This window comes from Pyrgilauda ruficollis, unplaced genomic scaffold (assembly GCF_017590135.1).
Source record: "Pyrgilauda ruficollis isolate IOZ18807 unplaced genomic scaffold, ASM1759013v1 scaffold56, whole genome shotgun sequence".
Classification (NCBI taxonomy): domain Eukaryota; kingdom Metazoa; phylum Chordata; class Aves; order Passeriformes; family Passeridae; genus Pyrgilauda; species Pyrgilauda ruficollis.
Genome location: NW_024527266.1, coordinates 3,526,002 through 3,594,971, shown reverse-complemented (window position 1 = coordinate 3,594,971; position 68,970 = coordinate 3,526,002). Strand labels below are relative to the sequence as shown.

The window sequence follows — 68,970 nt, the reverse complement described above, 5'->3', positions numbered from 1 at the left end:
CGTCCGCTCGCGCGCTTGGCAGGCGGCCGACCAGATGTAGCCAGGCTGTCAGGAGGTGCCAAGCATAACAATTAACAGCAGCTTCACCGTGGGGTTGGCAGTGGCAGCTGCAAGCTGCAGGCGCGTCCGGCCGCCCACCTTGCTTCCAGGCACGGCACAGTCCTCTTGCAGCCCTCCAAGAGACGCTGCCGGGGCTCAAGGAGATCACAGCCAGGGCCCCTCGGTGCCAAGCAGCTGCAGGACCTCGGTGACTTACCAAAAATGAAGTCCCATGGTGAAGAGCACCAGCTAATACGTGCCTCAGCTAAATCATTGAGTATTGTACCTTATTTCTGCCTAAGTGCTGTACCTCTTTGGGTTTCTTTCATGCTGAATTGAGCTGCAGTTCTACAAACACAGAGTCACTTCATGCAGGTGAACAGCCCTTTGGAGTTTGGGAGGGAGGCTGCCACGTTCCTTGCTTGCTGCAGCAGGCACAAGCTGCTTTATTAGGTCTTAATTACATCCTTGCTATCTAAAATTCTTAAATTTGCTACTAAAGGCAGACAGAAACAAAAATGTCGCACTTTTGCAGTTATTTGCAGCCATGAATAATACACTCACATACTCATTTACTAATGGTTGCACTTCTCTAATTTCTTTCCCCCTCCAGACACTTGCAAAAGCGCTTTTCATATTCCCATCACACCGTTAGGAAGCAGTAAGCCATTCTATGTTTTGTTGCTCTTATCTCTTCTCTGAAAGCTTTTATTGACTGCATGTTGGTTTTGTCTCCTCACCTTTCCATTTCCCATCTAGCTTCGTGGGGGTTTTTTTTTTTTTTTTTTTTTTTGTTATTTTGCTGTTGTTGTTTCAAGCCTTTAGATCTACAGAAAGTCCCTTGTGGAGCTATTTTGGTTATTCCTCAGTGCAGCAGCTGAGAAATCCTGGAAGAACTAATGACAAGAACAATAAGAAAAAGCAGAGTTGGCTCCAGAATGCATTGGGATTAAGGGGTGGGGAGTTCAGTAAATTATTGAACTACCTGGATGAAGAATTCATATCAAAACCTATTTTGCCTTAGTGCCTGACTCTCATTTGCATTTAAGAGCTGTAAGTGTTTTAGGGATGAGCTCTGAAGCTGCTTCTCTGTATGTTTCTTGCTTCAAAGAGAGGGATGAGCCACTTCTTTCCTTACATAAGACGTGTCTGCAGGACTGGGGCCATCCTCCATGCTGAACCGACAAGCAGCATCTGGCAAGTCCATTCAGAGATGAGTTTCTGTTTCTGCCCCCACACCCACACCACACCTTTAGCCAAGGTGACCCAGCCAGTTTGCTCCACTTTGCCTAAAACTAGGCACAGAGGTATTCCTTTCCTGGCACAGGTGGCCGGTGGCCCTTGCACAGGAGGTCAGGAGATTGGATGGAGACAAGGCCCTGGGGCTCTCCCATCCCCCTGTGCACTCCCTGTGTGCCTGGGATAACCCTCTCCCTAGCTGTACCTGCCTGGCTGCCCCAGAGGTCATGGATGCACCATGGGGGGCTTGGCCATTGTGCTGAGCAGGTTTGCAGCCAAGACAGGCGTCGAGGGGGCTCCGGCACCGACATGGAGCACACAGGCAAACAAGAGCAGCTACCTGTTGTGCTCCAATGCCAGCTGGAGCTGCTGCAGTGAGGGACTTTCCAAATCTCTCAGACATGAAACCACTAATAGCTCAGTTCTGACCCCACTACTTTGAAAGGAGTCCTGAATTTTCCAAAGCAACCAACCCTCATCAGAGGTTGGAGGCTGCCGCCTTTGCCCATTTTCCCTTTGGTTGGGAATGCACTGAGTTGTGTGTCTGGAAAATGCCCAACTACTTCATGGAACCTCAGTTTTGGATGGCTGGGCTTGTGGCTGCGTTTGGAACAAGCCACAGTGGCTTCCCAAGATATTTTGGTGGGTGATGGCCACCTTAGTGCTGTAGTAACCACAAGGGTTTTGTGCAGAAGCATTTCTGTAACTTCTGAAGTGGGAGGTGCAGGGTTGTCTGCCCTTCCAGACAACCTCTCGCTCTCTGAGTCTTGATTTTCCTTGTTACCAGTTCTTTGGACATCAAAGCAGCTGATTCACTGAGGACCTTGCTCTGCAGAAAGGGCCTGATGTTGTTCTGCACCATCAACTGTTTTTTGTAAGGAAGAGAAAAACTCTTTGGCCAGCTCAGGCAAAACTAGCAGAAGAAATGCAGAGTTTCTAGGTCATGCTGTTTTTGAGAGATGAGACAAAAAGAAAAAGCAGCTTAGAAGACTCTTGAAACACCTAGAAGCGAGAGGGCCAATGGCCAAGCATTGCACATCCCAGAAGACTGAATCCTCTTTCACATGCCTTGGAAACACACCTTGTCCCTTTTCACAGGGCTCCTGCTGTTTGCACCCCAGCGAGCCCATGGTTCAACTGATGCCTGGTTGGGAGAAGCATAGAGGGGAAGATTCACCTCAAGCAAGAAGCTGTAGTGCTGCCTCTGTCCTATCTGCCCTGGCTCTCTGGAGCATTTCCAGCCTTTTTCTTTCCATGCTCCACTGGAGTCTAATCCTGCATGCAGAAAATTCCTCATGCATTTTGCTCTTATTCCTTCAGGGCATCTGTTTTCTCTTTCATTCTGTCTGGCTGTTCAACAGCCTGAACTCAGTTACTGTAATCCCTCCATCTTCAGTGATGTTCTCAGCTCCACATAATAAATATTAACAGCTTACATGTATCTTGGGGTTCTTATGCAAGGGCTCCAAATAGCTTTATGGTTCATAGGCACATGGGGCTCACTTCATTCGCCAGCAAAATGCAGCCACTGATGAGGCAGCAGTTGTTTAGCAACCTACAGTGACAACACACAATAGTCAAGACGGAAAGTGAAGATAAATATCGTATCCATTTGAAACTCCAGGAGGGGATTGGAGTTGGCAGAATATAAGTACTCCTGCTGAATTTTTGCCAGAATGCTCTGAATAGAATTCCTATGCTTACAGAAAGAGCTATAGGATTTAAAATACCTAACCTGTCCCTGGTGGCTTATGTACAACTCACATTAAGGGCATGAATGTTTTAGGGTGCCAGTGATGCTCTTCACTGGAGAAAGGCAAGTCATTTGAGTAATGAACTGTACAGGATTACTCTAAAGCCCTTCCTCAGACATTCTGAGGAAGGAAAAATCAGATTATTTTGTGTATAAACAACTGTCAGATTAAATGATATTTATGTCTTTTAGGCAGATTCACCCTTCAGCTATGGCTGTCTCCACCCTGAGAAGACACCAGGCCAATTGTGCCATTTTTTTAGTGGTGCCACAAACTCTTAGATCTCCTAACACTAAAAGCCTTAATGTGGTGGTGGGGGGAAAAAAGAGGAGAGGGGAGAGGAACACATTCCTCCCTCTTCCAAGGATGGTGGCTGAGGGAGCAGGGACTCTGGTTGAGGGTGCTGCGTTACCCTTGAGTGATTCAGGGAGCATTGGTGGCATCAAGTGGCACTCATTAACCATATGCCTCTTCCCTATTGGAAAGTTCAGATGTGACAAAAGCAACAAAGTGAATGGGAAAAAAATAACCTGTCTTAGCTTCCGCTGATGCCTTGGCTGCTGAAGAAAACCCAAACCCTGCGTGACTTACCCACAGGCCATGTAATAGAGCTGAGCATTAACTGCTGGCCATGACCCTTCCTAGCTATTCTCTGCTATTTAAAGATTTTGTTATAAATGGGTGTGCTGTTCAGCTAATGGAGAGCTTAAAATAAAGAAGTCCCTGGTGATCCTTTAGCCACAGAGATGCTGAGAACCTCAGTTTTAGGTGGCATCCAAAGGTTTGTCTCACTGGCCTGAGCACCTCCAATGACCCTCAGCCAGTGACCAGAGCTCAGGGACATGCAAAGCATTCCTGCTACTCCCGTTCTAGGGATAGGACTTCTCATTTCGACCCTTGTCTTGCAGGGAGATAGCTCTCAAAAATAATATTAGCTGCCTATAAGACAAACTTATCCTGCTACTTCAGATCTTAATTTGCTAGCTTCTCTCCAGCAGTCCTGTGAAGCATAGCTGCACTGTTCTCTGTCTAGGTCTTTACATTTCTAGTGGTTTTAATTTCACTGCAATGCAAAAAGGCTCCTGCTCTTGTTTCTAGAGATCGCTCTGGGTCGGTCCTCTTCCAGCCACTCCTTCATTTTAAAGGGGCAGGGGAGAGGAGGTTTTTCCACTGCTGTTACAACCTGCATCTTCCCCTCGCTCCCTGGGGACAATATTAAATACCGATATTGGCTCATGAGCCTCTTGCCCCTGTACACAATGTTCAGTCTGTTCCTTTGACCTGGACTCCTGAGCCATGGCTCACAGAGCACGCACAGAAAACCTGCCTTCCTCATCTTTTTCCCAGAGGCTGTACAGGCACAGCTTAGTGTGATCCACCCGCTCCTACCCACTTTATTTTTTTGTACTTCCTAAACTGGTAATGATGCCTAAGGATCAGTTTGTTTTGCGTGATCTGCTTTATATAAGTGTGTTGGCAATTCTTAAACTTTTATCTGGAGCATCCACTTGCTGGAATATTTCCCATTGGAACAGCTCTCGGTATAAGTTCACAAATACCAGAGATAATGGGAGGGGGGAATAAGCAAGAAAAACTTGTTTATACAGCTATTGAGATCTGTGCCAAGTTAGGGAACATAGAATAGGACAAAACATTTTCAACTCCATTTTAATCCATACCAGGATCACACTACCCTGTTAAATAGCCGTGCAGCCATCTGGAGGAGAGGACCCCCAGTCAAATGACATTTTGGAGCAGCCCTGGACAGCAAGGCCAGGCTGGGCTCAGATACCTGAACTCTCTGCTCCTTGTAGGGCAGAGGCAAGAGCAGGGGACAGGGCTGATGAGGGACTGCCAGCCCCTGTGATGTTCAGCCTTGGGGACAAGGCACCAAACCTCCTGCAACTCTGCTGCCTTTGCCTCCACGCCACTGAACATCACCTCCCTGGCAGGGCTGGAAGGGTCTCGACAGGAGGTGCCGGCACTTTCAGCACACCCTTTCTTCCTGGGAACTACAGGGGGGCAGGGAAACACAGCAGCACACGGCATCCCGCGGGGCAAAGCCGTGCCAGCGGGACCCGGAGGGGGCACAGGCAGAGAGCCACGCACCCAGCCACAAGGGATTCCTGATGTGCCTTCCCAGGAAACGGGCATTTCTCACCGCTCTGATCCTGCCCACATATTTCTCAGTGAGCTCAGGTCTTGCCTCTGGGCTCTCAGTGCTACTTCATTTATCCAAAGGGATAAATTCTCCTCTCCTGTTTTCCAGGCTGGCATGCCACAAGTGCCTCAAACCTGCACACCACACGTCAGGGCTTGGCTGCACACTGGCCTGAATTACAGCATCCAGTGCTGCATCATCCTAATCCCCTCTCATTCCCCTTCTTCCTAAAGTGACAAGCCTGGATGCAAATATAAACGCAGGAAAGAACCCCGCCAGCTCTGCCTCTTGCCCCTTCTCCTCTCATGCCCTCTAGCCCTCTCCTGCCTTTGCCTGGTGCCTCACCGCAACACCGCAGAGGTACCAGGCGCTGCGGGTCACCCCCCAGGCCTCCCGTATTTGCTGGGGAAAGGCTCGCAGGGAGCGGGGGAGGCTTGAGGAGACGGCTGGAGGCGGGAGGGAAGAGCCTCGCTTGCCGCCTGCCGTCAGAAGTCTGAACTGAAGAGGAGGATTGCCGTGATCCCGACGCCTCGGCCAGCAAGCCCAGGCCGGGGCCCACGGCGGTGTGCAGCCAGCAGGAGCTCCCCTCTGGTGGCTGCACACCTCCCCGCCCTGGCACGGGCGTGCCCAGCTGCATCGCCAAGGCACCGCGGGAGCTGTGACTTCCAGCTGTGCACCACCAGCTGCCTGTACAGGGAAACTTCATTACAAACTCCACCTGCCCTCCACACCTTTCTAGATGGCCTGCATTAAGGGAAAAAACATGAATTTTACCTACAAAAACCAATAACCTGTATTTATGGTTTGACTCTAAGCCAGAATTCAGTGCCAAAGCTCAGCAAATAAGTAAACAAAGAACTTATGCTTTTAAGTCACCTGCAAGGCTTCAGGCCACTTTTTCAGCAGAAGCTTTCCTCCTGCAAGGTGCAAGCCTCTGTTCAGGAGGAACAGAAGGTTTCACCAGGAGGAGCTGTCACACCCACACATGACATTATAAGGAAGAGAGCAAGCCGCACGGGTGCCAGTGACTGTAGCTATAAGTTATTTATTCTGCAAAATAGAGGTATCTTCTATGGAGTTGAACACTGGAATCACAGCATTATGAATTGAGTTGTGGAAACATTATGACAGCACACACACACACACTCAGGCACACACGTGTACACCTACACACGCGCACACACGCAGCCTTCGGACGGGCCCGATCCCGCAGGATCCACAAGGAGCCCTCTCCGCACATTTATTTGCAAAAACCTGTACTGAGGGCTGCACTCAAGACCCCCACCCCTATTCACAGGGCTTCCCAGGGCTGGGCAGGATTGGGAGCATGGCACAGGCAACACGTGTGTAGTGCACAAGATCCCCTGCTCAGTGTGCAGCACATCCTGGACAGGAGTTAGCTCTGGGCAGAAGGCAGCCCTCAGTGGAACATTCTCACCCTTGCCTCAGTCTCTGCTCACATAGACGAGCACAAGGTGTCTGCAGGAAGCAGACACAAGTTAGGACACAGTCAGTGCTCCCTGCTCGCCATGGTCCATGTTCCAAAGCCGGTAAAACTCTGCAAAATCCACGTAGGGCTCCACACGGCCATCCTCATCTGGCTGGAGCGAGTGGGCGGGTCGGGAGCGGAAGAGACCTCCATCTGAACTCGAGCTGCTGCTCTGCGTGTGAGTATTGGTCGACTGCAGCGTCACAGTTGGGCTTTGGCTGAGGAGGGAAAAAGAGAGAACATAAACATCTTTAATTCTATTCCACCTGATGCACTGGACAAGAAAAGCAATAGAACAAGCACCAGTTTCTCCACAGATCAAGCTGTCCTAACAGACAGGTAAAAAGTTGCAGTCACTTGCTGTATGAGAGCACTCAAAAGTGTTGAGAACTGATTGGAATTGACAAACACCAAAGGTATCTGATTCACATTAACTGGAAGGCCTTAAGTACAACCAGGCATCTGAGGAACAGAGAGGAAGCAGAAAAAAACAGGCATGCACTCTGCTGGCCTCCCCATACCCAGAACAGCATGAGCTTTACGGGAAGAGTCTGGCAGCGAGGAAAGCTATTCTTGCATGACCTGTGCTGCAGCCAAAGCAGCTCCAGTGCGTCAGCCTCATTGTTTCTGGAGCTACAGAGCACAATACCCACAGCACTTCTTCACTGTGCAGCGAGTACACACCACGCTGTGCCAAGGGCTCAACCTAAACCACAGCCACTAACTAGTATGACCCTGCAGAGTGGATCCAAAGAGGATCCCAATTCCAACCTTTAGCCACCTTTTTTTTTCCTGGGCTGCGCCTGTAAGCAAATCAGCTTCAGCAGCGCAGCCTCTCCAAGAACCTTACAGGTGACCTGCATAATCCCTCTTCCTTGCTGCAATGAAGGGCACCCACACTCCCTCTGTGCACAGCACCTAACACACTTGGCACACAAGGTCCAAAGAGAAGGGCTGCTCACTGCCAGAATGCCCTCCACGAACAGCAGCAAATGCTGCTCCCAAGGCATGTCGCCAGAGCTGGCTTCAGAGCTGTTGCTTCACTCATTCCCACTCCTCACGCAATCGCTTTCCAGCTAACACATTATGCTGGCTGTCAAAGCTGTAGTGGGGGGGAGCACACTCCAGATAAGGGACTGACTGACAGGTAACTGACAGCTGTCTCTGCTTTTCAACCACTTTATACAGTGTGAGGTGCCGGGAAAACTCTGGGAAGTGAGAGAGCAGGACTTTACTTAGTGAGGGTGGGAGTGGCTTCATCCAGAGTTGAGCTGCTGTGGGCACCATTGACCATCTGGCCTTGAGAAGGCATGACAAGAGACAGCGTGACACTTGTCTTGCTTGTGCTTTGGGAGCTGGAATATGGCACAGAGACTGGGTAGACACGGCCTCCTGAAAAGGGAGAAAACAGAAGTTATAAAATGCAGCTCAGACATGAGCAACTGGGCGTGCAGCACAGCAGCAAAAAACTCCAAGAATTTGTATCAAAGTGCCCTTGATGCTGTACTGTATACTGTCAAATTGTCACAGATTCCACATCTCAAAAGCCAATAATCTTGTTTAATAAGGAAATTCCTTCTACACCAGCTATCTCCTCTCCCAGTGTGAGGTGAGTGCTAGATCAATCAAGAGCTCTTCTCTTCCTCACCCCATTTTGTTACATTCTCTCCCCAACACACCTTGCGTTGGTGTCAGCGTGGGCTGGCTCATCTCACCCAGGGGGTACCCAAAATTCCTCACAAGCAGTGTCATGTCTTCGTGACGGGGACAGAACTTGGACCGCTCCCCACCACTGGCAAAAGTGTCACAGTGAATGCGCTTAACTCGGTCCACCACTGCTTGTGCCACAGCATCCAGTGACGTCTGCTTGGCAAACTCTGTGGCTATCATGGCTGCAATTTCCTGAGCAGAGAAGGGGAAAAAAAAAATCACCAGAGGAAAGATTTGTAGATTTTGGAGGAAACCTTTTCCTGCCATCTGATCTAAGGGTTTTTATGGCAACTCATCTGACTGTGATGCTTACCTGCTGATAATGTGCCTTTGTGCCTTGAGTCATCCCACTCCCTCTAATGGGCTACTCCTAAGGGACAGGCAGCTGCCCAGAAGAACGGGCTTGGCAAAGCAACTCCCATATCATTAGACTGGAATGGGGTGGCACAGGCATTCAGCTTGGCCAGCAGTGACAGCACAGATGAGGAGGACAGCCTGTATGAGAGCAGCTGACACCGCTGGAGTGAGTCAATACCCATGGGAATGTTTCCCTTATGAGCAGGCTCACCTGGTTGGCCTGCCCAGGCCCATGAGCTGCCTCCAGTGCTTTGTAGAGCCCTTCGGACATGAGCACCAAGAAGCCCGTCACCCCATCGAGCGAGTGCCCTCCGTGGATTTCAGGCTCTGCTATGATGGGCTTAGATTTAGCAGCACTGGAAAGAGACAGTAATTTAGCATTTAATGGTGACTTAGTAGGTGAGAATGGAGTGATCATGAAGAAAAGGAGGGCTTGAAACCCCAGAGGTGAGTTCTTCTGACCTGAGCAGTTCAATATCAGTGTAGCCATACTTGACTTTGTAATCTCCAATGCGCCGAGTGCTTTCCTGCCCACGAATAGTTCCCACTTGTTTTATTTTCCCTGCATCCAAGCCTGTCAGATGGAAAACCAAAAATGCTTCATTAACTTTGTGAGACTTGCAGAACTTCCTCTGAGAAAAGAAATATCCACAGTTACATAGAACTGTAAGACAAAACGAGACACCAAAGACTCATCAGGAGCTAAACAGGGAGAAAAGGAATATCTGTGTTTGAAGGGACACCTTTTCACTAGATCCAAGCTGGGAAGGAGAGAGAAGGAGGGAGACACACACAGCCCAACAGGCATACTCTGAATGCAACAGCTGGCCCTGAGACAAAGTCCACACCCTGGTCCAAAGCCACCAGAAGCAGCTGGCCTGGCTGCACAGGCATTTGCCGAAAAGGCAGGGGAACATCTGCGCCTGCCAGCTCCAGACTGTGTGATGGGAGGAGAAGGCAGGAATGAGGAAAACGTATGTGAAGGATTTTTCTTCCACCTGTAACTGACCCCTGCTCCTAAGCTCCACATGGCAATTTCACTAATACATGAGACTGCAGAGAGAGGCTGTGGAGCCTCCCTCACTGGCGACATTCAAGAACCTGTACAACGTGCTCAGGGATGACCCTCCTTGAGCAGGAGCTTGGACCAGATGATTGATCCACTGTGGTCCCTTCCAACCTTACCCATCCTGTGATTCTGACAAAAGGAGAACTTTCTACAAGAGGCAAAGATTTTGCTCAAGTGCTCAAACTGATGTGGTCTACTTCTAAAATAAGAACAATGATCAAGCAAGTATTTATTTAAATAAACTTAAGGTGATATAGGGCCTAGGAAGTAATCCCATCTTGAAGAAGGTTCTAACAGGGACCATCTGAGTGCTGCTACTGTTTGAGGCAGGACTTGGAGCAGATGAATCCACTTACCTGGTCTGTTCTGGCAACCCCCCTTCCCTCATTATACCTAGAGTTATCAGCCAGAAAACACTGAGATTTTATCTCGGGATGGATGACTGTCCTCAGTACAAGGTGAAGGCAGGGGTCCAGCTGAAACTCTCCCTTTGAGTCAAACCAAGGCTTGCTGCACAGATGGCTCCACACCTACCCCAGCAGTAAGACACAAGTCCTCCATCTGCTGCAGACCGCAGCTGACTCATCAACATGGCCTGGCTCATTTGCCAGCTCCTGGCAGGGAGGTACACGCCACTGACAGACACAAACACAGGGAGGCTCCCAGGACGCCAGGAGAAGTCATGTCTAAATCACAGCAACTCTCCCAGGCTACTGAACAAGCTGTGATGTGCCAGCTGAAGAACCACAACATCGCAAGACCTCTCCCACCCCTCCCCCAAGACAGGGGTGGCACAGGCACCATCCTGACAAATGCTGTCCCCACTACCTCTTATCACTGTGCTTCAACCTAGCCCCAAAACCCCCCTTGGGCCCCTAAAACAGCCTGTGCACAGTCTTGTTCCACAGGATCTTCCTTCTGCTGGGACTCTAGGCAGGGGCACCAGTGCAGTGCCAAGTTAAGGTTGGTACATCTAACAAGTCCCTATGGTACATCTAACAGTTCTGCTATGGACTGCAGCTAAATTCTGCATTTTTGATAGTAAAGACAATCAAAAAGTCTCTTTCCCTGGATTCTTGTATTCAGTGTTCTGTTTCACAGCACATATCCCTAGTGCAGGGAGAAGTGGGAATAAGAGAAATAGAATAAAACAAGACCTAGTAGCAGAAATTACCACATCAACAGCCTCACCCAATAAGAATATATCTGCCAGGTGAATCTAATGAAGAATGCCACCTTAGATCTACCTAAATAAAAGTACAGGACCCAAGTATCTCAATAAGAAGAATTTGGTACTGACAATCACACAAGTGGTCTGGGTTTAGCTCTAGACCAAGAAAGCAAACGTGTCAAACACTGTAAAGGAAAAGAGAAATTGCCTAAAGCAAAATGTCAGCATTAAGAGTTCCGTAGTTACTGATGTGAGAGAAGTAAATGCCAGTGCTTGGCCTGGCTCTGTCTGAAGTGAAGCTGCTTTTTTCCAGCAGCAGCTTGTACAAAGGCAAATTGAAATGTACCATCCTGAGGGTGAGGCATAACACAGAACTTAAAGCAGCATAAACTGTGGTTTGCCTCCACAGGAGCCATCATACATTGTCTGCTTCACTTCTACCCTCTGGCTCTGTGCTTCCATTCCTGCCTTCCTATCGACTGCAGCAACAGCTGGAGGGCAAATCAATGCCACTTTGGCAGCTGGACACAAAACTAACACTCAAAACTTGAAACAAAAGCGTAGTTTTCTGCTGGGTCAGCGAGACGAGCTTACTCACCCTGTAGTCCCAGAATGGCCAGAAAGGCACAAAAAGAAGGCACTGAACTTGTCATCTGAAAACACAGTAAGCTTCTTTTTGTGGTTATTTATTGTTCCTGTGGCTTGAGTCATTCTTGGTGCCCCAGATAAACAGTCATGCGATGTTCTCAGCTAAGAACATGAAACCCAAATACTCACCCAGCTGCGAGAAGCGAAAAAGTTCATCTTCATTCTCTGTCGTATGGTCCACGTTGAGCTGAGTCACCTGCAGCCCATCCACCGTGGACTTGCACAGCAGTGCCCGATTGGTACCTGCAGTGGGAGCAGCGAGATGAGGCACCAGATAGCTCTGCCATTAACAGGGAGAACATATCCAAAGGGAAAAGGAACAGAGACGGGAATAAAGACAGAAAAGAAGAGAAAGGCTCATGTACTCTCATCATGATCTACAAAAAGCAGCCTTGCTAGCAGCATAGTACAGGCCTGCTAGGCAGCTCTCCATCCAGACCTGAGCTGCTACCTCCCAAGAAAGTCCTCTATTTCACAGTGAACCTGCACTCCTCCTCTCAACCTGTTTTCCCTCCATTCTTTGGCCACACACACCACATCAGCCAGCATCTGCAGGGATGAAGAGCCAGGCTGATTTCAAGTGCTTGTGTAAGCAGCATATTGCTGCTTGGCCACAGACCAAAGAAACTGTCCCCCCCATGCAAATGTCTTTTACTTCCTAGAGGCCCTGCCATCCGCAGGAATGCTGAGACTGAGCCACTGACAAAAACCAACTCACCCACATTGGCGATGTAGAGTTTGTTGTTGAGAACGACAGCCACAATAGCCATGGCTCCTCCAGAGATCTCCTGCTCTACAACCTTCAATCTCTCCACAATCTTCTGGTACTGAGGAGGGAGCTGGTGGTGAGGGACACCCTGGAAGCCAAAATGAGGGCGAAGCTTAAACACACAGTCCACAACACAGAAATCACAGCTGGAATAAAAATTCTGCAGGGAGAGGACTCATCTTGGTATGTCTTAGCCTTGTGTCATGTACAAGACATAAAGCTTTCTGTTCAGTCCTATTGAATGACACAGCTTTGATACAATTCTGGAGAGGACAGTCCAGCACACTTGAAGAACAGAGCCCATATTTGCCCAGATGCCATGCAAATTTGAGGCCCTTCCTCTCATCCGCATGGGTTTGTCCTGGAAGAGCCACATGTAGAGGCCGAACTCCTCTCTGTGATACACTCAGCTCCTTACTCAGATAACCAGTGTCAGGTCTAAGCAGTGCAGTAGGAACAGTGGGAACTCTGGGACATGGAGCAAGGCACTTGCTTCACTTCATGCAGGCTTCCAGAAGAGAACCATGGAGAAGTAACTTTCACTTACAGCCTCCCTTGGATCAAACTGACTAATATGCCCAAATCTCATCCAGCAAGCTGGAAGGTGGGACCTCCAGCAAACTCTGTTCTTAATGTTACATTACCTCTGGTAGCTGAGACTGCAGGCTGGCCTTCTCTGCTAAGGCATCATCAATGGACTCCAGGAAACTTCTCTCCACCACATCAAAAGCCTAAAAAAGGCCATAAAGAGAATCAAAGCACTTTCTGATGCCTACAGCCTTTGGGGCTACTCATCCTCACCTCTCTAAGACCAGCCCATAAGAGTGGATGATCACTGCACATACAGACTTTCAAGGACCACTACAGCACATGGAAACACAACTGTTTCAGCCCAACTAGTTAACAGCTTGTAAAAACAATCTGCAACAACTCAAAACAGAAGACAACACCATAAAAATTACATTCACAGCAATGTCAGAGACCTATCTGATCTTGTGTGTTGATCCTGTCACTCAAGAAAGCACACTCACAAATCCATCTCCCCACACATTAACTTCTCCCCTTCACTCACTGTCATCTCCCTCACAGGCTGACTTGTTCCTACACGTTCAGGGAAGGCTGGCTGCAGCTTCCTGGAGAGCTCTCAGCACTGCGCTGACGGAGCCAGGGGACAGATGGGATGAGGCAGGAGCGAAACAAAGCACTACAGATGCTCAGGATGAGTGCAACTGCAACCACCAGATGTTTCCAACCCCCACAGAAACCAGATGCTGTTCCCCTGATGGCAAAGAGGAGGTGGGTAATGCAAGAAGCAGGAGCTGTTCCCACTCAAAGCTTCTTTACCTGCAGCAGAACTCGACGCACGTCAGCATCGCTGTGATCTGCATGGAGCTGGCCCAGCAGCAGCTCTGCAGAGAGCCGCTGACCCACGAAGTTGGTGACTCGGTTGCCATCATAACCATTGAAGACACCATAGAGGTAGCAGTTGTTCTCACTCCTGCCAAGAGGGCAGAAGCAAAGAGGTCACACAGATCTCTTTAAGACACAGATACAAGTCCCAAGTTCCCATAGACACCTCCTGCGTGCTCAGGCCCCACCCTCTTCTTCCACTCCTGTGTGACAAACTAAATACCTCTTCTACCTGCACTTGTGCCAGCAGGAATCAGTGTCCCAGGTGCAACCCACTTACCTGAATTTTAACCAGTTATCTTCCAAGGGGTGACCCTCTGTCCCCTTGCCATCTGCACTGTAGGAACGGTTTGGAGCTGAGCCCACCCCAGAGAGATGGCAGGATGGTAAGTCATCTGTCCAGCTGGGCTGCTGTTCCTGGCAGGAAGAGGAAAGAGACCATGTAAACCCCAAAGAGGTTGAAGTGAAGATCATGGTCCAGTACAGGTCACCAGTCCACCACCACCCTCTTCTCAACACTCCTCCCTTTGCTAACTAATAGCACAGCCAATAACTCCACATTTCTCCTCTGCAGAACAACATCACTTACCACGTCCCTTCCCTCTGAAGCTGAGCTTTGGCTGCACTTCGGCTCTTGTTAACGAGCAACCAGATGCAAAATTTCCACGCAAGTTTTGCACTCCATACAGCACAGCAGAGCACAGCACTAGCTTAGCTATTCCTATGGTCAATCAGATCCTCATGCACCCCTGGCACGGGAGTGCAGGGAAAGCTCTGGACCCTCCCATGACTACTCAACCAGGACAAGGGACTGGGGCCTGATGCTGCAGGCAGCAATTACAGAAACATGCTTGGGGCCGCCATCTCCAGCCAGGCCTGCAGGCGCCAGCTGCCCCCTCACACAGCGGGCACCCCGAAGCCCGCAGCAGTGGCACGGCCCCCCAGCCACCTGTCGCCACCGTGCGCTGCAGAGCGGCCGGTCAGCGCGGCGTGAGGGCCGCTGACCACGAGGGACCCCCGCGGTCCGGGCCCCCCTGCGCTGAGGCGGCACAGGGGGCGGGAGAGCAGCAACCCACCGCCGCACGGCGGGGAGACCTCCCCCTTCCCACACGGCAGCGCGGGGGGCGGGTGAGGAGGAGGCCCGGGGACTCCCTCGCACCCACCTGGGGGGTGCGTGTGCACGGAGGGGGGGAAGATGCCACTCACACTCTGCAGCAGACTCCTCCTCTGCGCCGCCATCTTGCAGCGGGAGCGGCCGCCTCCCGCCCGCCCTCCGCCGCCACAGCCCGGCCCGCTCGGGCCCCGCCCCCGCGTGAGGCGGCGCCGGCAGGGCCCCGGGGACGGGCACGGAGCTGGAACCCCGGGAGGTGTGCCTGGCCTTGCGCCTTCCTTCTGCTCTGGGCGGAGTGCAGGCGTCTCCATTGCTTACCCGTGGCCTTCAAATGTGTGAGGAAGAAGCACCTGTTGGCCGCCACTGCCAGCGTGTGTGTGTGGAGGAGGAGGAAAGAGGGGCAGGGCTGTGAGGATCATATAATCATGGGATCGTCAGGGTTGGAAGAGACGTCTGAGATCGTCCAGTCCAGCTGTCCACCCAGCACTGCCACTGGAAGCCCTAAGCCACATCACCCAGCGCCAGATCCAGGTGCTGCTTGAACAGCCCCAGAGATGGGAACACCCCCATCACCTCCGTGGGCAGCTTATTCCAATCCTGACCACCACAACAGCGGGGGGAAAAAAATCTTAAGTCTCAGCTTAAGGACATTTCCTTTAGCTCTCTCACTGCAGGCGCAGTAGAAGAGACCAGCCCCGACCTCACTATAACCTCTTTTCATATGTTGTAGAGAGCAATGAGGTCTCTTCTTAGCCTCCTCTAGACTAAAAAAACCCAGCTCCCTTAGCCGTTCCACATAGGATGTGTTTTCTAGATCTTTCACAAGACTTGTTGCCCTTCACTGGACCTGCTCCAGCATCTCAATGTCGTTTTTAAAGTGAGGGGCCCAAAACTGAGCACAGTCCTTGAGGTGCAGTTGGTACCGCAAATCCCGGATCCTGTGAAATGGGCTCACCCTGAGTGCCAGAGAGCCCTGAGGTAGCCTGGTGTTGAAATAGTTTTCTCAGTAGTGCATCATGTTCCAAGCAACCTCTAGGGAAGACTCAGCCCAGGTACCAGCTCTCAGCTGCACCCTGTTCCACAGGCACCACATGCATGGCATCCATCCCTCTCAGCTTGCAGTCTGTGTCCTGCCCTTTCCCTCTCTCTTTTGCAGGCCCTAACAAGGATGTAGTTGGACCATGTCCTCAGGGAAGCAGTAGGAAGGTGTCTAGGACAAATGACAAGTGGTTCTCCATCCTCACCGCTGTTTGGAGCAGTTCTTGCTAGCCTCGAGTCAGGCACAACAGTAAAATCACTTGTGTGCCTGCTTGAGCGATACAGACAAAATCAGAGATCACTGATTTTGCTCTTATTTAAGATCCTTTCTTGGCAGACATAGGCTGTTTCCATTGAATCAGCTCAGCTGGGGGAGGAGGGAAGACACAAGGTTCAATCTCACGGCTCTCTCAATATTGTAAGTCAGCAGAAGAGCCCTCCAGGAGCGTGAACGGGGTATCTTAGTGTGAGTGATGGCCAGCAGTCAGGCTGTGGCAGCAAGGGCTTTGGGAAGAGCCCTGTGTGTGTTGTGGCTGCAGGGGCTCCAGCGTGAGAGACGTGCAGTTTCAGTCATGGGCAGCAGCGCACTTGTGGTGAGGGTGGGAGCGTTAAATAGTCTTGACTTCCAGCAGTGGCTTGATACACTCCTAATGACATCTTTGTGGCAGATATATTCGATTCAGATGCACTTCAGAAATAATTGCCAGTTAATTAACCTCATTCTATGGAATGATGGCTTTTGCTGCAGGGGTTTTTGCCAGAGGATTCCAGCTTCCTTTCCTATTTGTCTATTGTTTTGTTACATTTCTTTCTTCAAAATATACAAAGATTACAGATCCTTCCCGTTCATGCAAGGCTCACAAATATACAGACATTCAACCAGAATTAGGTACACAGGCAGAATTACTTTTTTTTAAAGCTAGATTTAAAAAGATAATTATATTTAGATAGAAGAAAATGCTAGATTTAGAACCTAGGTCTACAAACAAGTTTCCTTAGGTTTAGGCTTCTGTATAAGCTTGGTCTCTGATATCACTCAGAGTGTTCCTGTGGGTAAAATAATTATAGGAATGGGTCTGAAGTACGTATTAGAAGTAGGATGGACAGATTTAGTACTGACAAAGATTTGTTTTCTTGCCAGTACCAAAAGAAGAATTCCCGGTCCTGCAGAAAAATGCATAGCGCAGCATTGTCCGTGTCATTAAGAAGCTACAGGCAAGTGTCTTTGCTTTAAAACAGGATGACACTTCTTCAGCATTGCAGCAGCAGCTTATGGTTATTTAATGCCACTGAAGGTTGCAGTCATGTACCTTGATGAGCACAGTCAGACTCCGTCCTTGCTCAGAGCAACACTGAAATCAGCAAGGCTTTGGGTGTGCCTAGAGACTGTCAGCATGTATTGCATTGCAGGACTGGGAATTTAGGAGTCATTTCTGTCTTCTTCTATCCATAAGTGAGTCCTTTTGAAACTAACAAGAGCAGAGTATGTGTGAGAGTCTGATAATGCAGAATGTGAAGTCAATAAGAGGGCAAAACAACTTTCCTAAAGATACAAGATAGAAAATCTGCCACTTTCCTTGTTTGTACAATGGCTTGTCACCTCTTGCAGTTAAAAATGTGCCCTGTTCCTAATTTAAATATCTGGCCTCAGCTCGTAGTCACTAATCTTTGTCATTTGGGTTTATGTTTTTTTCTGTCAGTTTGTGCTGGAATGCAGACCTGGTGCAAAGTATTTTTTTCTTGGTGAAAATACTTGTGCCAGATTCTGCCTGGATACTCCTGTGGTTCTGTCATTGAGCTTCTGCCCTAACCTTGAGTCAGTCAATTAACTACTTGACCTGGAAAAAAAGTGGATAGTAGGATTTAGCAAACGAGGCCATTTGCAGCATTAAGTGCATGTTTGTCCAGCATTTCACAGTCCCCCAAAGGAATGTGCTGCAGAAGCTGGTGAGCTGCTGCATTAACGTCTGCTCATTGAAAGCTTTATGCAGCACTTGGAAGATGAAATAGTGCACTGAGTTTCTGCTGGCTGTATTGATCAAACTGATTTTTAACCTCTGTTTATGCTTCTTATTTCTGCAAATCCTCTCAGAAATTGCTGTGCCATATTCCCATGCAGCCAAGATCTCCTCAGGAATGTAGGATATTGGTCACTGAACCTCACCATCCATGCACAAGTAAATGAATTATATGATTCAGTGGTTAGCAGATATACAGCTCCCCCTCTCTCATATTGAATTCCCACATTTCTCATTCCTCCCTCTCTCTCTTTTTGTAATTACTCTCCCATTTTCTCAGTCCCCAGTGCTAGGGATTGTACACACAGTATTCCTGGTTCCAAGCTGTACTGCTGCCTTCCTGGTTTTATGGAAGCTTTCTCTGCAGGAAAGGAAGAAGCATGGTCACTACTCTGCTGGATGAAAGATGCATGACTGAGCAATGTTCCATGGGAGCAGGGAGCTGGGGGCAGCCCCTGCACAGTGCTCTTGCAGGCGCTCAGAAACCGGGAAGCATTTACCAGATTGCTGGCACAACCCATCACATCATTTTGTTTCCCTCTACTGATGATGTGTGAGATATGTTTAGGGAGATCTTTCTTTCTGTTTGGATGCTAACAGAGGCTGGGGCTGGAAAGGAAAGCAATGATTTTCGGCATAGCTTGCAGGAGGTGGAAAAAAGGAAGGGTCTCTCTGGCAGAGCCAGCTTGCCATACTTGCTCTGCTCCCAGGGCAGACAGAAAGGGATGGTGGGGGTGGCATTGTGAGGCCTCACACAGCTCCACCCCGAGGTCACCTCACCTGCCTTTACCAGCTCCAGCCTGATGCTTCCCACAGGTACAGGTGCCCTAATGCTCCTCACTTCTTTGCAGGCCACTGTTTCCAGGCATGCCAGAAGGGCAGAGAAATAAGATGGGGCAATAAAAAGAACAAGTGTTAAGGAAGGAAAGCTGGAAACAACAGATTCCTTCCTGCAGCACCCTCTGTGAGAGTTGGAGAGCCAATGTGGAGAGCTACTGCCAGAGGGGGAATGATGAGTGTGCTGATCTCCCCAAGAGAGAGTCAAATACCTCTGCAAAACAGAGTTGGTACAGTTTTAGGCCAGATGGATATATGAGGGAGGGAAATGGGTTAATCTAATTTTATTGAGCTCTTTAATACACCAACCAGAGTTTCATCTCCTTGTGTCCTGGGATTATGTGAACTTAAAAAAAAAAAAGAAAACAACTTTATAACAGAATTGTTTCTAGATGTCATGGCTGCAGGGAGAAGCTTCAAAACATGACTCATAAGCATGTGAAATACCAGAGAGCAAAACTAAAGAGATTTCAAATGATTAGAAAACACAAACAAACTAGTAATGTTGGAGTCCTACTCATCTGAAATGCTTGCTTTTGGCAACATCTTGTATCACCAGTTCTTAACACCACCTGTTGCCAACACAGATATTTGCCTTTCTGTGGGTTTGGTATCTCCACAAAACATCCACCCCAAAAGCTGTGACTGTAGGAAGGGTCTTTGTCCAAACAAAGATTAATCATGAAACAGATGGGTTGGTCCACCAACACTTTTGCATATAATCTGATGTGCAGCTGCAGTGTGTGCTCAGTAGTGGCCCCAAGAGGGGAGACCATTTGGAGGACTGGCTGGAGCCTGTTCACCATCAGGTGCCTCTGTTTACTGTCCTCAAATCCTACGAATGTTGGGAAATGTGAGACTCAGGTACTCAGGTGACAGACTCATTAAAAGGGGATGAGAGGGAAGCTTTAGCTAAGCATCAGCACAGGATGGGATTTTGAATTTCATTTTTATTGCAAAGCCTGTTGAAACAAGGTCCTTTTTAGTGATGGGCTACCAATCGCTGACTCCCACTGTGGGCAGTGGCCCCGAGAGCTCACTTCCCAGGATTTGATTGTGTTTTGAAAACCTGCAGTACACCAGACACCTGAGCAATGGTCACACACAGATGAATAAAGACAAAGACACATCAAAGGACTAAACACTTCTGCTTCCCTGGCTGTGGAAATACAGGTGTTTATTTCCATATGGATTTGTATCCTATATTCCTGTAAGTCCCCCATCCACACCTCCTATTGCCACATCCTTTTCACAGTGAGAGTCCACTTCTAACATGGCACGTCAGGTTCCTCAAGTTTTCCTACTGATTAGGTGAGAGACACTTGATGGTGTGTGTGATTTGAAACGTAGGCCAAGTAAAACATACAACCATTAGCTTCCACTGAAACATCTCAATAAGGGCAGTTCTTTAGGTTTCTTTCCTCATCCAAGGCACTGATGGTCACTAAACTTGCCAGCTTGGCCATGCAGGAGCAGAGGAGCCAATGCTCTTGTAGCAAACCAAGCTAAAAAAGCCATCCCTCCCCAAAAAATCCAGAAAATCCAGACCATTTTTTTTTTCCATATAGTATGGTTATTTTGAACGTCATAACTTTATTGAGACACCAGTAGTTACCACCTTCACTTTGTTAACCACAAATATATAGGACATTGTAAACACAGGTGCCGAGGTGGCGGGGTTCGCTGGAGTTGAATTTCGGAACGGACGGGGGCAGGGGCAGGGGGAGGAGGGTGAAGGGACACTCGGGCTTAGACAAGACCACTCAGAGGATCCTGTATGCGGCAGGCCATCCATGAGTCATCCTATATACGTATATATGTATAGCTTTATATTATACATCTCTTTAAATATATATATATAATATATATACTATACACAGGCAGTAATGTGGCAGGGGAAGGGGCAGGGCAGCCCAGGTGGTGTTACAAATGCCACACAGGCAGCAGGGAGTTGTCTGGATGGATGGTTTGAACTTGCTGCATGAGGTGGCCTCACTGGGTTCCTTACTTTGTACCTGCTCTGGGGATGGGAGCTGAGACTCCTGTGGGAACCACCCTGCAATGCTGCCTTCCTGGGTCCTCCCAAGTGCTTGCAAGGGTACAGGGACAAAGACACCTCCTCTCCTGTGGGAACTGCCAGGAATAACGCAGAGGAAGGGCGTGTGATGAGGTGATGAACAGGGTGGTGGGAATATGGGTGATCCAGGGATGAGGACACATCAGGAGGCTGAATGCACAGACAGAACTGGGGCAACATTTCATCATCTCTTTGCCCTTCACAGCCTCTGCTTCCACAAAACAGTCCCTTACTCGGGGGCTTTGTAAAATAAGAAGACATCAAGGGGCCATTGCTCCCCACTAGGGATGTGTAATCCCCCTGCAATTGGAACAAAGAGCAGAGGGAGAAGAAAGCTGCCTTATCATTTTGCTTATACAGCCTTCCCTCTGATCTCCTAATCTCTAGAGCGGGGCTGATCTCACCCACACTTAGAATGTAAAGGGACACGTTCCAGTCGGCTGCTCAGGACTCACCTATGATCACCAGAAATAGGCAACATCTTATCAGAAGCACCTAAGATAAGATAACCAGCCCTTTGGGTAGATCTGTATGTCTCATCACCTACAGAACCAGCCAAATGCCACTGGAAATTCCATTCTGCATTTTAAAGGGCTACCTCCAAACAAGCAGAGTCCCACTCCCAGATCTGTCACCACCAACCCTCCACTGCAAAGGCTGAAAGCACATGAACCCAAGCAGAGTATGTCTTCTCCCATGAGCAAAAGCAAGAAGCTGTCCGAGTATCTACTGCTGTAGTGTCACATCAATGCTTTTCTTATGACACAAAGCAAGGAGAACAACAGAGGGATGGGAAGTAACCCAAGATGAAGTCACTTGGCTCATGTCCCACTGAAGTGCTGGTTCTGAGGGGGAGGCTCATTCCTGTCTCAAGCCCACCTGAGCCCATCAGCTGGTTATATGAGAGAAGCAAGCCCAAGAGAATAAAGAAAAGCTTGCTCATTAGTCAGCCCCAAATGGTGTTTAGCCACCTACGTAACTCTGATGGGAGAAGGGGCATGCAAGATGCTCCTGCACCACACCCCAAAACAGAGCCCTAGGTAGATCCCCCACATACTGCCTGTACCTCTTCTTATGTGCCTAGTCACTCACAGACGAGGGACCTCCCAAAAGGTACAATTTTTTTTTTTTTTTTTCTGAGGGATGGTTACTTATAGCCTCCACCTCCTCTTGGTTCATTCCCCACACCCCAAAAGAAAGCATGAAGGATGACACAGATGAATCTAGGTGAGTACAACTGACTTCTCTCCTCCTCCACCTCATCATTCAATCATTCTCTTCTCTGGTGGGAGACAGACAGGAGGGTGCTCCCCCCACATCCAGTCACAACAAACCTCTCTCAATAAAGTAAACCCGTCCCAAGCCTAAATATTAGGCTGAACCCACAGAAAATGAAGCTCGAGGGGCTTCCTTCCAAAAAGCACCCCTCTTATTTACAGTATTGCATTCATTCATAGGCACAGAGCAAGGGATGTGTGCCTGTGCCCAGTCATTCCTGCTGCATCCTTAGGGCTACCTGATCCCTCTCTCCTGTCCTTACCAGTGGGTAGCCACCAGTGAGGCAGGCCAAGCCTGGGGAGGACAAGCCATGGGGACAGCCACCAGCAACACAAATGTGCTGGACAGAACAGGGAGAAACGGTGCCTGTATATACAGTGGAGAACACTGCTCCACTTCCCCCTGCTGCTCTGCAGTTTCTACCCCTTCCTTATCTTTGTGGGGCACTGGGAGGAAAGGACTGGTAACCTCGGTGTCCTCCAGATGAGATATTCACACAACCACAGGCCAGACCTGTGTCCCATTCTCCCCACTCCTGAGGGGGCTACGAGGAATAGGCTGGATGTGCAGTGCAGGCACTGACAGATTTTGGATCTGCTCCTGATCTCTGCTACTGGGACCAGTGTTGCATCAAGCAGGGTGGCTGCCTGGGGGATGGAGCTCCTCACTTCTGCAAGGTAAAGCCTGCTTCTTGTTTTCTGAGAGATGTCTGTGCCTGGGAGAATTGTCTAGGTAGCTATTGCTGAATTATTTCCATTTAGGGGAAATCTGGGAATCTGTCTTCATGCACAGACCTAACTTCTAACTTGGAACAAAGAGTGGGCTTCCACAGTTGTGTCTTTGCCTGGAACAAAATCACGAGGAGTGTGGAATGATACCCATAAGAGCTCTATCTAACAGTCACTGCTGCCACCTAGGCGAGGCTTTAAAGTCAGCCAGGATCTGACATGCTGCAGAAGAGCACTAAGGTATGGTCTACAACAAGTGCAGAAAGACCAGTTTTCAGACAACTCAGTCTGGCCCCAACCAATTCTGTGCACACCAAGACCTCTTCCCTATCTGAGTGGGAGGCAAAGCGCAGCCGTACAGGGCAGGACCCCTCCTGCCTGGCTGCACCCCTGTGCAAGAGCCAGACACATGCTGGCTATCCCAGCAGCAGTGTTTCTTCCTAAGCAGGGTCCTGCTCCATTCCTGTGTGCTACAAAGATGGTGTCAGCAAGAGGCTTTGCACTATTGTAAAGGAACAGAGGAACAGAGGAAGGTTCAGCAGGACCTGAGGAGCAAAACTGTCTTCTCCTGCTCTGGTTGAAATGACAAAGCTCCCCTCTTCCCCTCGAACCAGCCCAGCTGGGGTTGAAGGCTCTCAGGGCTCTCTAGAAGCCGACCTCCTCCACCCTTCCTCCCACAGGCACTGTATCTGGGCCCAGAGACTGGCATGGCTCCCCTCCTGCCTCATCAAACACTGGTCTGGGAAGAGCAGTGACTAGCAGGACGTACAGGCGAGGGGACCTCCACCTCAATCCAAGGGGGATGAGGAAGGACTGAATGTCAGGGCACCACCCTCTGCTCTGCTCAGTCTCTTGCTGTAACCTACTGATGTGCCTGCGCTTTCTGATTGTACCTGCAAATCTTCCTTTTTCCCTTCCCATTTTTTCTTCTTGTACTCCCCTCCTCTCTAATACCACTTCTCCTAAACCCTCTAAAAATAAAACACCCCTCCCTCACTAGCATGTGGCAGGGAAAAGCCCCCTTGTCTTTGCATGAAGGATGCTGTTCCTTCTGTCCTCCAGGCCCCTCCTCACACTCTTGAATGCTGACTCCAACACCATTCTCCTCCCTGAGCCACCAGGTGCTCCAAACCAATTTGGATGCTCCCACATCTACTCCAGCCTTTAGCGATACCATCTCTTCTAGGAAGGTTCCCGGTCCCTCTCATTTCTTCTGTTCTGCCTCCAACACCCTTTCCCCTGCCCTGCCGGTGCCATAGCTCCTCTCCTGTCCACAAGACAGACTCTGCCCTCTGTAACAAGGCAGAGGGAGAGGAGGAAAGGAGGGACCTTCCTATCAAAATGCAGGTTTTGGAAAAATTTGGTTCTGGCAGGTAGCTTGGTGGGAGAGAAGGAATAGGTGATGGGGAAACCTTTTTTCTTTTTTTTTTTGCCTTTTTTACAAACAATAAATAAAAACAGATGACCCAGAAGGCTGGAGCATAGCTGAGAGCCACCTCTTGTACCACTATGCACGTGTCTTGTTTGTGCCTCGGCTTTCTGCCGGCAGTGGGAACGGGGGCAGAAGGGAAAGGGGAAGGGAAAGGGGCATCGGTGGCTCAGTAGTTCTGCGTTTGGTACCCCTGTGTCTCGGTGTCGAAAGCATCTGCTGGAGGGGGCTGCTGGTACGTCCCCACCGCATCTGTAGCATCCTCCTCGTTCGTGTAGGGAGCATAAGGCATGCCGGAGTCCTGGCTTGGGTCCATGTAGTCCTGGGAGAAGAGGGCCGAATCGGCACCCAGCTGGAAACGCTGATACGCCAGGAATGCCTGGCCCACCTTTAAGGGAGGAGGTGGAGGGAAGAGATGGGAAGCAGAGAGGGAAGAGGAAAAAGAGGAGGAACGTACCGAAAAAGAGAAACAAACAAAAGTGGGGTTAGTAGTGGTTACGGATTAGTGCGCGAGGCCCGCTTGGCAGACTGCCGATGAAACGCCCCACGAGCGTGGAAGTCCACACTCTCCCACAGAAAGCACAAGACCACAAGGAGAGAGGAGGGCTGGGCAGGGATGGCTGCAAGACCAGTTGGCTGTGTGCAGCCTGCCAAGGCTCCCTGCTTTCTCTGGGATGTTCAGGGCACCTCCTGTCTGCCCGTGGGGTTTCACCAACATCGCAGGGGTGGCGGAGGCTCAGCTGGCACTGGTTATCCCAGTGAGCCCCTCCTGGCTGTGGGAAGGCAATCTGCCTCGGCAGCACCAGAGGGCTCGACTGCTGGGCTGCATCTATGAGGCCATTTGACTTGTAAAGGCCAGTAAGGAGAACACGATTTGACACAAAGTACTGAGGTAGAGGTCACCCCCTGAAACACCTTCACCAGTCAACATCTGCAAGGTGTAGCACAGACCTTGGGAAGGAGCAGCAGGAAGCAAGGCAGCTGCTTCCCAGACCAGGGGACAGTTAGCAAGCAAACTGCTGTCTCCTGCTTCAGGCACCTTTTGGTGGACTGCAGGAGCCTGGGAACAGGGTTCAGCAGGCATGGCTCATTGTCCCAGAGCATCCCTGAGAGAGGTGAGGAGTCTAGCAAGTGATGGGGGAGAGGTTTTTGGGGAATGAGGTCTGGGAAGAAATGGAAGAGATAAAATAGTGGGGGCAGAGGGGATCTCTGGCTGAAGTATTAGGTCTGAGCAGTCATCAAAAAAAGGCACAGTGGTGTTACACAGCATTAGTTAAGGTATGGGTGAGGGAGAGAAGGGAGCAGAAGAGGAGAAGAAATTGCCAGTTCCAAGTCTCCAGAGGGAGATCCCCCATTCAATGGACAACCCCACTCCAATTCAATGGCCCATATCTTCTCATTCCATGCCCTGCAGTGACCACACACTCATAGTCAGGGCATTGGAACCAGCTCTGCTCAGTGACCTCCTCCAGCTGCATCCCTCCACCCCTTCCCCCAAATTCTCCCATCAGCAAGGGGCACTAAGGCAGCAAGGATGGGGAGTTAGGGAACAGGGTATTGTATTCCTCCTGAAAATTAATGTCTCCGAGTCTCCGGAAAGCCAGAAATGCGAGGAAGCCCTGTGAGGAGAGAGAGGGTTGTGGGAAGGAGAATCAGTAAGGCAGAGCAAACCAGAGTGTTTGACTGAAATAAAAAAACTCCAAGGAACCAGGGGAAGAGGATGCCTTTTTGGCCACTTGCAAGCCTGTGCATGGGAGAGGATCACTGCAGGTGATGGCACTTCCAAAAGTGTCCTGAGAAACCTCTTGCAAAAACCCTGCTCCTTGTCTCACTTTTTGCTGGAGCTTGCAAGGGGCTTTTGGCAGCACTCGAGTGCAGGACACAGCTCATGAAGGGAACACACACTGCTGTCCCTCAATCCTGCCCAGTGTCACTGTGGCAAGGGTGCTGACAGCACAACCCTTTGCAGCCCCGCTTCCTCTTTGACAGCTCCATGGTCTTATGGCACCTTTCCTATCTGGACCCTGCCCAACATCAGGGCCTGTAGGAAGAGGAGAAGATAAAGCCACAAGGGCTTATGCATGGAGACAAGGTCAAAATGCTTTCCTGCTTGGCACTGTCCTGTCACTTCAGAAAACAATCACTTGTGCTTGGTGCTGTCAGAGGCAGGAGGAAGTCATCAGAGATATTTATATTTCAACCAACAGCTTTTCCAGGAAACTGGCAATAAAGAACTGCTGGGGAAAGGGCAGTCTTAAGACAGGAGTATCACCTTCCTAAAAGGCGAACCAGTGAGGTGGCACTCCAGTGGTGGGTGCAGAATCCAGAACAATGATGACATCTTGCATGATGGGAACAAAGGTGGAAGGGAGATGGGTGCAACCCCTGGCCTGCAGCTCCCTTGTCTATTTAGTGTCTGTAAGGTGAAAATGCTGTTGAAGTCCTCTGACACATAGAGAAAACAGTAACAGGTTGTCCACAGAGGTAGTGGATGCCCCATCCCTGCAAACATTCAAAATCAGATTGAACTGGGCTCTGAGCCACCTGATCTAGCTGAACATGTCCCTGCTCTTTGCAGGGGGGTTGCACTAGATGGCCTTTAAAAGTCCCTTGCAATCCAAATTACTGTATGATTCTATAACAATGATGGTTGGGGAGCTGGCCTGTCCAAGGTCATATTAAAGGTCTGTTGAGAACACTCCTTACAGGGATATGAGACTCTCTTGCCCATTGCGCTGATTAGTGCTCTAAAACCTTCCACGTAAGTTTTTGAGTCCCCAGTTTACTTTCCAACCACCTCCTCTCTGCTTTTTCTTCTCAGAAGCCATGTGAACTGCGATCCCAGGGGTCCCACTCTTAGCCAGTCTCCTTTCATTCCTCACAGGATAATACAGCACAGAGGACATTTGATCCAACATCATGGCTACTCTACTCACCCAGGTAAAGATGGAGAAGAACGAGAACGTGATGGCTGCTCGGGCTGCATCCCCTCCCTCATTCAGTGGGTTGTCCTCTGGTTTCGAAGCTTGCCACTGGTTGGTCAGAAAGCAGAAGCCAACGAACCAGAGGAATGCCCAGAAGGCTGGGATGGACCACCACCAGCATGACAAAGGGAAGGACAAAGACAACAAGAAGATATGCATAACATGTAAATATTACATTTCTCTAGAAATTTCAACCCTCTGAGACCCACCACTATGTTGCAGACTGGGCCAAACTGACTGCTCAGCCACTCGGAGCCCAAGTGAGCTGGCAGGCTCCCTGACAGCAAATTGTCAAGGTGACCAAGAGGTGTCTGCAGAGAGCACCTCAGGAGAGTTCATTTGCTTGTGTTTGGATTGATCATAGGACTTCCATTTGGCCTTGAGAGGGAGCCTGAAGGGCTTCCAGTACTAGAGCAATCACCTGGGCTCTATGAAACAGCCATTGCTTCACAATCCTGTTCTGCAAGGACAAGCAAAGAGTAATTACTTCCATGGGAGCTGCAAAAGAGTGGGAAGCAGCTGGTCTGCAGTTACACAGAGACCAGCTTGTGCTCAGGACAGAACAGCTCAGGGACTCACATCAAGGAAAGGTGCTGAAAGATCACTAACACGCTGTGCCCCTAGGAAAGGGTGAAGGTAGGACGTACTCACCCTCTGCCAAGCACAGGCAGACACCTTGCAGTGAGGGAAATGGGCATTCCAAAGCAACAGAAAAAAACAGGGCACAATCCCTCCCCTTCTCTTGTCAGCTGTACAGAGGATTGCATGCAAGGGGCTAACTGTGAAAGAATCTGCAAGCCCAAAGTCCCTAGCAAATCCAGGTGCTTCAGCTGATCCTGCCCTCTCTCCATTCTTGGCCCCTTTGACATACTCCAGGGAGAGCCTGCCATTGAGCAGTTTGCCTGAACGGCTGGAATAAGCCAGCAGGGCCAAAGGGCCAGGAAGCTCACCCGAGACGCCGATGTCCGAGAGCACTGCCTTCTTGCGGTCCTTGACGCTGCTGATCTGCGGGAAGTAGGCATCCAGAGCCAGGTAAAGAAGGCAGCTGAGGAAGGCGAGGACACCCACGGTAATGCCATAGTTGCAGGCATTGTGATTGCGGTTGAAGATGCAGTGCTCTTCTACCTCATCCGCGCGGTTCACGTACCCTTCATTGACAATGGAGCCGAACACCACGATGGAGAACACCTGTGGGGAGGGAGGCCGGGGCACATCAGGGCGAGCCCCATCTCTCTGGACCAGCAGGAAGGAGCAGAGCTCTGCAGGGGACAGACACCCTACACCAGCACCTTTCTGCTCTGCTGAGCTCCTGCCCTGCTGCCTTGCCTGGGTTGTAGCCACAGGGAATTTACTGGGAACATGGTCTCATTTTATTTCTGAGGATTAACTTATAATAGTTAAAATGAACCTTTTTATCCATCTGACCTAAAGCGATGCAAAGCAGTTGCAGTCTGGAGTAAGGGTGGCTTCCCACAGACACACAGGGAGGTGACATGGAGTGTAAACTGGGATATGGTTTTGGTGCGGGTGCCTGCATACAATGGCTTCAAGTAGTGGAAATCCTCTTAGTCTGCACTTACTCTCCCACTCACTCCTTTCTCTTCAAGAGATTAATTGTTTCTACCATGCATCTGTTCACTGATTTTATCTATCAAACTACTATGCTCTTTTCCCCATCCACCCTCCCACAATCTACAGCCCTGCTTGCTCTGCAGCTCCACTCTGCTGGGCTTCCATTCTCCCCATTTCTCCACACCACACACCTCTCTCCACCAGTTTTCCATCAGCCCACTCCATCATACCACCTATCCTGTCCACTCACCCATATGCCAACACCCTCCAACCTTCCCCACAAACTTCAGGGGCCAAACATCCCTACTCCAGGCCCACTTGTCAGGGCCACTAAGAGTCCTCCCTACCTGTCACCACCACTGCCGCTGCACGTTATTTTAAATCAGGCAGAATTAAGGATGAGTCCAGGTAGAAATGCCCTAATCCGCAGTTGCTGGTCTAATCTTTGCTCATGGGCTTAGCCTTTGTCACCTGCCACAAGGCTGTCCCTCTTTGACACAGCAGGTTCACCAAAGCAGGGAGCTATTTACAGCAGCCTCAGTCCTGCACCTTGCATCTCAAATAAACAGCTTCCCCTTCCCCAAAGAAGAAAGAGGGGAATATTAAGGCAGCATGTACAGATTTTTCCTTGCAGGGCATCTGGAGACCCTCACTAGGAACAGCTGACTGGATGCTGCCTGCAAGAAGAGCCTCAGGGAAATGGGAATGGGATCTCAAGCATGAGATGAAATTACATATGAAGTGCACTAGGACATCACCAGGGTACTCTGCCAGCCTGGGAGATGTCTGCACAACAAGACTTGGCACCTTTGAAACCACCCTCCCATCCCCAAGGAGAAGCAGCAGACAAGAAGATGAGGAGGCCAAGTCTCCTGTAGGAAGTGGAGCTAGGTCTGAGTGTTTGCCTGGCCAGGACCCCAGTTCCACTTAACCCAACCAAGCACCAGAAGACAACCCAGAAAGCAGAGAAGCAGCTTTGTGAGTGCAGGGAAAATGGCTGATTAATGCCAACCCAATACACCACCTGTTATCAGTGAAGTTGGATACCTGAAATCCAAAGCACAGAGCTCTGCTGCTTGGCCTGTGGCATCAAGATCCAGAGGAAAAGCCTTACTCAGAGTCCCCCAACAGCCACTGGGCAGATACTCAACATCCACCACATTTCACCTGCCAAACTCTAACAAATATCCACCAACACCAATATTATTTTTTCACCTCAAGTCTCATAATTGGGTCACACTTGAGTTGTTGAAATTGGGTGTATCACACTAGAGCAAACTAAAAAAAGCTGGAAGCTGGTGTTCCTAAGCGTAGGAGCTATATGGGTTCTCTGAAAATCATAAGAGCTTTTTAAGTTTAGAAGTAAAATGCCCAATTTCTCCTCCTCCTTCTTCTTGCAAGTCGAGATTGATCATATTTTGCAGAAATTGCCTGTGAAAATTAAATAAGAATCTCTTCTGTTAGAAGCAAAGATTTAGTCCTCAAAATTTCAGCCTGAGTGATTTGGAAAGCAGCAAAATTGCAGACAATTACAGCCAGGCTCCTTCAGTGGGATGTCTCACACACCTTCACAACAGGCTGGGCTGGCAGGTCTGCTTAGGGTCATTGGCAATAACGCCCTGCTCCTCTGACCCCAGAGAGAGCTGACAGACTCCTGAAGTGACATCCCAATGTGAGGCTGTGACCAGCACTGATGCTGACACCTGAAGTATCAACCTCCATATATTGAGCTTACAAAGTGGGTGCCCTGTTTTCTGCAGCATTAGACAGAAAGCCTATCTTCTCTTTGGAAGATGAGGAACAGCCTCTAAAGTAGCATAGTCTGGTGTTCAGTTTTGGTTTAGGACTCAAAACTAGTAAAATGTTGATTCCCTGAGTCAAATGAACCTTGCAACAAGCTCTATTGCGAGCCTCTGCTTACTCATTTGGGATGAATGAACTTTTGCAATGGTCTCTCCCCAGAGACACATCTGTGGAGATACATCCTGATACACATCTCCTCTCTGCTCCTACCTTTGGGCTTGCTGCTGGGCTGGACAGAATAATTTCTTTTTGCATATGCTCTTTCATACCTTTTTATGCTGGCACATCATAAAGGCACAACTCGGAGTCACAAGACTCCCTCTCCCTAATTTTCAAGCAGAGGTGGCATTCCTAACTTCCTTTCTCCACCTGCAGTCAGCCAAGATGCCAGACTTCTCTCCTATGAAGAGAAACCTGTTTCACAGCCTGGAGGTGCCCATGGTATGATTTACAGGCAAGCATCTGATTTCCGGTGATCTTAGAAGTTTTCTAGAGAGATCCCACTAAGCATGTTCTCACTTGTGAGCAGAATAAGATGCTGTGGATGCTTATCCTCTGAAACAGCCATCCCAAAGTACTCTTTGTCCTTAAGAAAGTTTTCTATAGACCAAAGCACAGTAGCTTATGAGATGTCTCCTTCTTTCTGTGTTTTTCCTCACCAGTGGCATCAGCTCTGATCCATGCTGCACTCCCTGGCAGTGCAGAGAGGGCAAAGAGAGGGTGTGCTCCCTTTGCCAGCCTGCCACCACCCTGGTGGCACAGCAAAACGCTGTGAGGACTCACTGTGCACAGAAACCTTGAGCTGCGCTGGGTTACACTGACTGGGCAAGAATGGGCAGGCTCAAAACAGAGATTCCAGGTAGAGCTGGACAGCAAAAGGACCAACTCTGCTGCTGCTGCTGACAGGCAACATCACCTCTTTCATTCCCATGATGTCCGTACCTGGAAACTGTTATGACAAAAAAATTTCTAAAAAAATCATAGTTATGAGCTTAGATCTTGCAGCCTTTAGGAGAAACAGTTGTACACTTCATCCATGGCAGCTATTCCTTGTTGGTATGGGAGCAGCTGGGTGGAAGTTCACTGACGTGGCAAGTCATCTTAAAAAGAGCAAATGTATTTTATTTCCTTGATTTCACAATCCATGCCCTGAAAGATGATTCAAGCAACAGATGCCGAATGAATGACTGCTTAGATAATAAACAAAGCACCAAGTTTTCAAGGATGAAGTGTTTACGTTCCTGTTCCTGGCACATCTGCAGCACTTGTAAGGAAGCACCAGTGACCACCAGCACTGGCACAAGCCTCCTCCTGCTCTGTGTTACTGCTGCTTGTGCCTTCTCCCCCCATTTGGCACTTGCTGTACAAAGCCTTGCCTGCGGCCACTGATAAAATGGCCCAAAATACACATCCAGCTGCCAAGAGGAGGCAAGGACAAGATGGCAGAAGTCTTCTCCTGACTGAGCAGTGAGATGCAGGCAAGTGGCTTGTCTGCAGGCTAATAGGAGGCCTCCCGAGGCTCTCAAATGCAGCCCATCCTTTCACTCTGCACAGGGAGATCGCTGGCCACTTTCTTAAGCTTGGTAACAAAAACCAGCCAACCATCCCCAGCTTTATGCACTTAAGCTGCCTCATTTCTTCAGCAATGTTATTTAAGTCAGTTAACAGACTTGAACTAACTAGATTTTTAGGTTGAGAGGGTTTCTTTAAGCCTCCAAGAGCAACATCAATTGGGCAGGTGTGCAGCCTGTCTGGAGGTACTCATTTAATAAGCAGTAATATATTTGGCTAGACTCAAAAAAGGGACAAAAAAGAGCACTTGGAAAAGATCTGACCAACTCAGCCCTGCTGCTGGGACTGGGCTTTGCTCCACTTCACTGCTCCTTACACACCACGTCCACATAGGTTGTTGCAATCATTTTCCTCGACTCCTGTTTTCATCCAAGAGTTTTGAGGACACCAAGTGCAGCCAGAGCCAGGTGCTGACACAGGCAGAGCAACGTGCCAAGAGACGCAGCAAAATGAACTTAATGCTTAGCACTGCGGGGAGGAGACAGAGAACCTGAGAGTTTTCCTCTCCTTGTTTCTCAAGGGGCTCATGCTGGCCATTACAAGCACGTAAAGGCTCATTACAGTGAGAAAAGTGCAAACCAGGCAAAATTCTGCCTCTTGTCATAAAGCACCTTTTTTGTTTTTCCCCTTGGTAAACTAGGTGATCTGATTTTGCCAAAGGCAAAGGTGAGAGATGAGAAGAGAGGCTCTCCAGTCCCTCCCCACTGCAGGCTCCACCCTGCAGAAAGCCAGGCAAAACCTCCTGAGCATCATGTGAGGCGCTTTCCACCATGCTGCCCATCCCCAGCCGTGCATCAGATGCTCCTGAGCATCATGTGATGGATGCAAAGCACAGCCAGCCTCTGGCAGTGCACTAGGATTTTCCTGTACCTCATCCCAGGACTTTGTCATGCTGCCTTCCTGACTTCATCCCCAAGATCCCCATGATGGCTGTGGTGGGGATGAGGCTGAAAAGGGTTTCTGCTGAGCTGCCTGCTTGGGCTCACTGCAATGCCTCCAGTCACAGCCTCTGCGCACTGCATGCTGCCTCTCCCTCTCACATACCCCCTTTTTTATTCTGTTATAGAGAGGAAATAGTTTGATGACATAATATTCCTCATGGGACTTTAAATCAAATCCCCCTCAGGCAGAACGAAGCCATAACCTCTTCTGAGTTTGATCTGGTAATGACCAGAAATAAATCTGTTTAAAAAGAAAGCAAGAGCAGGAGACGGTGCAAATGATAAACTGGCAGAGATGATCTGGCTTTCATTTTCATTCAGCCACTTGCAAATGGAGTCTCTGGAAAGCTTTGGAGTGCCCTGCACAGACATGGAATGCAATTATTATTATTATTATTATTGTCATTAAATCTTCTTGTATTTAGTTCATTTTGAAGAAAACACATGCAGCTTTTGAGATGCATGGGACTGGCAGCTTGGAAACAGGCAGCCTCTATTTACTCCCCCCAGCCAGCACCACACAGGCAGCAAACAACTCCTGCCCACAGCCTCGACAGTCTGAGCCTTGTGCAGGTGCTGGAGGAGACCAGTCTCCCTGGACCCCATTTCCCTGACCATGGGACAGGGGAAAAGCACGGGTATGCCAGCACTGCCCTCCCAGCTCAGCCTCCCTGGCCATCAGCCACATGGCACCAGCTCCCTGCCAGGGCTGAGCCGGAGCAGGTGACCAAAGGGAGAAAGGCTCTGCATCCCTAATTCCTGCCATGGGATCTGGGACACACTTTCCTGGCCAGCCAGCTTTTTTTTCACACATGGTTTGGCAGCTGACTGCCTGGCCATTAACCCTTCTGCCTCCCACCAGACCTGTGCTCAGGTCTCATGCACTTCCCATGGTTAAACAGCATCTTTTGTCCCACCACTGCTGGTGACAGCACCCCACAATCACATGTCCATGGCGGTATCCAGGTTCTTCTGTGCTTTCAAGGTGATCCCTACATTGCTGTGCCACAGGTCAGCAAAGTGGCTGCCCAAAAGTTGCATCTTTTTCCCACATGAAAAGTTCTGTTTTCTTTCTAGGACCACATCTCCCCCTCCTTGGCTTGGCTGTGCCAGCACAGGCAGAGAACTGCATGCCGTGCCATCTGCAGTGCCTGCTCCTCTTGCAGCCACACGGGTCCTCTCTGCTGCCTTGTTTCACACAAATATTTGCATTAGCCATGTCCCATCACCATGCAGCTCCTCTGCTTCTCCCCTGTATGCCTCTCATGTTTTGAAACAGCAGATTACATATGGTTGTCTTATTTTTTGCTCGTATTTCTGACTGTCTTTGGTCCCTATTGCTACTTCTCAGATTTTTATGTGGAAATATCATTAATGAGAGATTTGTTTCTGCTCCAAGATCCTTCCTGGAAATGCTGTGCTGGAAACAACAAAACCTGCTGTATCCAACCTGAATCACTGAGCAACTGTGCATATCTGTTGTTGATCTTGTGACACAGCCTTTCGCCCAATCCTAATGACAGCAAAACCCCAAAAATCCTTTTGAAGCTGACCTAGGCAAGGGCATCCCATGAAGAACTGTCCCTAGGGCTTGACTGAGAGCACGTGCTTTGAACCACCCTGTTCCTTTCATCTGCACCAATTTACCTCACAAGCACGCAGCCAGCGAGCAAAAACGGAGTGCAGGAACAGAGGCAGAAAGCATGAGCTGTGGGCCAGGAACATGGGCAAGGTCTCAGCTAAATTAAATGTGGACAGAAAGAAGGTGGGAGCCCAGCTGCAGCTGGTTTTAGACTAATAAGGCCTCCAGGCTCTAAGGCTCAGTTTAACTGCCATTGCAAGCCCATACTACTGTCCTTAGGAAGAGAGAAGTGGTGTTGTAAGCCAAGCATGAGTGTGGCAAGCCAGGGACCTGCTGGCAAGGCAGGAGATGGGGCTCTCTGCCACGCTGTGGCTAGCTCCCATCCTCCAGCTTGCAGGTGCCAGCCTCTCATGGGGAAGCCAGGAATGTGGTTCCTGTCCTTCACCTGCCTTGTCTGCTCAGCTGGAGCTGCTTGGGATGTGCTGTGCCTGTAGACACAGGGGACAGCCCTTCCTGTACCAGTTCAAATGTTCTGGATGCTCCTATCAGCCAGAGGACACAGTGGCAACAGCAGCAAGCGATGGCAAAGAAGACTGAGTGCCTCTCCTCACTGAACCTCCCTTCGGAGAGGCAGTGTCCTTGGTGTCGGAGGGGGACTTGGCACCTCAGCCTATGTGACAAGTTTTAACGGGCTGCTTTGTCTGTGCAGCTCTGGTTAGAAATACTCTTACTCAAGCCCACGTCAAAACAAGCTGGGCCTGCTTCCAAAAACTGAGTTACTTTTGTCTTGTTAGGCTTTTACATCAAGCAGCACTTCAGTTTCTCCAGGAAGCAGGTTTCCAAGCAGACAGGAGCACCTGGAACAACTTGTTTCAATTAGCATTTTACTTATTTATGGCGTCAGTGTTATATCCAAGGCCTGTGGGCTGCAGAGGAGCCACCCAGCTCCCCTGCACCGGCTGTGGAGAGCACTGCTGCACTGCCCTGCGGGTCAGGGCACAGTGGGAATACGTAGGGATGTGCTCACACTCACCTGCTTTATTTCAAGAACAATCCTGGAGCTGTGCAGCCCTAGCTTGGTGTGGGTCACCCAATGCCACTAGCTCTAGCTGTAGCACCAATAGCTCCAGCTTCTGGGTCACCTGAACATCCAAACCTACATGGGAACCCCACAGAGCCACCACTGATCAGCAGCACGCACACCAGGCAACCAAGCAACCTTTCTGTAGGGAGACACTCTGCTGTGCCTGCTGACCTCCAAAGCACCCACGAAACCTGAGCTGCCTCACAACACTGCCGTGGTGGACAGATGTTCCAGAATTGCTAAACTCTTTCCACAGTTTAGCATTCTCCTTGTCAAATTTATCCTATTCTCTTCTTCAGCAAGGAGCAATATAAATAATCTTTGATCATCCCATTTGTTCCTGATCCTGCAGTTCTCCCTGGAGATTTGCTGCTGCCTCAATTGGGCTGCCAACTCCCTGGACAGGAGCCAGTTTTGGTGTCTCTTGGTAAAAAGTCATGTGCACCTCTGTGCCATCATGAAGTCTGCTCAAAGGCAGCGTGACCCACGCACAAGGTCAGTGCCTAAGGAAGCGATCATGAGAATTTCTGCTCAGTGAAAGCTCATCACGTGAAACAGGCCAAAAGGAGCCTCCAGCTTGCCCTGCAGAGACAATGGACCATTCATACCATGAGCAGGATAAAGGCAAATGAGATCTCAGGAGATGACAGGCAAAATACTTTCAGTGTGTGCAAAAGTATGTGAAGGGAAGGATTCTCAGGGAGACCACGAGGAGGGAGAGCCCTTGGCCACCAGAAGAGTTTGGCTCATAGAGCCTGGCACTAGAAAGTCTAAGTATGGATGCAATCAGTTTATAAATACCCAGGGGAAAACACCAGGGACGAAAAAGCACCATTTAAACTGAAGGGCAAAAGATCACAAAAGTAAACAGATACCAAACAGATTTACAATGGAAAGCCTCTGACCACTGGAACCATGGAACCCTCTCTCAGAGGAAGTGAGAAGGGAAGAAAATCACAGACTAGTCTTTTTTCAGAAAAGCTCATCCAATGTATGGAAGGGGCCATAAAGGGTCTGATGCTTGTGACAGTCTGAGAGAGGATTTCACTGCCCACAGGGACCTCTCTTGTTCTCAAGTTTAAAGAAAAGACCAAAACTAAAACTAAATATTTGGGGTGAGCTTTTGGTTTCCCTGCTTTGTTAAAAGACAGATGCCCAGGATGACACACAAGACCAAGCCAGTGGAAAAGCAGGAGAAGGAAGGCATAGCCTTGCACCATGGTGGCTATGCCACCCTCCCTTGCTGAACTGGTGAACTGAAGCATCTCCAGCTTCTGCAAAAGAACTTTAATTTCCAGGGCCAAGTGAAGTGCCTGGGGTAAATCCCATCCTGTCCTCTGTCAAGGTCAGATGGGCAGGGAAAAATAGCGTGGGGTCCCAAGGAGATGCTGCTCTGTAGAAAGTGCTTCTTGCCAGGGGAGACCTTGCAGGTCACAGAAATGAGCTCAGCAATCAAGCCAACAGTGTCTGAGATACTCTGAAGCAGATTAGGTGCCTAATTAAAAAACAAATGTATTTCTTGTTCTCTCTCCCTCACCGGGTGCCTCTGGGAAGCCAAAATCCTGCAGTGCTTCGATGAAGGGGAAAAAAACCCACCAGACTGAGAGGCAGATAGAGAAAGATAAAATTCTGCCACAGAGATTAGCAGCGGGAGAGCCTTTGTAGGTCACATCACGTCCATCATCCCCGGGCACACAGGCTGGCTCCACTCCAGCCGCCCAGGGCCGGGGGCACACGTACCCCCTCGCCTGGCACCCAGCAGCAGCCCCGGCAAGCCAACCCCTCCCAGCGTGATGTGCTGTACTGTAAACAAGCTCAGGCAGGCGGACAGACAGACAGAATGCCCGCATTAATCAAGTCCTCAGCTGTCCTGGCGCTCTCCAGCCACCCTCCGAGTCACCCGGAGGGGATCTCACACACCCACCCGGTTGGGAAGGCAAGGGCTGCCTCTCCACCGCCACCAGCAAGCCAGACCACCTTCCCTTCTCGTCCCTGACTGCACCTGGCACTGCTTTTATTTTATTTTCGCCAAGCCAGCCTGCCGCTTTGCCTCCCCGCTCCCATGCGCATGTGTCTGTCTCCCCGGCGCTCTCTGCCCGCCCTCCCCTCTCCGCTGCCGGCTCAGAGCTCAATCTCTCCCCGCCAGCCCGCTGCTGCAGCCCTCGCTCCCTTAATCCCAATGACCTTCTTGAACAAACGCGCCAGCCCCATGGGCAGCCATGGATCGGCGTCACGGGAAGAGGGAGAAACCTCCCCATGACACCCCCGTTAGGCTGCTCTTTCTCCCTGCCCCCTTCCCCACGAATTACTAAGAGGAAAAGGTTACAGGGAAAGCAGGTTGGGGGGCTGAGAGGGTAAGGATAAAACGCAGAGCCACAACCAGCCCCCACAGCCCCTTCAACTCGCTCCAGCACGGCCTGAGCCCAGCACCCTCTGACCCACAGGGAAGCAATTCCAGAAGTGCAGCATCCCCCCTCCCGGGTTCCCCCTGTCACCCCACATCCTGCTGTCTCCCTGCACCCAGCATAAACACACAGGCATGGAAGAAGGAGAAGACATCACACTCTGGAAAGCACCAGAGACAGAGACAGGCTCATGGTCCAACCTGACTCACCCTGTCCCTCCCCGCGGGAGAAACCCCAAACCAGCCTGCTCTCACCCTATACTCACAGACATATGTGCATACAGCTGTACATCTGTGTGCATGCATACCTGGAGATTTATACATACAGAGATATATGAACCCAGAGATAGATCCCCATAGCCAAACATATATATAAGAGACATAGCCATAAATGCTATAGAAGCATATACGTCCATAACTCTCTGTACAGATCTAGGCTGTGTGGAGACATATTGACGGACACATGCATATTATATATATATATATATGGATACATGCGCATAGACATGCATAAATAAAGCACATAATAATAAATATATAATCCACACAACATATAATGATAACATATAATAACATATAATGCTATATAACATACACGTAATGATTTTGTGTGTGTGTGAGTGTGTATGCAGGTGTGCGGGAAGGTCAGGGTCGGGGCCGGTGGCGGCCGCCCGCCCCGGAGGGAGCCCCGCGCCCCCCGCAGCCCGGCGGGCCGCCCCCCGCCCCGCTGCCGCTGCCGCTGCCGGTGCTGCCCGCGGGGGCGGCGGGGCCTTACCCAGGAGACGAACCGCAGGATGGTCTGCGGCTGCCTGATGAAGGCCTGCGGGTCGAAGGCGCCGCCGGCTTTCCCCGCTCCGAAGGCGCCCCCGTCCATGGCGGCGCGGGGGTGGGCGGGAGGCAGGCGGGGGGCTCGGCGGGGGGTGCCGCGCGCGCCCGCCCACGGGGACGCGCCGCGCCGGGAGCGCGCAGCCACCCCTTCCCCCGCCCCGCCGCCGCCACCCGCGACACACGGCGGGGACAGACCCGGGGCCCTGGGGCTGGAGGGTGCGGCGGTGCCCGGGGTGCGGACACCTGCCGGTACTAAGGCAGGCCACCCCCGACCCCGGGGGAGGGATGGGGCGATGCCACTCCGGGGCTCCGTGGGGCCCGGCGGGGCCAGCCCCCCGCCCGCCCACACCCTCTGCTCGGCCCTAGGGCTGTGTCCGCTCCGGGCTCCCAGGCGGGAGACAGGGAGCCGCCAGAGAGGGTCCCGCAGAGGTGATTCGGGGTCTGGAGCATCTCCTAGGAGAAGAGACTGAGGGAGCTGGGCCTGTTTAGTCTGGAGAACAGAAGAGTGAGAGGGATCTCATTAACGCATATAAATATCTCAAAGGTGGGTGGATGTGCCAGACACTTTTCAGTGGTGCCCAGCAGAGCAATAAGCTAAAACACGAGAAATTTCACTTCAACATGAGAAGAACTTCTTTACCTTCAAGGTGGCAGAGGCACTGGAACAGGCTGCCCAGGGAGGTCGTGGAGCTTCCCTCTCCAGAGACACCTGGATGCCTTCCCATGTCACCTGCTCTGGGTGTCCCTGCCTAAGGACTAGGTGATCTCCAGAGGTCACTTCCAACCCTAGCAATTCTGTCATTCTGGGATGCTGCCCCGCAGAGGGGTAAGGCTGGGCCCTTGGGCACAACCCGTTATCCCTCACCAGATGCCTGCCCTGGACAAAGATGCTCGGTGTGCCTCAGAACCACCTGCAGCAAAGCCAGGGGCTCTCATTCCCAACATCCAGCACCCTACCCACACTGGGAACAGAGGGAAAAGGCCCTCTGTGAACATGAGGAGTCCAGATTTTGGGGAGACCCTCTGACTCTAGGAGGCAGAGACTGCGAGACACACGCCTTGCACTCCAGACTGCAGCCTTGAGAGTAACGTGGGCTTCTCCATTGGCACATTACCACACGACCACTGGCACAGCCAGGAAGGGGTGTGTGGGGAGAAGCCTTCCAGCCTTAGGGGCAATTCCAGCTCCTCGGGGCCCGTGCCTGTTGGGCAGAGTAGCTGCATACCAGTGGTCTGCTGGCTGCTGCAGAGTCCCTGATCATCTGGAATGGAAAGCAAGCCCTTGGGTTGTGGCATGGTTCCCTGAGCTCAGCAGTGGAAGCCAAAAGTGTACAAGAGCTAAAGCTGACTGTACGAGGGAGACGGAGCAGCATTTACAGCCGAGCCATGGGCTCCCAGTCCAAAGAGTGAGCAGCCATTCCTCACCTTTTGTGGGGCTCCTTTTGAGGGGCGGGTTGGTGGTAGAAGATGGACATTCCTCCATCACATCCAGCCACAGAATCCTGGAATTGTTGGGCTGGAAGGGACCTTAAAGGTTATCTAGTCCAAAGCTCCCCGCAATGAGCAGGGACATCTTCAACTAGATCCGCCTGCTCAGAGCCCTGTCCAGCCTGACCTTGGGTCTCACCAGGGGTGGCACATCCCTGTTTCAGGAAGATGAGCTGCAGTGCCAGCACAGCTGGATCCTTAGCTCTCCAGTTCATTCTGGGTGCAGGAATTCCCCGCAATGACGTGTGAAACACATCCTTATTTGTCAGCCCCTGGAGATCCTGAGGGTGCCCCGTGTGCGGGAGGCTCCAAACCACCCGGCTCTGGCTTCCACTGATGCCATTGCCTTGGGCTTGCATCCCATTCCACACCACAAGCAATAGTGGATTAAAGCCCGTGTCCATCATAATAAAACAGATGAAATTTCATTAAATTAAAATAAATTAAATGTTGAAACTCCATTTCAAGAAAGGAAATGAAATGAAAATTCATGGAATAGAATTTCAAAAATGTCATGAAACTGAGTGGCATTTTAAAATTTCATTAAATGAAATTAACATAAATAAAATTTCATTAAATGAAATAAAACGAAACTATGAAATGAAATGAAACATGTCAAGTTTCCATGACATGAAATGAAATGTCGTTGGATGGAATGAAGTGAAATAAACATTATCTGTTATGACCGAAGTTCCTCTCAATCCCCGCCAGATGGTTTGCGCGGCCTTGTTTTTCCGCGCATCCGTGCCCGCGCACCTTTCTGGACGCGCTCGCCGCCCGTAGCGCCGCGCGCCCTCTCGCGAGACCGAGGGCCGGGGCGCTTATAAAGGCCGCGCGCGGCGCTGACGGCCCTTCCGGCCCGGCGCGTGGACAAGATGGTGGGTGCGGCGGCCTCGGGCCTGGCCGCGCATCCCGCGGGCATCGCCGCCATCCCGGCCCCGCCCGCCGCGCGGCCCCGCGCCCGCCGCCCCCGGCACCTGCGGGACGCCGTGCGGGGCTCATCTCGGGGCGCGGGCGAGGCGTTGCGCCGGGAGGCCGGGCGGGCCGGCGCGGTGCCGGGCGGGGCGCGGGGTTTGGGTGGCGCGGGGAGCTGGGGGGGCGTTGGGGGCTCTTTTAGAAAGGGGGGCGGCTTCTCTCTAGACAGCTCCTGCGGTTATGGCCTTTTTGAAGCAACTCGTGCTGAGTATTTTTTTTTTCTTAAGTACAGACGAGTTTATTTTCAGTTCCGTGTGCAGCTGCACGGTATTTTTCTTTAATTTGCTTGTGAGATTGGATGGGTAAATCTTTCTTTGGGCTGAGAGTTCTCCGGATGGAAGCCAGTCTTTAATGGAACTCAGCTTGCAGAGGGAGGCTGCTGGGGTGGTACTCGAGGAGAAAATCTTGGGAAAATATGCGGCGTTTCCACCCAGAGCGGCTGACTCGAAGGCGGGTGTTGAGGTGCTGCTTTACTGCAGGTTTTCAAACCGAAATTGTTTCTGTAATGCTCATTTTGCTGCCGGTTCATTAAGAAACGTGGAGCTGTCTGTGCTGCATTTTCTAGACTTGTGGTGTGGACTGAACTTGTGGTGGCACGCTGTGGCCAAATTACAGCTTCTGTAGTTCCCTGGCCAGAGTGGGGCTTGGTAACATCTTAGAATAAGCTTGGAAGGGGCATTGAAGAAACTGAGAAGTTATTGCGTGAGGATTACGTTCCTGTAACATAATGGGATCCAGAAGCCCAGCAGGTGATAGCGGGCGTTTCTGGAATGCAGCGTCTTGGATGTGAGAACATTGGTGTTCTCGGGCAAGGGCAGAGCTGGCCTTGTCCCCCGAGAGGGCACAAGCAAGTCTGTGGGAAGCGCTGAGCGTTGTTTTCTCTCCGCAGTCTCACCGCAAGTTCTCGGCCCCGAGGCACGGCTCCCTGGGCTTCCTGCCCCGCAAGCGCAGCAGCAGGCACCGCGGCAAGGTCAAGAGCTTTCCCAAAGATGACCCCAGCAAGCCTGTGCATCTCACCGCCTTCCTGGGCTACAAAGCTGGCATGACCCACATTGTCCGCGAGGTGGACAGGCCTGGATCCAGTATGTATTAATGTTCCCCTTGGAGCAGGAGGGGGGTTTGGTCAGGAATGCTGACAGGCCCCTTCATAGCAGCTCTGGGTTTTAGTCCTAGCTGCACTTCAGCCTGTTCCAAGTCCAAGTAGGTGTATTTCTGCTGTAACCACTGGTTTGGTTTGGCTGCACAGTAGTGGGCTCCTTGGGATGGCTCTTCTGGATGGAGGGACATCAGTCAGCTGCCTTCGGTATTTTTTTTGGAGATTATCCAGTCCTCAGTGTGTCGCTTGCTGCCATCCATTTTGCCTGTCTAGCTTGGCTGACCTTTCTCCCTAGCCAGCCTCAAAGTTTTGCAAGGCATTAAGTCATGACTTCAGAGTTTTGTCACTTTAGCCTGCATCATCTCTGTGAAAAGAGCTTGAGTCATTTAACCTTTCACACAGAGGACTTGGGAGTGAGAAAAACCAGGTGGTGTTAAAAGAGTTGCTGCTGGAATTAATCGTGCCGTGTTTCTGTTCCCATCCAGAGGTGAACAAGAAGGAGGTGGTGGAGGCAGTCACTATTATAGAGACCCCTCCCATGGTCATCGTGGGCATCGTGGGGTACGTGCAGACTCCTCGTGGTCTCCGTAGCTTCAAGACCATCTTTGCCGAGCACATCAGCGATGAGTGCAAGCGCCGCTTCTACAAGAACTGGTGAGACAGCAGGGCTTGCCTGGTCTCAGGCCACGGGTCGTGTTTTACTCTTGGGTGCAATGATCCTGGCATGGCTTTTTAGCAGTTAGTGTTTAGCTTTGACAGACTGGCCTAATAATGGGATAGGCTGTGGGAATGGCTCCGTGAGGGTGGCAGCGTAACTGTAGGTAGTGCTGGTGTGGGTGTGGTGGCTTTGGGTTTGCCTGAGAGCTCCCTGACAGGCTACACGTGATGATACTTCGACGGGCGGACATAAGGAAATCGCCTCTGGCGCTTGTTGTTGAGTGTCGAGTCCTGACTGTAGCCCTGTTTTCTCAGGAAAGGGGAAGACAAGTGTCACTTGTGATTGCCATTCCAGGCGCTGTTGTTGTGATTGAAAGTGTGCATTTGCCCAAGTGTGGCTCCAGCGTGTCTGGAGCTTCCAGCCTGTTTGTGAACTTGGCAGGCTGAAAAGACGTCACAGAGGAGCAATAGAGTTCTCAAGGGCACTTTAGTAGCGACCTTGCTGTCAGGCACAAGGGGGGGAAATTAGGGTATTTTAAAGCAGATCACAGTCATCTCACAATTGCTTTAAAGATCTGGTTTTTTTCTGTTATTGTTTGACATCTCCTTACAGTCTTTTGTTTTCTGTAGCGTGAATGTTAATGTGCTTTGGAATTCATGGCAGCTCCGCTCAGCTTTGGCAATTTTGCCACTGTCTGATGAGCTCCAGGCTCCGCTTGCCAGTGGAAAAGAGTCATTAGAAGCTGGCAATGAGCCAAAGCCAGCTGAGGTGGCAACTCCTTCCGCTCACCCCACTTCCCTGGGGATTGATGAAGGGCTTAGCCAAACCTTGTCTCTGCTCTGCTCCTGAAGGCACAAGTCCAAGAAGAAGGCCTTCACCAAATACTGCAAGAAGTGGCAAGATGAGGAGGGCAAAAAGCAGTTGGAGAAGGATTTCAATAGCATGAAGAAGTACTGCCAGGTTATTAGAGTCATGGCTCACACTCAGGTAAGTGCCTGTAGGCTCAGGTATGCTGGAAATGCCTGAGAGAGCAGGCTTGAAACGATCCATCTCTGTAGGAAGATTTCTGCCCTCCCCTGCAGCTTCATGCTGTCTGTTCAGGACATTACACATTCATTCTCTACAGAGTTGTGCTCACAGGAGGTTTGAGGAGCCTTGGCAACCACTGGCTGGTTTTAAATGACTGTCCAAAAGAGACTGAGCTGTAGTAGGAACGTTTTGGGCTCAGTCCATTGCTGATACTGTGTAGACCTAGACTCTCCTAATTTCAGCTACAAATAAAACCAGACTGAACATTGAACTCAGGGGTTTGTGTGCTCAGCATCACATAATTTCAGGCTGTATTCTGTTGGGATTGCAGGCACTCAGTTTTTAGAAGCTTCTTTGGCTCAGCTGGAGGAGGTGCTCTGCTGAGTGATGTGGTGTCTTCCCAGCTGTCAGTGCTCTAACTTTCTTGGGAGATGGATTAAATCTTTTGAGTTGGCTCTCAGTGCAGTAAGATGGCTAGTTTTACTAGAACTAATTTCCTGTAGTAGGCAGTAGAGGTAGTGTTGAAACCTCTATTGATTCTCTCATCGGTTCCCTCTACTAAGTACAGTAGAAGTAACTAAGTGCAGTCCAGCCCAAAGTGGCCTTAGGCGTGGCAGGCTTTATCAGACAGTCAGAACAGTTCAAACTGGAGGGGACCTCAGGGATCATCCAGTTCCAGCCCCCATGCTATGGGCAGGGGCACCTTCCACTACACCAAGTTGCTCAGGCCCCTGTCAAACGAACAGGGGTTGGGGGGCATCCAAAGCTTTTCTGGGCAACCTGTGCCAGTGACTCACAACCTTCATAATAAAAATAATCCTCCTTAGGTCCAATTCAAATTCACTCTGTTTTAGTTTAAAACTATTGCCCCTTTAAGTTCAGTATTTTGGAAAAGGATACTAGAGAAATAGATTAGGCCAGGGTGAAAAGGATGCTGGGCTTATTAGTACAGGGTCCGTTTCACAAGAGCAGGAGCTGAATGTCACGCTTTCTGTGTTCCAGATGCGTTTGCTCCCCCTGAGACAGAAGAAGTCTCACCTGATGGAGATCCAGGTGAATGGTGGCACTGTTGCTGAGAAGGTGGATTGGGCCCGGGAGAAGCTGGAACAGCAGGTGCCTGTGTCCACGGTCTTTGGCCAGGATGAGATGATAGATGTCATTGGAGTCACCAAGGGCAAGGGATATAAAGGTAAACACATGGTAATCCTTCTCTTTGTGGTAGGATTCAGTTTTTAATTAAATCCTGGCCTTGTGTTTTCACAAGTGCATGTATCAAGAGCTGAGTAGGTAAATCCGTACTGCTGTCACAGTTCAATGATGAGACCATGGAATGAGCGCTGGGCACAGCGCCTGACATCCGTGAGGAGTCATTCCATGCTGCCTTCCTTCTGAGAACACAGCCCAGGGACAGCCAGGGAGGGAGCTTCACCAGGAAATTGATTCCTGGGATGCTTCCCTTTTGTTGCCTGGGGCCTGCAACTTGAAAAGTGGCTTAAACTGTGGTTGAAGACTTAAATGACATCTCAGCTTGACAAGAGGCTGCTTTGGTCGCTTGCAGGTGTCACCAGCCGCTGGCACACCAAGAAGCTGCCGCGCAAGACTCACCGCGGCCTGCGCAAGGTGGCCTGCATTGGCGCCTGGCACCCCGCCCGCGTGGCCTTCTCGGTGGCCCGTGCGGGCCAGAAGGGCTACCACCACCGCACCGAGATCAACAAGAAGGTTGGTGTCTCAGCTGCTGGGAAGGAGCGAGAGCTGCCTGATGTCACTTGCTCTGTGACAGTGAACACTGGGGAGTTTTGCTTGGGGTGTTTTACTGTGTTAGAATGTTGTCTTGGGGATAGTGGCCATGGTTAATTATGTTGGATAACTAAAATTCTTGGATGGCCACGTGTTTCCCAAGTGCAGCAGACTGTTTCCTCTGAGGCTTTGTAGAATTCCTTACATTTTATCTGATGACAGGCTCTTTCTCCTACCTTTTGCTAAGCAGACTTTCTTTGTTTTTAGATTTACAAGATTGGCCAAGGTTACCAAATCAAGGATGGAAAGCTGATCAAAAACAATGCATCAACTGATTATGACTTGTCTGACAAGAGCATTAACCCTCTGGTGAGTTGCTGCAGCTCTGTGCCAAGAGCCTGCAAGCAAAGGGGCAAATAGGTCCTGGTATGAGAACAAAATGATTAAATGAAGAGATCTTAAATAAGTTAGCTGTTGTTGGAGGTGGTGGTGTTTAGTCAGCCTCAGTATTGACTTGTATAACATGGAAATTGAATTTATGTGGCATTAGGACAGGGATATTGCAAACCTTCAATGGTACTTGAAGAAGGAATAACTTAGTAAGAAGCGCTTCTGCTGTTTCATCAGCCTCTTCTGCAGTTGCTAATAAAAGCCCTACAGCAACGAGTAAACAGCTGCTTAAGAAACTTGACCAGTGAAAGGCAATACTGGAAACTGGATTTCAGTGCATGTGGGAATGGCCAAGGCCCAGAAATTGTGTGGATCTGTAGGCAGATGTGATCACTGGTCCTGCTTGGTACAGAGCACTAACTGTTCTCTCCTTGCTCAGGGAGGCTTTGTCCACTATGGTGAGGTGACCAATGACTTCATCATGGTGAAGGGCTGTGTTGTGGGGACCAAGAAGAGGGTCCTGACCCTGCGCAAGGTGAGTGATGGGCTGCAACAGTTTAGGGGAGCTGTGCTGCCCCTGGTGCAGATGGTGTATTGCTGTTCTGGGGAATCATGTGGCTTGCTAGAAAGAAAAGCCTTCCACACAAATCCACCTTGTAGTAATGGCCTTGGGAGTGGCCTGAGGTCATTTCTGCAGGTGTAGTGATGGTCATGGTTTAGGCTTGAGAAGTCTTGTGACCAGGACACTGGTGGAGTGGGGCTTGTGCTGCAGGAAGCTGGCCAGTCCAGCCAGAGGTGCAGGGTAGATGGCTTATGGTCAGATGGTAGCAGCTGAAAGTCTGAGGTCAGAGGGACTGAGGAGGCATTAGCCATGGAGGGGACAAGAAGTAGCCTGTGTTCTGTGGGCTGAAAGGGTGCTGCTGCTGCATACTCACCTGGCATCTCTCTTTTTAGTCCCTGCTTGTGCAGACCAAGCGCCGGGCCCTGGAGAAGATTGACTTGAAGTTCATTGACACAACCTCCAAATTTGGTCATGGCCGCTTCCAGACAGCTGAGGAGAAGAAGGCTTTCATGGTAAGGGTTCTTCCTGGCACATTCATTGTGTACCACTGTGTCTTTGAGCTCATGGCAGCTGGTAAGCCTTTGGGCTGTCATGTGGCCAAAGTTCCTGTGAAACAGACCCTTCACTTAAGAGGCCTCCTCCTGCCAGCTTGGTTATAACTGCAGGGGCCTGGGGTCGCAGTTCCCCTGTGACAGCTCTCGGTGTCTGAGCGGTGATGCCACGTTAGGGCACAGGTTGTTAAGTGTTGAAGCACGGAACAAGCACTGCTCTGTTGCCTCCGAGAGCAGCTCCAGCTCGGGAGGAGGGTGCTCTCAGTGGTGGCGTTCCCAGTTTGTCCCTTGCTGGAGAAAGCAGCGGCAGCTGTGTGAGGGCCCTGGCAGGGCCGGAGCAGTGCCGTGCTTGGGGCCGAGCAGAGCTTCCCCACCAGGTGGCACCAGCGTTGCTGCTCAGGCGCGCCCGCAGCCACCGGGTCAGCCCAGTGCGCCTGCGCCGCCTTCAGCTTTTCCCAAAATCTCCGGCTGTGGGCGTTGGACATGGGGTTTCCTGTGGGTTGCAGCATGGAGGGCTTTTTTTGCCTTGGTTTCTTTACAGCTTTTTGTGATTAGGATATTGTGTCTTTTGTGCAGACTGCTGTTTACATAGTTTGTTTTTTGTGGGTTTTTTTCAGGGACCACTCAAGAAGGATCGCATTGCAAAAGAGGAGGCAGCCTAATAGGTGGAATGGTCCTATGGCCTGTGTGCTCTCAGACCAAAAAATAAATATTTTAAAGAAATTAATTTTGCCTCTTATTATATACATTGCTGTGTCAAGCTTGGTACTCTGCAGGTTCTACATGTGGATCAAACCAAAGAAGCATGTACAGTTTTAGCTCCTGAGCATCCACCTTATAGCAGGGTTGCTCTAAAAAATGAAGCTGCTGGATGTCTCTGGTTGTGTGAAATAGTGAAGCAGCAGGGGCCCTAAATGTGTTTGCAGTTGCTCAGGTATTAGTCCACCTGTCAGTCCCCAGCTGGGTGAACAAGAGAGCCTTGAGTCAAGTGGGTTTTGAAATAACCCAGACATTCAAACCACTAAATTTTAGGTAGCTGGTGGGTGCTGGTTGTTGCCATGGAAACCTTCCAGTGTCTGTGGCAGGGGCTGTAGCTTGCACACTTTGCAAATACAGTTTGTTGCTGCCCCTGAGAGCAGCAGAAGGCAGCAGGTGTCCTGAAAAATCCCAGCCTCACAACAGCTGGAGTTTTTTGGAATTGCATGTAATTTCCTTGCTGAAAGGTGGAAGGAGGCAGGCCTTCCTGGGAGTGGGAGGGGGATGATCTGCATCCCACCCTCTGAGGAGGTGGGAGAGCTGTGGGTGCTGCTGGTGTTGTGTTACTGCCTGGCCTAAAATACCCTGCTGGCTCCCGGGGCGATGGCTTGGTGTGTCCTTCCCTGACCATAATTGGAGACGTGGCAGCAATTGGGGCAGGAAGTGCAGGCCTTCACACCGAAGTGTGGCACTGCCCTGAAACAGACCTGGGTTGGCCCTATTTGCTCTTAACTAAAGTGGAGAAAGGTGCGATGGAGAGATTTTTTTCATGTGGTGGTGAACGAGAGCCTTCTAAGAGTTAAAAGGTGGCAAGAAGGAGGGAAAACATTTACCTTGTTTCCCTAGAAACCAGACTGGGTGACTGAGCTGCCTGGCTCCCTGTCAGCCTCATTTAACATGAACCTGCTGGCTGATTTCAGCCAAGTGAAATAAGAGAGAAATAATACTTTTTTTTCCTTTGTCACAAGTCTCAAATTGGCAGGTTGGTGGAGAAGATCCTTAAATTAGTATCCCTCTGCAGAAAAGTGGAATTCCCGACCTCTCTCCAGCCTGAGCCTGCAGTTTTATGGGCAGCTCTGAGGAGTGAGATTTTTCCTCTACCTGTTAGCCTTAGGTGGGATTTTCACTTTTTAAAGCTGGTGTGTACAAGCTGACTAGGGAGGGCATGGCACTGAGCCAGCCCTGCCTGCTGCTGCTTCTATCTCACCAGTCAGATATATCCAAGGGAATTGGGATTATCAGGATAAATGGATGTGCTGGGGATGAGCATCCATGGCAAACTGTGGACTACCTTGAAAATCTCTAAAAGCACCTATTTTTACCATACCTTGTGGTGGGAGCTCTGGGATGTTGCTGATTTCAAGTGACAATGGTAGCAGAGGGAATTTTTAGTCAAATTGGCACCTAAGTAGGTGGAAGCAGTCCTGGAGGAATGTCGTTGTTGAAGATGCTCGGCGTGTGTCTGGCAGGAGGAGTTACTTTGTCTTGGAACCCAGCGCCAGACTTGGGTTTGTTTATTTTTGAAGCGATTGTTGCTGACTGATAAAAAGAGCGGATGGTGAGGGAAAAAAAAAAACCCCACCAAAGCGGTTTCCTGGAATCCTAGGGACATCCAGCGTCAGGAGGTGGCGCTCCTTCCTCTGTAGACACTTGTCGCCGAGGGCTTGCCGGTGGGACTGGAGAAAAGCCCTGCTTAGCTGGGACACGCGGGCTGTGCGAGTCCTCCCAGCCCCCTTAGGGTTCCCTGGAGCCCCACGATCACACCCGGCTGCCTTCCTGGGCAGCTCCTGGGAACCTGCTCTGGGAGGTCCCTGCCAAGCCGTGTGCCTGGGGAGTGAAGCCATGGGATGCCAAGCTGGCTTTGGCAAAGCCTCCCACTCCTAAAACCTGGGTCCACCCTGCAGCTCTCATCTCCCAGCCTTCCTGCTCCTGCAAAGCACGCGTCCTCTGTTTTGGGGACAGTCCCCAGTGCAAGAGGCAGCAATTTTTGCAGATCACACATTGGTCCAGTGGCTCCTGAAAGCCAACATTTTTAGGGTGACTTACGTTTATATTTAATTACTTTGAGTTTTTCTTTTTGGCAGTCATCTCATGAATGCTGTGGTGGTGCTGCTTGACTGCATCTTCCCTGCTCCAAAATGTCCAACAACATCTCAGTCCAGTCAGAAAAGATCCCACACCCTGGTGATGCTCAGACCAACCCGAGAGCCACAGGAGGACAGGGACAGCCCCGGCCCTGCTGAAACAACACCAAAAGCCGTGGGAACGTGCCCTGTCCCAGCTGGTGGTGGGAGGGCTGCGGCTGGGAAGCGGGACTGGGTTTCACCCCCAGCACCCGGAGCTCCCCAGCTGCCAGTGGTGCAGGGCTGGGACCCGGTGTTCCCAGCTGGGGGCCGCTCTTCCAGCGGCATCTGGCCCCAGCCAGCGCTGCCGCCTCTTTTCCTTGCCGAAGATGAAACGAGATGCAGCTGTGATGCTGGAGCGGAGACCTTAGAAGTGCGTAAGGATGCCTGGGGGGGGGGGAAAAAAAATTGGGTTCAAGTTGGAGGTCTTGGCTCCCGCAGTCAGCTTCACAAGTGGCCCAGCTGACACCCTGCCTTCCCACCCCAGCCCCTGCCTTTGATCCCAGTGACAAGCAGGGAGCTTCAAGTATGCTCGGTGGGGGAGAAGGGCTGACGAAGGTGCCCCGGGGGAGCCGCGGCCGGGTTCACGCACCGCGGCAGCTTTTCTGCCAGAGCAGCTCCGGCGCGCTGTTCCGAGGGCGGCGCACGTTTGATTTGCAGCCCCCCCGGCCTGAGGATTCCTTTTGTACCTGACAACTCGCTGGCTTCTCACCAACCCTTAGAAGTGCCTGTGGGACCTGGGGGCATGGATGTGGTGGGGAGTGGTTCCCCACAGAGGCACTCCCAGCGTGGGCCAGGGGGGTGGCAGGCAGCCCTGCTCCGGGACTGCAGCTCCCTGTGCCAAAGCAAAGCCAGTGCTGAAGTTTCCCCATTCCCATGGCCACCAGGGCCTTCTTGCCATGGAGATGTCAGTAGTCCCGGTGCAGCACTGCTCCCTCGCTGGGCACGGGACTTATGGGAGCCCGCATGAGTTTTGGGAAGTTTTTTAATTCCTTCTCTCAGCACGGTGCTGGGGAATCACATGTTTCTGTGGCCACCAATGGGCGCATGGGGGAACACTAAATTTATCTTCTACGGGCTCCCAGCTTCCCCAAAACTGTGTGGGGCTGTCCTCCCTCCCTGGTAGGGACAGCCCTGTGCCAGGGTCCCCTGCTCCCAGGTGCCACCCAGCTCCCTACAAGCCCCAAAGCACTACAATGTCAGGCAGCATTCTTGGTAGCAAGCGTGGCATCAAATTCAAACCCGAGGACTGAATCAGGGAAAGACATACACCAAGATCTGGCTTGGAGATCTAAGGGATACCTCTCTGAGACTGTCCACCAGGCTCAGGCATCACTTCACACCAAAATGCCATATCACAGGACTTTGAAAATATGCATTTCTTAACTTCTTTATTGACACCAGTATCGGTAGAGACTGAATTAAGCCAACAGGGGCTGGTGCTGCTGGGCACAGCCCTGCAGACAGTCAGTGAGAGAAGCTACCCCCACATGCATCATTCCACAGGATAATTCCCCATCACCTTTGTGGCTGGAGCTGTCTGCTGTGTGCTCTGCTCCTCTCTGCCACTGTCTCAGAGGGGTAGATGGAAACCAAAGCTCCTTATTCCCCTTGGGAATCAGCCAGCAGCCGGGGCTCTGGAAGGCCAGGTCGGCAAGGAGCTGTTGATGGCAGAGGTATTTATAATCTTTGTTTGGTTCCAGCAAGGCTGGACGCCCACTCCCGCTTCCCTTCATACAATGAGATCAAACAGCTCCGGGACATTTCCTTGCTCCTTGCAGATGAAATTCTTGCATCTGCCGACCTGCTCCGCCCTGCCTGGGGCTGCAGCCTCTTCCTTCGCTCGAAGACCTGGAGGGTTGCTGCTGCTGTTTATTCTGCCCCTAAACTAGGGATTTGCTCATTTTTCCCACCTCATCCCCCACCATTTTCAGAGCTTGTGGTTGAGGGGTAGAGGACTAGGACTGTGGCACCTTCCCCACGTCAGCTTCCTTCCCTCTCCCACTTCTGAAGGACCTCAGCTGTGCTTGAGGGTCACATGTGGACTTTGCCCATGGATGTCACAACAACTGGAGCAGGAAAGCAGGAGTTAGCACCTTACCCAAAGGCAAGGTGCCTGGCAGGAGTTTGTATCTGTCCCACACATCCATCCTCCTCTTGGGTGCCTGGCCCTGGTGACAAGCAGGGATAAGGAGAGATGAGGTTCCAGGAAGGCAGTACACCTGTGCTGGGCAGGTTGTCTGCATCACAGATGATGTGGAGGCAGGATGTACATCCTTGCTGCTGGAACCTCTTGCTGCTGGCCTCATCCTAGCCCAAGGCCCTCACCATGCAGCCTTGTTGGGGATCTCATCAGACCCTTCCACCAAAGGCCATCTTGTTCTGGGGATCCCTGCCAGGGACTCAGCAATGGGAGACCCCCACCACCACCACTGCAGCCAGAGATGCAGGAGAGACAGCATGCAGCATCCTGAGGGAGGTGACACTGAACACTGACAAAGGCTGACTGCACCCCAGGCTCTGCTTGAGGCAGAGTGGAATCATCCCCTGGCACCCAGCCACTGGCAAATACCAGCCCACATTCACCTGCCTCTTCTCCAAGAGGGGTTTTTCTGCCGGGCAGGAGGAGGCCCCAGGGATTCCAGCCAGCTGATGGAAGCTGGGGCTGACCATACCCCAAGCTACACTATGCTGTCCTGTCCATCTCCCAAGGAGGTTTCCATTCTCCTCTCCAAGCAGGAGCCTTCCCAGGTGTCCCGGTATTGCGGGGCTGCTGGCGTGGCAGGGGAGCCTGGCTGTGGGCAGGAGACGCAGCTGCTTTTCATGTCCGCCCTCACAGCACAGCTCATGCTCAATCTTTCAGCAGGTCCCTGTGATCTAGGGGTAAATTATGGGTGTCAGCCTTGGGGCAGCCAAGAGGGGATTTTGGAGGGGGAAGGTAGCAGGGAGCAGCACGTGTGAGTGGCTGGAGAAGGGACAGAGCAGGGTGGTCCATAGCTGGATTTTGGTACATTGACAGCATCTCCTCCTGGAGCATGCCAGGGTTTCAGGCTGAGCTTGGAGGGCCAAAATGTACGTCAGCCCCACTTCGAGCCTTCGGCATCCCTTCTTCTTCACCCTAAGCCTTCATCCCAAAGGAAACCCTCAGTATTGTCCCCCCCTGCCTCCCTGCTCCTCCCCCTTGCCCCCAGGGTGCTGAGCTGGGTCTGTGCGGTGCGGAGCGTGGGATGTGTGCCAGAGGAAGCAGTGGAGACGGCGGCGGGGCAGGGGCCCAGGTGTGACCCCCCCAGGTAGCGGGGCTGTGACTCAGCCATGCAGGGAAAGTTCCGTGCGGGCACGGCCGAGGCCGGGCGGGCTCCGGCGGGCAGAGCAGACCCGCTGTCCGTGCCTGGCTGCCCCGGGGCTGCTGGGGCGCACCAGCACCGAGCTGTCAAATGCAGTGCTGTTCATTTCCATGGGAATAAACACCTCTTTCCCCCGGAGACCCAAGAGACACACATACCCCAAAGATTTCCCACCCCTGGGTCCAGCCTAGTGTCCAAATCTGATGGGGTCCAACCGCGGAGACCCTTTCTCCTTGCAGGCAACCTTCCGTCCTCCTTCTCTTTCTCTGCAAAGAGTTAAATCTCTCTCCAATTCAGCACCTTTTCCCCTCCCTCCTGCCCCCGGGATAATGTTTAACCGAGCTCATTGCTAATTAAATATCGATGACCTCAGGCAGGTTTTGTTATCGTCTGGAAACACCTGATGCATGTGTCACCAGAAAGAGTTTTTCTTGTCTCAAGTACACCGGCAATCCTTGAACTCATGTTGGCTTTTCCCTTCCCACCCTGCAGGCTGCCCCTGCCCATGGGCACCACCGAGGCTTCGCTGGCAACCGAGCGACTCCGACTCGTGTGGGCTTGTTGTAGCCACTCCTAATTGCAGGGGACAGACACGGTGGGAAGGAAAGTTTTATTCCTCCTTTCCTTTCCCAAAGCATGGCCATTGCTGCCCACCATCCACAGCTGAGCAAGCTCAGCTTGGGCTTGGTGGACTTTCCTCTTCTGGGCTGAGTCTGTTCTTTCCTACCTCCTTGTGAGTGTGGGGATGACCCATCTTGGAGTTTGGCTCTTTGAAATACCTCCTGGGATTTCCCAGGGGAGCAGTAAAATTCCACATGGAAAATTCCCCATTCCTTCTTCTCCTGTCCTCCAGGGTAGACTTGGACCAACATTGCCAGGATGAGCAGGCAGGAGCCGAAACACTTAAAGGCTGCAATAGAGAATGGGATAGAAAAAAAGGGGAGCAAAAGAGAGGCAGTGAGAAAAGGGAGGCTGTGAAGGGGTTCTGGGAAGGGGTCATGAGTACATTTTAGGGAAGATGGACTTTTACAGGGCAGAGCCATATTCTAGATGCCTTTGGGACCCCTGAGCTGGATGTGTGGAAGTAGAGGGGACTCCTCAGGAGCTGCATGGCAGCTGGTGTTTCCTGCCAGGTCCACCAGCCTTGTGAACAGCCTCTGAACCTTTCTGCTCAAGGAGGTCTCTCAGCCCTGCAAAAATTTTCAAGTCTGGTTTTTCTTTGTGGTGAGGAGCAGAGGCTTTTCTGACATCATTTTCACACTCTGCGGTATAAATAGCCAACCTGAAAAACAAAGGAAAACTCCCCATGAAGACCATGTAAGGCAGAGCTACAGTTGCACCATTTATTTATTCGCTCACCGTAGCTATTTCCTGCCTCTGTTGGTCAGAGACCTCCTGTGCTGGCCAAAAATCAGATTTCCTCCCTTGCCAGGAATTTATGGATCAGCAGCAGTGATGGTAACAAGGGAATCACAACCCCCTGGCCCTGACAGGACAAACTCCTGTCTACATTTGGCCTCAGTCCCACCAGTTGCTCCAAGGCCCAGCCCATCTGCTGGGCATCTACAGGGTAGGGCAGTGGAGGAGCAGCGAGGCCAGGGCTGAGGCTGGAACATCCAGTAAGGCTGGAGGAAGCAGTAAGGCTGGAGGCACTATCTTGCTCCCTCCATCAGCTCTGCAAGTCTGGTGTTCGCTGGGTGTTGCAGCAGGCAGGGCTTCCTCAATTTCTCTTGGGTTTTACCACCTCCAAGCTACCCAGAGCCCCGGTGGGAAGCAGATGCCCTGTGAAGGTGGGCACAGTGGAAAGGTTTCCAGGCCATAAAGCCAGGGGCGTGTCACTTGGCGCACACTGAGAGAGTTTTTGCTGTCCCCCGGTGTGCAGGTCCCTGCCGTGCCAGGCAAAGGCAGCGCTCGCTCAAGGACAGGCGCAGCACCTGCGAGGGGGAGGGCGGCGCAGACACGGACCCGGCTTGTTCAACAAGCTGCAGCGTGGCTGCAGATGCACCTTCTTCTGGCTCCAGCTGCACTGGGGCTCTGCAGCTCCTTCCCAGTGCTTGTGGCTGCCTCCAGACCTGCCAGCAGATCAGTCTGTGCATGTGCTCCCTTGCTCGCTCCAGGCACCATCAGCCAGGCTCGCTCGCCCCTTCCTCCCTTGCCCCAGCTGTGCCGGCCGCGCTGGGAGGGCGGCAGCTCCTCCTCAGGAAGTGCTGGCCAGCAGCTGGGGATGGCAGCTCCTTCAGGAGATCCAGGCAAACATTTTGGGCCGTGAGTGAGGGTTCCCTGAATTTCAGATCTGCATGTGGGATGCTAAGCAATCCCAGCTCTCCTTTGGGCGTGCCTGGGCTGCAGAGGACACACAGGTGCTGTACTGCTGCTGCATGGCAGCACCTCTGCAGGCATTAGCTCCCTTGGTCCTTGCCAGAGCCGCCTTCAGCTCGATTCATGGGTGAACACAGATTGCAATTACCCTTGCCTGCTCCCCAAAAATGCCCTGTTCCCTGGGAAATGGAGCTGGGATGGCGAGGGAGAGCATGGCACAGTACCTTGTTGCTCGGCTGACCGGTGATGGGGACAGCAGCTGGGGACAGTGTCGGAGCTGCTTTGGCTGGCCACCTTGGCCAAGGCATGGGGATGGAAGGACCTGCCAGCATGGAACAGTTCTCCTTTCTGGCCGCTCACTCCCCTGCCTGAAATCCCCACTGTGCAGCGGGGGCAGGGAGGAAGGGGGTGCCAAAGGTTGGTGTGAGCTGTTTGGAGGGCTGACTCTAGGGAGGGTCCCGTCCAGAGGACTGTCTCCTTGGTCATTGTTATCAGGATAATTCTCCAGCCACCAGAATCCTGTTTTTGTGCTGGTGTTGCCTGGCTCTACGGGAGTGAGGGGGGAGAAACACAGGAAACGCTAGCGACGGAAGCAGAATCATCTCCTGGAGGGAGCGAAGAGCTGCTGACGCCACTGAGGGGAACAAAGACATTCAGAAGGAGTTAGACATGGGCTTGTGCTGGAGACAGCCCAGACATGTAGTCTCAGTCCCAGCTCGCGGCACACCTCCCATCCCTCCAGCACGCTGCACCTCCATCTTCCCCAGCCCAACCTCCTGCACTGAGTTCTGGGGTGCAAAGAGACCTGGGGGGATCCCGGGGTGAGGAGAGGAGGCAGCTGTGAACTAGCACTGCCTGGTGTCCTAGCCATGGAGAAGCCCTGGAGGGGATGGCCTGGGGGGATGTCCTCTACTCTCTCCCCAGCTGCTGCAAAAGCTGTGGCTGCTGTGGTGGAGCGAGGGTGGCCATGGGAACAGCAAAACACTCGGTGGCAGCGTGGGCGCCGGCCTCACCCCTGCCTCAGAGCTCTCCCCTCCAGCACCCCGAACGCCAGGGGCTGTCCCCACGCCTTGCACGCACAACAGGCCCTCTGTCCCACAGGCACAAAAGGAAACTCTGAGGGAAAAGGTCAGAGGGCCGGGCATCCATCTCACCCAGGGCCAGGGGGAGCATGCAAACCCCTGCTTAGCCGGGTCACAGGCTGCCCCTGTCCTCATCCCCATCCTTGGCACCTTCCAGGTCCTAAGGAAGCTCCCATGTGCTTCCTCTCTCGAAGGTGCAGGTCAGGAGGGCTGCATCCCAACAGCCAAGGGATCTTTCATGTGTCTCTGGGGCAGGAAATCCACTCTCCTGGAACAGAGCAAAGCCCTTGGGTCTCCTAGCTGCTGGCCCTGTGGGGTGCAAGTGCCTCAGCCAAGCTGGGCTGGGGTGCTCTCTAAGTCCTGGCCTTGTGTGTGGCACTGCAGTGTGATGGCAGTGGACACAGCCTTCTCCTCAACACACTTGTGCCATGGTAATTCACCCCATCCAGCTCCCACATCCCTCATTCCAAGAAGTGTACCAAAGCTGTAAGTAATGTAGACACATTTTCTGTTACAAGGGGCAGCGTTCACATCTCAGATGCTCCCATGGCTCAGGAGTGAGAGCCCATTCCAGCTCCATCAGACCCCCCTCTCTTCCATAACCCCATCCCCATGGCCCGTGCACTGCCTGCTCCAGAGTCAGGGAGGAGGATTTTCCCCACCAGTGATGTCATGAAGCTGGGTGTTGCTGTGGGACACTGGGGACCATGGAACCATTTGGGGCAGCACTGCTGGGGGGAAGATTACAGCACCCTACCCTGCTGCCTGCCGAAAGGGCAGCACAGCCAGGATGCTGCTGCTGCCAGGAGTGCCTCCAGTCCCCAGGGTCTGCCTTTGTGAGCAGTGTTTGTGGCTGGAACATAAGCGTCAAAATGTCATCAGTCCCTTATCTGCAATGTATCTGGGTCCTTTTGGTACCTACTCAGCCTCCAGAAATAGCCTAGCAGGGAAAAAGAATACATTCCTAAAATAGCAGCACCACTTGGGCTCACCAGTGCTGGAGCTGACACCTGGTTGAGTGCCCACCACAGCTTTGCAGGGAGATTTCAGATCCCTTCTCCTGTGCTTTCCCAGCCTAAAATAGCAGCCACACCTCAGTGTGCTGGGAGGCTGGCAGGTGCTTTCCAGCTTTTGCCCAAAGCTGCCTGGCCACCCTGTGCCACAGCGGGACACCACCCTTTGCTGTCCCGTCCCCGGGCATGTCCCTGTGCCCACACTGCTCACACGTCCCATGGCAGGCAGGGAGCACGGCAAGGCCCAGGTGAGTCACCCCTAGGGATGCAGCCAGCCATGTGGGAGGAGAGGGCTGGCTGCCTGCCTCTCCTGAAAAGGAGAGCTGCCGAGGAGGGGGAAGCTGGGAGGAAGGAAGGCCTTGTTTGTCCGTTCCCAGAGCGGTGCAGGAACTGCTATATGAGGAATTACCTGACCTCAAATCTCCAGATGCTTTCCACTAACTTCCTCGTCTGAGCCTCCCCCATCTGCTGCAATCTTGCCCTGTGCTCTGCTGCTGCTGCCTCCCCCGAGCTACCCCAGCACTGGCAGCTGGTTTCCTCCGGGCTGCAGGGACTCTTCCGCCTCCTTATGCTCCAAATTTATCCACACCTGCTCTTCCTCCTGGATGGGCCACATTCACTCTGCATATGTGAATCCAGAGGCCCAGCTCTGCCAGGCAGGCAGGGCTTGGCCACCTGGGAAGGCAGGGAAAGCCACGGTGAGTGGGTGGTTCCTGAGCTTCCAGTTACAGGGAGGATGCTGCAGGTGTGGGGTGTCCTGTGGGATGCTCTGTGGGAAACTGGGGGCTCAGGAGGTAAGAAATCAATGCTCTGCATCTATCACTGGCACATCTTGGCCCTTGACACACATTCCAGCCCGACACACCTCGTGTTGCCCCCCGTGCAGCCCCATGCAGTGTTGCACAGCCGGACTTCTCGGCATCCGTGAAGGATGAGGGGATACGACCGTGACGCAGAGGTTTCACACTTTGGAGGCTATTGCTTCCTCTCTTGCCTGGCCCTTTAGAAGGTCTGGGCAAAGATGTTTATGCAGAATACAAAAGGTTTAAGGATGTGTGTTGGATTCTGAGGGATGGAGCCCAGCATGAGATAAATGCTGGTCTGGAAGCAGGATCCAGCACTGCTGCTCTTCGTATTGAACGGAGTTTCCTGGGGCAGCTGGTGGAGGAGGGGTGAGGCTGCCGAGCTCAGGAGGGCTGGGAATCATGAAGATAAGGTGCTCCCAGGGATGTAGGCAGGGGCTGGGGTGTCCTGGAGAGCAGGGATGGAGGCCCATTTTACTGCAGAACAAACCTTCTCCTGTCACGTGTGTCCAGGAGCAGGGCTGGGAAAGGACGCATGGAAGGGCTGCAGAGGAAGGGGAGATCAGCCACGGCATGTGCTGGATGGAGGTTAGAGCAGGGGTCTTCCTGAGGAGACTTCTCTTCCATGCTGGGACCATGCTGGGAATTGAGTAGGTGCTCAGAGTTACCTTCTGGGACAGAGGTACCCCCAAAAGCAAGCTTGAGGGATAGAGTGCAATGGAAATGGATTGCTGAGGGATGTGAGAGAAAGCTGGGAAGGTAGGGAATGGCAAAACCTTTGTTTTTATCCAAGGCAGGTCTCTTCAACAAGAGACTCTCCAGTGCTTTGCAACCTCACAGCACCCCACCAACCCATGGTTAAATTAGGGTCTGAGACCTTCCAGGCTGGGGCAGGAAGGGGGGATGTGAGTCAAAACAACAAAAACAGCACTCTTGAGGAGGCTAATTTCAAGGTTGGGATGGATCTTTTGAAATAACGGGTTATTTCTAGACTTAGGAAATGAACCAAGTAGCCTACAGGCCCCGAAGGAACCATGGGGAGGTTTCATGGTCTCATACCTCTGAATCCAACAAGCCGTTGTGCAAGCTGAGGTCACTGGCCATTGCAGATGACAGGAACTCAGAGGAAGAGGGGACAGGATGCTTGGCAAAAATACCTTAAGAAATTATGTTGAGGATATCCCCTCTCCTCCAGAGCCAAGCTGTGACAGTACCTCCCCAGGGCTCCATGGGGAGCAGGGGTGAGAGGGTCGCTTGCAGCAGGAGAGGTTGCCCCAAACCTCTTCCCAACTCCATCACTTTTCCACTTTTCCTGGCCTTCCTCTGACTACAGCACTGGTTTCCCCCTGCCCCCCCCCCTTTTTTTTTTTGTTTTGTTTTGTTTTGTTTTTTTTGTTTCAACATGAGAAGCAACAAATGAAACTTTCTAAGCCCAAACAAACAGGATAAACATGGGTCAAGACTGAGCAGGGGGTGGTGCAATGGCAGGGGCATGAGATTGCTGACCTGCAAGAAGGCAAAGAGACAACGTGATGGGCTTTAGGGGGTTGGAAGAGCAAACAGGCTTGTGCTGCAGCAGCAGAGGAAGCAGGAGCCAGCCTGAACATCATGCTGAACCCTTCAAGCACAACAGTCCAATTCCACTGCCCATCTGAGCAAGAGTTTGCCATTGCTCAAGTAACTGTGAACCCCAGCAGGGCTTTCCCAGGGAGGCGGGGGAAGCCCTGCCAGCACAGGGATCAGAAGTCCTCAGGGGCTGTGTCTGTGCTTCTTGGCCTGCCTCTGTCTAGCAGAAAAGTTGTGGCTGAAGGACTCAGGTCACCTCAGGCAGGGAAGGTGGTGCAGCCCCTTAGGGTCCCTTCAGTCACCCAATGGGCAAATGGGACTGTTTGAACCTTAAAATCCACAGTAGAGCCCTGTGAAATGCTGGTGGTTATCCAAAGAGAGGGGGCTGTGGTCATGAGCAAGAATGTGACAGAACTGGAGAGATGCACAGCTTTGCTGGTTCCTGGGAAAGGAAGCCACCATCTGTTATCAGAAAGAGGAATACTGATGGAAGAGCAAATTCACTAGATAATCTCTCTAATTAAGACAGGTGACAGGATACAGATTTCCCTCCTGGAGAGACCTTTGTGGAGACCTCAGGCAAGGATGCTTTTGATCTTGTCCTTCCAGTCAAGGCCAAGTGCCAGAGGGAGAAGAGAAGCTGAGGGTCCCCAAGACCCTCCTTGCTGCTCCCCAGCCCCTGAACCCCTCTGGGGCTGGCTGGGGATGCTGGGAGCAAGTAGCCAGCCCAAAACAAGGAATTCCATACCCAGGATAGAGAGAATCCACAGCACCAGGCTATGTGCAAACCTGCCTTCCTTTGCCAGTCAACATCTGCTAAAGGCCCTCACTCAGGCTGTGCTTAATCCTGGCAGCTGCGTCATTCTTCCCCTCTACCCAACCCCCTTTTTCCCCTGAAGAAGTTTCTACGAGATTTTTTTTTTAATTGGCTTTGTCTGTTTGATCCCTAGTTCCTATCCAGGCCAAACAAGGAATGCATCTTACTGGAGACAGGATAGAGGACTCTTGGAGTTAATAGTTTTCTCCATTGTCTTTCAAATGTGTGCTGAGATGTCCGTAGCTGGGGGACCCATTGTGCTGCCTTCCTGCTTGTTTTTCCAAAAGTCTCCAGTGAATAAAAGCAATGCAGAGCTTGTAATACACTTTCCATGACCTCTAATCTTGTGTACGATCTGTCTCAATTGCCAGGTCGAATACAGTATTCATTAGCAGTGGTTCCACCTCCATCTCATCTACTTCTCCAAACCCAGCCCCAAGCTATCCCTGGCTGGCACCACCATCTCCACTGCCCTCATCCATACCTTCTTGTCCCTCCTCCCTTTTTTCTGTTCTCCCAAATCATGTGTCCTCCCCTCTTCCCCTGAGCATTTGGTCTCTGAAGGTGCTGGCACAGCGTGGCTGTGACAGGGAGGTGACAGACCCTGGTGGAGGAATGCCAGCACCTTCAGGAACGTAATTCCTGGGGACCATCCTCCCTCTTCATCCCACCACGAGTGGGTCGGGGATGTCACTCAGTGGTTACCAGCCCTGGCAGCACAGCAGGGAGCCAGAGCAATGGCTGGACGGGACTCGAGGGCAGACAAAGGCTCTGGGTTTGCCTTCCCACCCTGGCTATGAGTTCACTCTGCCACGTGGGCTTGATGAGATTCCCAGATGCACAGGCACACAATGCAGCAGGGAAACCCTGTTCTCCCGCCGTTATTTTGCATGGCTTCTCTGGGAATGTTTGCCCTTGCTACTGCTTTCCTGTGATGCCGGAAGCCTTCAGGTGTCCCTCAGCTAGGACAGCCACCTGGGCTTTAGGGATGAGTCACCCTCTCTTCCCATGTTCTCCTCAGCCTTCCCTTTGGCAAGGACTGGCAACAAACAGCAAGAATGAATCAGAGCCCGGGGTAGCTGAGGGACCACAAGGGCATCCCAGCATATGTGTCCCAGCTGCAGCACCACAGGGGACCGGGCATTGCTCATCCCTGAGTGACAAGGACTGGTGATCCCAGGGGACAGAGAAACCTCCAAGCCATCTCACTGGAAGCTGTGCCTAAGAAGTCCGTTCCTAAAAGGACTGAATTCAAACTGTGATCTCTTCCAGCACCAAAGGGACACTCCCAGACCTTCCTCTGGACAGAACAAGGATCCCTCTCCTGCTCCAAAGGTTTGAGCCCAGGCCAAGGATAAAACACCAGCTTCATGCTTTGGTCTTTCTCCATTGCTCATGCTTTTCTCATTGTCTTTTTCCCCCTCATTTTCTTCTTCACAGCAAGGGGTAGACCCTGGCCTGGGTGTCTGTGCCCACCTTGAGTTGAGGAATACCTTGAGGGTATCCCTCTCCAGCTGCCAGACTCAATGATCAATGCCCCAGCTCCTGTCAAGTTAGGTGTGGAGCTGGGGCACCGCCACAGCCCAAATCTCCAGACAAACTTTGCCAGTCACATCTGCTGAGGAGGCAAGTCCAGTCTTGCTCTGGGGTTCCCAAGCACTGTGCAGCTGAGCCTCTCTGCAGAAAAGAGGACACTGGGTCTGGCTGCTTGCAAGTCTCCCATCTTCTTCCCACCTGCCAGGGATCCCATAACACGCTTGTACCTCGCTGTGCCACATTGCAAGCATTGGTCACTGGAGGCACCACAGCCACAAAAACACGGGCTGGGGAAAAGGCTTGGCAAGCAAGATTTTCTGGGCTGTGTCATGCAGAGGACAAGGGGGTTGACTAAGCAGTCAGAGTGGCTGGGTTTAGAAAAGGCAGCTGGAAATCAGCCTCTCCTTCTGGAGGTTTTTCACACAGTCACAGAAGGGACTTACAGTTTGGTAGTGCTGCTTCTCTGTGCCTCTCTTCCCAGAGCTCTGCTCAGTTCAAACCCATCCCATCTGTGGGGGCAGGAGACAGACCCAGGGCCTCTGAGAATTAAGGTCATGGCCTGGCTGTGCAAAGCCTGCACAGCCCAGGCTGGGGACAGCATGGACAGGCTTTCTGGTGCTTCCTGCTCCCTCTCAGGAAGTTAGTGCCTGTGCTGTGAAATGCTACCCAAATATTCTGCCACCTTTATCAGCCTCGGCTTTACTGCCCATTATCTTGCTCCCTTTTTCCGAATTGCTCCTCAGGTTACAGCTGCTGATGTGACTCAATGGGGCGTCATGCAAGCAGGCTGGAGGACACGGGTGAGGTGGTGGGGAAGGAGAGGGGCCATGGCTGGACTGCTCCTGCGGGAACCCACCAGAGACAGTGGCAGCCGTGGGCCCAGGGGTACCCAGGGGCACGGGTCGGGGTGGCTGTGGCTGCCCCTTCTGCTGCAGCTCAGCATCCAGGTAAGCTGCCCAAGACCCACATTATCTCTGATGAAAGGCAAACAAAAAGGGGAAAGTGAGAAGGAATTCCTCATCTGAGAGGGCTCTTATCACCTTTCCGCTTCCCTCCCTCTGGAGCGATAGGGCAGCAGCTCAATGCTCCCTTGTTCCTCAGGGGGCCTCTCCTTCCCTACTCCCATCCCCGTGGGGATGTGATGGGGGCTCCCGGCCCTGCAGCTCTCCAGACACCCTTAGGGACACATTCCCTTCCATATCTGAACCTCTGTGCCTACCGAGTGTCCACCACAGCACCTCTGGGCTTTGCAAGCCTCATCCAGCACACCGAGGACCCCCCAGGTCACTGAGAGCCTTTTGCTCTGCCTTGGCAGCACCGTGGTCTCGTGCTGCTCCCAGCGCACGCTCGGCTGGCAGAACACACAATGCCTGCTGGCCCCAGCCGCACAGGGTGACACAGGTGACACCGCTCAGGGCAGCCTCGATCAGCAGCAAGTAACAGGGGCCAAGGAATAAAGCTCAGGCCCTGAGCAGCCCTGCAGCGAGTCGCAGGTGCTTGCACAGTGGCCTAAAGCAATGAACCCTCCGACAGAAGCAGAGCAGGTCAGGCTGAGGGCGGGAGGAGGCAGCTGCAGGTGGTTGGATGCCCCTGTAGCAGTGAGGTCCTCAGGGCAGGCAGAAGAGCTGAAATAGCCCCTGACACCGCATGAGGGAGAGGCAGACATGAAGGAGACCCATGCTCCATTCTGGCAGAGGCAGGAAAAAGTGCTGGTCAGCATCATCATGAAATCTCAAGGCCCCTTCCACCCATCCCTGCAAGAAGAGCGCTTGGGAAAGATTTTACGCAGCACGCCAGCTGCCAGAAATGGCGAAGCTATTGATCATCAGGTTACAGAGTGGTGGCACAAAATCATGTGAATCCGAAGAGCGAACAGATGGCCAGCCTGAGCGGGAATGGAATTATTTTGTAGCAGATCTGACAAGCAGCTCAATTCAGTGTTAGTGCAAGAAGCGGATTTGATTTGGCAGAGAAGACAGGGTGCTTGCAAGGCTTGGTAGTGCCACGTTTATTCAGTTCTCAGATTTGTCTTCATCCTGAGGTTGTTTCTCTCGGGTTGGGGGTACACTCACAACTCACTCAGCTGTGGTTTGATGCAGTTGCCCAAATATCGGTTTCCAGTTTCATTTTAGATGAAGTAGTGTATCCTGCCTGGCCTCCAGCTGCTACTCCAGACGGTCTTGGGCTCCAGTAACTTCCATGGTAGATCTGCCAGTCCCCTTCATGTGTCTCAGATACCCTAAGACATCTCATATGACCCTAAGCCACTTCGTTTTGGCAACAGGATCCCAGGATTATGAATACACTGAAGAAAATATTTAATTTTGCATAACTTTTGACCTTTTCTGACAGCGTCTTTGGGATTTTAGGTAGGCAAACCTCCAATGAAGTGGTCATAAATCAATCAAAATAAAAGGGTCTGTCCAGCACAGGGCTGGGGGAGAAAATCTTTGTAGAGCCAAAGTCAAAGAAAGTGCAAATATTTCCACTTCATTTTCCCATGCTGGGTGCTGCAGTTGACCCTTTTCTTGCTAACTGAGGTGTCTCAGAAGAAACACGTGTCTGAAGGACTTGAGAGTTAATAAATGCCCGTGGCTGATAGGCTGATTTGGAATCAAATGGATCAGAAATCATAACTGGAGCCTGAAGAAGATACCAGCCAAAGACAGCAGCCCTGGCCCCCATCACTGCAGCCGCCAGGGCTCCTTGCAGAGGGAAACTCTGAGAAGAGTCCGCTTGAGAGCTGCCTCCTTTTGGTACCGTTACAGGAGAATGCCTGGGAAAGTCCCCTTCTTTTTTTCGTTGAGAAGGAGACGGTGCCAATGTAGAGAAGCCTGGCAGAGCGCAGGGGCAGGTTGAAGCAGATTCAGCCAGGGGCAGTCGGGCTCCGTGCGAGCAGAGAGCTCTGCACTGCCGGGGTCTCCTGCTGGCAGCACGCTTTGGTGGACCTCCTTCTGCAGGCAGAGCTTGGAAGAGCAGCTCTGCTTCCCCCCTTATTCTTTATTCCCCTGGCTTGCAGAAGAAGGATGTGGAGAGCGCTGGGAGGCTATAGTTTGTGAAGAAGGATCCCAAAGCCTTGTGGAGATTTGCAGGCGCATCCAGGGGCACTGTGAGGTTCCTCAGGGTCTGGGGCAAAACCCAGGTCTGTGATCTTTCCTAAATGAGGATGTCTCATAACGTAATGAGCCAGGCTCTCTCAAGAGGTACCCGGGGGCAAACTGCTCTCACTCTTCTTTCTCCCTGCCTGCTGCCCTGCCCACCCTCCAGCTCATCCTGGGCATGTTAAATGAATTAAAATTAAACGCATCTCTAATTTATCTCCATTCTATTCTCCCTGGAGAATGGTTGTCCCAGGGTGATCCCTCTGATAATGAGAACTGCTTTCGAAAATTAAAAAATACTTGTTACAGAAACCCCAAAACCAAATGCCTTGAGATTAAGGAGGAGGCTAAAAAAACCCGGTGAATGCAAATTTGCAGAGATTAGCAGCTGTTCAAATGCAAGATGATCACCCAATGGCATAGGCTTCCAGAGCATTGACTAAAACCCTACAGAACTATGAATAGATTAGGAAAAAATGCTGCAATTGCTTTGACTTTGTGAGTGGTTTCATGGATATCCTCGCAGGAATTGGTGAGGCAGACACCCATGCCTGTGTTTCAGAAACCAGGGTGGGACTCACGACCCAGACATCTGAACGTGAAATTGGAGGAATATTTGTTACTGAAATTCCAGTGTGTTTTCCAGAGAGCTGGGATGAGGGGAAAGGAAATGACTGCCAGAATTTCTCCAGCCCCGCTTTCTTTGTGAAGCTTCAGGAAAAAGCACAAATGACCCAGTGCTAACAGGCCAGGGAGCGAAGGTCTTGCTCAAGAGGCGTAAAAATCCTTGGCGCTCTGAGCGCAGCACTTCATTGGGATGATAAAGGTGACAGAGGCGATGGGATCCTGTGCAGAGGACATTCCTAGGCTGTGTGGCACAGCAGGAGGTCAGACGGAGTAAATCACGGCACTTGTCTGGGGACTGAGCCGGGTAAGAGGAGATGAGGTGATGGAGCTGCGGTGCTAAAGCCATTAAAGCCCTGCAAGCGCCGCGCTCGGGATGGGAAGAGGAGAAAAGCACCGCCAGCTATGGGAAAAGCAGATTGCGAAGGAAAGCCCTGAGCCTTACGGCGTTAGACATTTCCCAACGAAGGTCCAGGTGCTGCCCACACAAATGCAAGTTTAACCCTGCGGAAATCGGCCAGTTCCACAAAACCTCCCCCACGCAGGAGGCAACCCAGACCTCCTCCGACGTCCTCGCCCCTTCCATCCCCTCATTCCCCTTGCCCTCTGCCCCCGCTTCCCTCGGCCGTGCCCGGTTGTTCCAGCAGCAGCTCCCCGCTCCCGCTGCAGACTGCGTGCCTGGCTCGGTGACCTTTCCGGGACAATGGCCGCTATTGACGGGGCAGGCGGTGACACGGAGCCACGGGCGCAGCGCTCCCATCCCGGCCGAGGGGGCCCGGCCCGGCGCAGCTGGGAGCGGGGGAGGCTGCCTGGCAAAGGCTCGGGCCGCCAGCCCGCCCGTCGTGGCACTCGGGTGGCTCCGGGCTTGGATGCGCTTCTTGGCCCCTTTAGTCCCACTGCGAGGTGCCAGAGCCTCGGCACGGGAAATTAAAGCCCGTAACAGGAGTTTAGGAGCTTACAGTGGTGGTAAAATCCTTCCCATGTGCCCACGCACCAAAACAGCTTTGTTAGGAAAAAAAAAAAATCTCACATAGTTTGGGAGAGATGCAGGCTTTGATTCATCAAACCCTTTGTGGCTGGGCTACCGTGACAGCGTAGCTGTGTTTTAGTAGGCGCTTTTCACACAGAGTCTTTTGGATGTGGAGCGACCATTTTATCAACTAAGCCCCACGACTGACCCTCTCTGCAGGGCTTGGGATGTCTGTTTCCCCACATCTTAGCCATGGGATAACAATTCCTCCCTGTCTCACCAGGGAAAATAAATGAGTCAGGGCACACACAGCAGTTGCAAGATGGAAATTGCTATCTGAATGCTGTGATGATGATGAATATTACCATTGTTGCTAAAAGTGCTAATGCCAGGCAGGACCAAAGGATCTGTTCTGTACAACTCACGGTCCCTCCCCCAGGCCCCTTCCAGCTTCCCTGCATCTTTACAGAAACATCACTCCAAGTCTGGCATTTCTACCCAGCACCACCTCTCGGCAAAAATCACAGGTCTTCATGATTCAGAACCCATTGCTGACTCCCTGCCTGGAGCTGAAACAGCACCAGAGAACACCTCGCTCCTGACAAGGCCAGTCCCTCAGCAAAGGAGGTCAGCATCTCTCCAGATCTAGGATGCAGTGAAGGTGCAAATGAGAGGGAGGCCTGCTCCCTCCGTGTCCTAGCATGAGCATCACAGGTAGAGGCACTTTGCTAGCCCCACCACAAGCCAAACTGCAACCTCTCAGTCCAGAAGAAAAGGCAGAAAAGCCCACACACTTTATATTAATGTACTGAAGTCTCTAGATTGGTAATTTCCATCAGTGCTAGAGGTAAAAAATAGCTCTGGAAACTTGTAGAGTCAGGCAGGAACCTCAGTGCAAACTTTAAAAGAGGAAAGACACCATATTGGAAAAATAGACTGATCAGTCCAGCATAGACAGGTTTTAAATGTGCTCACCACCCCTGGCTAAGCCAGCAGCTGGAGTCCCCCTGCACCTGATAGAAAAGCTCAAGAAGGAAGGGACTATCCTCTCTCCAAATCTAGTGTTTTATTCCAAGCCAGACAGCCAGGCTGCCCTTCAGACCACCAGTGAACCGGCGTGTCTGGGGCCAGCAAACACCTTGCTGGCAATGTCTGAAAGATCTCACTGCCCCTATCTGCTGCTGCCCTGGGGGTTACTGTCTGTTGGATGAAGGAATCCCAAAAACACGAGCCTGCCTCTCCCTCCCTCTCCTCCTACCATCCTCCGTGAGAGAGGTAAATGTCCCTGTGCTCTTACGTGCAGTGGAGTTTAAAGGTTTAAAGGTCCT

General features: G+C 51.6%; 3 protein-coding genes and 1 non-coding gene across 7 annotated transcripts; 2 read left to right on the top strand and 2 right to left on the bottom strand.

Moving 5' to 3' along the window:
- Positions 1-6,222: 6,222 nt before the first annotated feature.
- TAB1 (TGF-beta activated kinase 1 (MAP3K7) binding protein 1) lies at positions 6,223-15,104 on the bottom strand. Its single transcript, XM_041481715.1, has 11 exons — positions 15,023-15,104; positions 14,097-14,233; positions 13,751-13,904; positions 13,051-13,137; positions 12,356-12,494; positions 11,767-11,880; positions 9,212-9,323; positions 8,961-9,105; positions 8,362-8,584; positions 7,918-8,074; positions 6,223-6,900 (listed from the first exon to the last, which is right to left on the bottom strand). Exons 1-11 carry the CDS (start codon positions 15,053-15,055, stop codon positions 6,693-6,695), a joined length of 1,509 nt encoding a protein of 502 aa, XP_041337649.1. The 5' UTR covers positions 15,056-15,104; the 3' UTR covers positions 6,223-6,692.
- A 5,289-nt stretch (positions 15,105-20,393) lies between these two features.
- Positions 20,394-39,225, bottom strand: SYNGR1 (synaptogyrin 1). Of its 4 annotated transcripts, XM_041481718.1 has the most exons (5): positions 39,050-39,224; positions 28,464-28,504; positions 28,267-28,361; positions 27,269-27,414; positions 20,394-24,720 (listed from the first exon to the last, which is right to left on the bottom strand). In XM_041481718.1, the coding sequence occupies exons 1-5, from the start codon at positions 39,146-39,148 to the stop codon at positions 24,502-24,504; spliced, it is 600 nt and encodes a 199-aa protein (XP_041337652.1). In that variant the 5' UTR covers positions 39,149-39,224; the 3' UTR covers positions 20,394-24,501. The 4 variants fall into 4 exon arrangements, with proteins under 4 accessions (XP_041337652.1, XP_041337650.1, XP_041337651.1 ...); XM_041481716.1 differs by having other exon boundaries at positions 28,267-28,504; positions 39,050-39,225; XM_041481717.1 differs by having other exon boundaries at positions 20,394-24,654; positions 28,267-28,504; positions 39,050-39,223.
- Positions 39,226-41,389: 2,164 nt separating this feature from the next.
- Positions 41,390-48,315, top strand: RPL3 (ribosomal protein L3). The gene is made up of 10 exons (XM_041481757.1): positions 41,390-41,468; positions 42,455-42,647; positions 43,147-43,315; positions 44,171-44,306; positions 45,351-45,537; positions 45,907-46,067; positions 46,353-46,454; positions 46,915-47,010; positions 47,430-47,549; positions 48,206-48,315. The coding sequence occupies exons 1-10, from the start codon at positions 41,466-41,468 to the stop codon at positions 48,248-48,250; spliced, it is 1,212 nt and encodes a 403-aa protein (XP_041337691.1). The 5' UTR covers positions 41,390-41,465; the 3' UTR covers positions 48,251-48,315.
- Positions 45,655-45,747, top strand: LOC121361249. The gene has a single exon (XR_005956319.1). It is a non-coding gene; the product is annotated as a small nucleolar RNA U83B (small nucleolar RNA).
- Positions 48,316-68,970: the final 20,655 nt, after the last annotated feature.

Excerpts from the sequence above, each read along its gene's own strand:
- TAB1 (XM_041481715.1), bottom strand. The coding sequence starts at position 15,055 with ATGGCGGCGCAGAGGAGGAGTCTGCTGCAGAGT. Across the intron at positions 13,905-14,096 it reads GATAACTGGTTAAAATTCAG|GAGTGAGAACAACTGCTACC; the intron begins GTAAGTGGGTTG and ends CCCTCTTGGCAG. Across the intron at positions 6,901-7,917 it reads GCCACTCCCACCCTCACTAA|CCAAAGCCCAACTGTGACGC; the intron begins GTAAAGTCCTGC and ends TTCCCTCCTCAG.
- SYNGR1 (XM_041481716.1), bottom strand. The coding sequence starts at position 39,148 with ATGGACGGGGGCGCCTTCGGAGCGGGGAAAGCCGGCGGCGCCTTCGAC. Across the intron at positions 28,505-39,049 it reads TCCTGCGGTTCGTCTCCTGG|GTGTTCTCCATCGTGGTGTT; the intron begins GTAAGGCCCCGC and ends CCCTCCCCACAG. Across the intron at positions 24,721-27,268 it reads TCTTCTCCATCTTTACCTGG|GTGGGCCAGGCATTCCTGGC; the intron begins GTGAGTAGAGTA and ends CCTCCCTTAAAG.
- RPL3 (XM_041481757.1), top strand. Across the intron at positions 43,316-44,170 it reads CGCCGCTTCTACAAGAACTG|GCACAAGTCCAAGAAGAAGG; the intron begins GTGAGACAGCAG and ends CTGCTCCTGAAG. Across the intron at positions 45,538-45,906 it reads CAAGGGCAAGGGATATAAAG|GTGTCACCAGCCGCTGGCAC; the intron begins GTAAACACATGG and ends GGTCGCTTGCAG.